The sequence below is a fragment of the Salvia miltiorrhiza genome, chromosome 3 (genome assembly GCF_028751815.1).
Source record: "Salvia miltiorrhiza cultivar Shanhuang (shh) chromosome 3, IMPLAD_Smil_shh, whole genome shotgun sequence".
NCBI lineage: Eukaryota > Viridiplantae > Streptophyta > Magnoliopsida > Lamiales > Lamiaceae > Salvia > Salvia miltiorrhiza.
In genome coordinates this window covers 57,955,760-58,012,177 of record NC_080389.1, presented here as the reverse complement: position 1 = coordinate 58,012,177, position 56,418 = coordinate 57,955,760, and the positions used below count along the sequence as shown (strand labels likewise).

Below are 56,418 nucleotides of genomic sequence, written 5' to 3'. Positions count from 1 at the left end.
CTTTTAAATTTGTGGAGTGTGTAGGGCACTGCTTTTCAACCTTTTTATACTTATAAATATCAATTAATAACTTCAGCAAATAAGTATTGCAAAAATAAAAAATAAAAAAATCGTGGCAAACATTAGGACCACTTTGTCCCAAGGAAAAATAATTTAGTGTTTGTGATAGAGGACGTTTCACCTGTGATTTAATACTAATTAATGCTAAAAGTCAGAGTTTATCATTATAGTTTTGCTCGAATCTAATACCTCTAATACTTTTTAATATTCATATTTTCATTCTTGAATACTTCATATTTTTATATTCATTTTTATTTTTAATAAAAATAGATAGAAAGTTTACTCTATTTTAATTATTTTAACACTCACATAAAAAGTAAGACTCTTATTTCACTCACAATACAGTCAACTATTTTATTAAAATTTGTGCTACTTTCAATTAGATATTAAAAATTGGAACGAATGGAGTGTTTTTTTTTTAATTTTTATATGCATTTTATTAGTTCTTGTAATATTATACTCCATATGATTTAACTCGTCGAGAGTTGGATCGACATTTTTAGATTCGAACCAATCAATTAGATTTAAATCGTATTACGCGGGCCGGCGGTTGATATATGCTTGCAGGTTTTTATTTGGGTGGAAATTTAAACTACCTACTCTTTGATAATATTCCGTTAATGAATAGTGTGATTTCAAATGTGCAATTCTTGATGCATTCGTTGCAGAGCGTATAAGTTTATGAAATGATTAAATATTCTCTGACATTTTTTTTTGTAAAACATAGATAAATATTCGTTCCGTAATAGGGAGCATGTTTCAATTAATTCACGTTTTATAACAACTTAATAAATTAGTGGCTGCAGATGTCAAAATAGCGATTTCATCTTCTTCTTTTTAAGACGAAACGGAAGCTCTTATTGATATGAATACGATCACTAGATCTAGCTAAACTTGCTAACACATGACCATCTCTATTTATCCTCTACTCAGATAAAATAGAGAAGTTCATGGACTTACGTAAACTAAAAAATAGTTGAAACAAAATTTTAATATTAAATGGATCTAATCTAAAGATATTTCTTATCTTTTTTATAATTATTAATTTAAAATAAAAATATTAAATATATAGAGAGAGTGTATTGCCAAAAAAGATATGAGATATTTGGAGTGGGACACCCCATTATAAAAAATTGGACATTTGAAGTGGGACGGATAGAGTGGTTGAATTCAAAATTTGACCTATTTCACTATGTGAGAGTATCACTTACATTTTACAATATACATTTATAAGTTTTACATATAAAAAAATAAAAATACATTTATAAAGTTTACATGTCACAGTAAAATTAACTCAGGTGACGTCACATGCGTAAGGTAACGGCAGGTGTAAAAGTAGGTGTTGACATTATTATTAGAGATAGATTTGCGTAAATTATTAGAAAGAGAAAATCACAATGATTGGCATACTAGACTTTACTTTTGCTTTTGCGGCAAATATAATCTCAGCCGCAACTCACGCTCCTCAGAAAGTAAAAAAAATACTCCCTCCGTCCCTTAAATGGCTTCCTCTTTGGGGACGGCACGGATTTTAATAAAAAGTTATAAAGTGTATTGATAGTGGAGAAAAAATGATATAATTATTATTGGAAGTTGTGAAAAGTTTTATAATTAGTATTGAGAGTGGTGAAAAGTGAAAAGGAAGAATAAATAAAGTATTATTAGTGGTGGGGTAGGTTTCCAAAAATGGAAAGAAAGAAAGAGGAAGTTATTTGGGGAACGTCCCAAAATGGAAAAAGAGGAAGTTATTTTAGGGACGGAGGGAGTAAAAGAAAGCACACAATCTTGGCGGACGCTCAATATAGTAATTATGATATAATCTTAGCGAACGGAGAGAGTATATTTTAGAGCAGAGGATCTCATCTGCACTTAATTGTAGATTATTGGCATTCCATAGAGAAATACGGTCAATTCAGAAATATTGGGCTATTCAGTACATAAAATCGGGTTGACATTTTTCTTTGTCAGATTTTTTTGATTTTAATAATAAATTTTTAGGTTTCGAGTTAGCTCCATCGAATAGTGAAGCCAGAAAGTTTATGGATTCTTTTTACTTTGCTCTATACTTTTCTTTAATCTCAATTTTAAAGCCTGATTCAAATTTACACAAGAATTAAAAAGTTTATTAAAACAAATTATACACGTAATTTTTTCTAATATGACTATATTTATTTTTTAAGGATGATTAATGCTAGTATCAATTAAAGAGTTAAACAAAGACAAGTTAGAATAGAGGTATGTGATTTATGCCTGAAGCGGTTGAGAAAGCAAATGGGTAGGATTCGAAATGGTGGCTACCACAAGAGTGAAATACTAACTTACTTATCTGCTAACATGTTGGCCCAATCGGTCTTGGCTCATTTTGCCTATTTTTTATTTTAGGTTATAAAAATTCAACCTCAATTTTTTTTTTAGAAATTATCAGAAATATTTGAATATAATTAATTATGCAACTCGCACGCAGGCGGGACCTGACCATCATCCAAACGGTGGAAAAATATTATTGCATACATGCGAAAAATGTACGTCTTGTACACCAAACAATACAACACCGTACGTATGCGGAAATACAACACCACATAAAGTGAAAAATATCACCGCACGCAGGCGGGATTGAATCCAAGACCTCTCATAAAAAAAAGTATTTTGAGTGCCTCAGTTTTACCATTCGAATAAGACTTCTCACATAGGAGAATCTTTCGGCGTACAATTTTTCAAAAGGTTCCGATGACTTGTAAAGTTGATGAATTTCATCAATTCTTAAAATAAAAGTCATTTGAGGTACATTGACCAGTACCAAATCCAAGTACAGACGCACGGAATTGCTTCTCTACTCTTTCAACCAACAAAGAAAAGGATAATCTACCTTGTGTTAGGTGGGAATGAACTTTTAAAAGAAAATTGTGCAATTGGCACACGCTTTCCATATACTTACATTTTGTAGTTTTTGTTTACTAGTGTGACGTTTGCATATTTATAAATCGAGAGATTGGACTCATACGCTGTACATTCATGACCTATATACATGATATGTTTATTGCTAATGATCATGTCATCTAGCCTTTATTTTATATACTCACTTCACCTTTACGACAATGTTTATCAAGTGATTAAATTAAAGTGGAGTAATTTTATTAGAATTAGAGAAGGATATGAAATTGGGAGATGGTATTTATAAAGTGATTAAAATGGAGTAATTTTATTAAAAATAGAAAAGGATGTGAAATTAAAAGACAGACTCAAATGATAAAATAAGTATGAAATTGAGGGTCGAAGGGGATATATTGTCATTAATTCGAGTATATAAAGATATATATATATTGCATGTGTGCATGTGTTGGCCTAGTGATAAAAGGTTAATGCTTAAGATTTGAGGTCTTGGGTTCGAGTCCTCCTCCGTTGCGTGATCTTGAAATTATTTTATTTACTTATGTAATTTATCAATATATATATATATATATATATATATATATATATATATATATATAGGTTAACATCTAGGGATCAATTTAATTTGGACTATTGAGTTTTGCAAAATCCACAATTGTTACAAAAAGAAACATCCTGTTCATTTATTGAAAAGTATTCATTATGATCCTAATTAAAGAGTATTATTGTATACATAAGGGCTAATTCATAGATCAATACATGTGAGACATGGGGTGTGCTAAAATAAAAATATCTTTTAAAATATAAAATAGAAAATATTTTCAGCCCTTGAATTATTGAGATCTACGGTTGATTCATCACTTTGTTGGATGAATTCATAGTCTTGAGTTCGAATCTCATAGGTAGCAAAAATTTTATTTTTTGCAATTCATACATTTACACAACCAATTCATACATGTTCTATATAGAATTAATATATTTTAGCTGGTTCAAAACTGAAACCCTGGAACATCTGCTCTTCTCTTGACCAAAAACAGACGAGATTTGGTGTGATTTTTTGGGGTGGATCGGAAAAAAAACTGCTCTTCATCGAAGCACAAATGCACACTTTCTTGCTTTCACAGGTACTTGGATTTGCATTGTTTGGAGCATTTGGAAAGAAAGAAACAACTGTAAGTTCAACCAAAGAACGTGAAACAGACAAAAAATAGTTGCGGAGATCAAGACGAGGATTTGGAGTTGGAAGCTGGCTTATAAGATCCAGTCGCCATCCTTGGACTTCAAAGACTTCTTCTCCAAATCAGGAATCCTTTGTTGAAGTTCCTGGGTTTTTCTCCTTTGATTTTTGGTTGTTTTTTTACTCTATTTTGGACATATTGCCTTTTTTCTTGTAATGGTACCCCTGGTACCATGATCCTCTCTCCTTTTTTCTCTTAATTAAAGTTTCTTTGCCTGATAAAAAAAAAAGCTGGTTCGTATTTTATATTTTAAGAACTATTTTTACCGTAGCCCTCCATATATATATATATATATATATATATATATATATATATGTGTGTGTGTATGTATTATATTGTATTATATGTATATGTATTATATATATATATATATATATATATATATATATATAATACCATAAACCCTGATTTTGATAAACTAGACAAACCAAACAACTAGATCAATGCTACCCAAGCATTGTAGCAATTGCATTTTCCTTGTATGTAAAAGTGAGTGGCCAGATGTAAATCTCAATTAATCTCTTTATTCCCAACTTACTAAATCTATTAATTAATTTATTATTATATTATGATTGTGATAACATGCATATCAAGCATTAATCCTTTTATGTGTGTTTATCCGATGCTATGAAGGGATCGATAATTAGGAATAGAATCTTGTAATGCTAGATAAGCCTAGACATTAATTTTAGGACAAAAACTTTATCATGAAAAAAGTAGAAGATAATGCAAACAAACCAAGAATAAATAAATAAATATAAGATCACACGGTGAGGATTATTAACAAGGGGAGGGGATGTCATATATGAGACTCATTTTGTATATATTTCCTCCTCCCCTACTTATTTATTCTAATTTTAATTTTAAAAAAAAACTTTGATTTACTTTTCTATGCTCTGTTTAACTTTTCATTGATTTGCAAACAATATTAGCTGAGCATGTGGTTTAAGATCTTAAATTGATAAAATTCCTATCAGAAGACGTTTGGAAAATATCATTAGCTCTTATGTATATTGAAGTTGAATTGGTTGTGACAAATAAATACTCCTAGATTTGAAGTTGGAAAAATTGGTCATTCTCCAATAAGAAGCTCCGACAAAAATGGGAATCTGAAGTTGACATATAAACCTAGATTTGTCACACTGCATCTGCATAATGCAACCTCAAGAAAAGGAAGTTAGTGGTGATAGGCCAAACATTGTATATATAATATATATATTCCAATTTTGTCCTTGAAGTAGCCCATTTTTGGATTCATGTGGTCGACCTTCATACTCATATATTAGATTGAGTTCGTGTCATTTTATTTGTGGCTTTCTATAAATATAAAAAGTTTTCATGTTTACTGTTGTGAGATTTTGTGTTGCCAACATTGTTTTCCCAATTCGACTCCGAAAATTATGATGATAAAAAGCAACTGAATTTTATGTCTCCTATAAAATTCAGCACATAAACTTTAATGTATCGAAATAAACATTGATGTATATCGTGGATAAATTACGATCAATTTTATCGTATGTAGCAAGTGAAGCTCCAATTAGCATATTGTAGTTATGTTTTCGCACAAACTTAAAACTTGCTTACTATGAGTGTATATTCCTAATCTGCCATTGTGTTTAGGAATGACAATCGGGTACAGCGGGCACGGATAATGACTATCCATACCCACACCCACGAACTAAATGGATAATGAATTTTAACCACGAAACTATCCATAGATATCAAATGCTATCCAAACCCGCCACCCGCAGATACCCGCTATCCATCGGGTATCCGTCAATCCGCTATTTTTCGGGTACCCGCCACCCGCTATCCATCAGATACCTACTATCCGTCGGATACCCATCACCCACTATCTATCGGATACCCGCGAAACAAAATTTAAATATAAATTTATAACAAATTTAATACAAAAAAAAAAATCAACACAAATAACATAGTTTAAATCTACATCTCTCATTCAAGTTGAAATCCACATAATTTTGGGCCTTTTGTAGATATAATATGGTGACCCATATCTAATATGTATATCTAAAGTCCATATTTTAAAGATATTTTGTGGGTATTTTTGCTTATATTTTTCGCGGGTAAATGAGTTTTGCGGGTATGGATAGTAAGTATCCAAATTCATATCAACGAACTAAATGGATAGTGAATTACAACCACGAAACTATTCATGGATATCAAATGCCTCTCAAACCCACCCTATTAGGGTCGAGTTTTCACGAATATCCGTTACCCGCGGGTAGATTGCCATCCCTAATTGCGTTAGATAAACTCAAATATTTGTACTTATTACTATGAATATTTTCTAATTATTTTTCCAATTAGAAAAATGCAAAGGCAGACTTTACTAGAAACTGAGCAATTATTTGTCTAAAGAAAAAAGTTCATAGCAAGGATATGATAGGCCTAAAAAGGTAAGTTTACTAGAAACCGAGCAATCAGCATCAAGCAAAGGCAGAAATTCATGTGGAATTCAGGATCAACGACAACGAATGTGGTTTGTGGGCTCTAACAAATTGAGGCGCAAAATGAATGCTCAATTTTCCCGCAAGGAATCAAGGGCACATGTTAAAACAAATTTATCATAATATACGTCGCGTCCTACAAAAAAATAACTTCTATCTTATAGGATACGTTCGGTTCGAGTAATAAGACATGATTGATAAAATAATTCACCTTAATCAAGCATTTAATTTATATGATTGAAGTCGTAATTGATAATTCGACCCGCATCTAATCACCTATATGTATGATTGTTTATCACTTCAAAATTAAGTGGATTATTTAATCACCCTCCAATCCTATCAATTTATCACATCCACTAAATCAAACACCTCCAATATTAATTTAACTTCATTTATAAGGTATTGAAGCGTTTAACTAGTTGAAAAGCCAAGTACACTAACATATTTTGTTAGGGGCCTTAACATCTTCAGCTTAGCTCAATCGGTAGGCACTTGCTCTATTCTCAACGACAAAACGAACAACGAAATTATACGACAATTTTTTCGTACACGTTCACTTACCAATAATTATTTACACGTAAAATTTTAAGCCGTTATACAATTATTAAACCCATATGACATCTATCCATTTTGACACGTGTGTATCAAGACATCAAAAAGTGATCTCATATATATTATGGATAGTTTTTGCTTCTGAAAAGAAAAAAGAAAAAAAGGAGCGTCTTTTATATGTCTTGAGAATATTTTTTTTTTTTTTTTTTTTTGGTCGGTCAAAGTCATGTTAGATGTTAGTAGTTAGTTCTCCATCCACTCCAAGAACCACCTTATCTCTCCATTCACCAAACTCCAACCTTATATGTCTTGAGAATATTGATAAAGCCCATTTAGCAAGTTTTTAAATTTATCAGACCATATTTCAATCCAACGTCCAAATCCATGTCTCTCTAATTATTGGGTCTGAATTTCCATAAATCTGTTGATACTCAAAAATTGAAGTACCAGAATGGTACAAGTGATGGGCCTTTCTTTAAAGCAAAATTGTATTTTTAATAACGGAATTAGAATATTGGTAATTTATTTATCATTAATGCAGGACAAGCATCTATTCCTTTAAACACTTTTTTCAACAAAAATATCTACAAATGCTTTTTGTGAGAGAGTAGTTCAAACAAGTAAAAATAGTTCTGGCATAAAACAAAAACTATATTCTAACTTTTAGATCATGAAAGCATACGGTGAATTCATAAATTTATTTAATGAATTTGTAATCCTGAGTTTGAATCTTGTAGGTGGTGAAAATTTTTGTAGCAAATTTAGAAAATTCCATAGAAATTTCATTGTGAATTCATTTTATACAATAAGTGTGGTTTGTAACCACTTCCTATTTAATATTAATTTTATTAAAATAATTCGATTTTAATTTTAAAATAAAATCATAAATAATAATCAAAGAATAATTCATTTTCAATTATTTGAACTTTTTTTGGGAGGTTACTCGAGGTCGAGGGGTATGGAATGGTAGTGGTCCGCGAGTGCTCCTCTTTCACGGGTTTAGGGCCGCAGTTGTGGGCTCATGCGCAATCCACTTACTCGACTTCGTTCTCCTTTATTTAAACTCTGATTTATTCATCGTTTAGATTTATGGATTCTTATCTAGCTCGACGAGCTGTAATTCGATCCCATTGATCTATCTCTTTTCAATTATCATTTGACTTTCTTTGAAACTCACAAAAACTATCATCAAGTGTCATATCAACATAAATCGCAATAATAGGGTACAAACACACATTTCATAAGTAAAATATGAAGGGAATGATAATCAATTCACACGAAAATGAAGTACGAAAATCACGTTTGTCACTCGCTTGTACAGTTTGCAAATAATACACGTATATGCACCACAAGAAAATGTGCGGCTCTAACAACCGAAAATTCGGTCGTCATTCCCAAAAAAAATAAAAACTGTTTACTGTTGTCGCCTTTTGCATCGTCGTTCCGGTCACCAACGAACTTTTTTTTTATCGTTAAGTCTAACGACCAAAATTTTATTTTTAATAACCGAATTTTCTATTGTTTAAAAAAAATACATATATACGACTGAAAAAAAATTAATAATATTAACGACCGAAAATTTGACCATTAATTTTTTTTGAAAATTAAAATAAATAAATAATAATAATAATAAAAATGAACGAACGAATTTTCGATCATTAAAAAATATTTTTTTTAATTTAAAAAACAAAAAAAAACTAAAAGTAAAAAATAAATGAACGATCAAATTTTCGACCGTTAAAAAAAATAAAATAATAAAAAATAATTAATGATCGTAATTTCGATCGTTAAAAAAATAAAAATAAAATAAAAATCAGTCGTGATAATTCGGTCATTAGGGCCGCTAAATTAACGACCGAAATTTTCGATCGTTATAGGCGTATTTTTTTGTAGCGATGATTTTATTATCTAATTCAACTTTTTTAGCAACCCCGGATACAAGAGTGCAAAGTGCAATTAAGGGGTAAAAAAGATAAAGAAAAGAAAGGTAATTAAACAGAGACGATGTGAGTGAAGAACATTCTAAAGATATTTCCTGTCGGACTAATTAATTAAGAAAAAGTCAATAAAGCTTTTAGTGGAATGATGCTGGAGTGAAATTAAGGCTTCGTTTAGTTTTATTAATTAACTTCCTATACAAATACAACTGATTTTGTGAGCATGCATGCAGACACTCAACTCAACAAAGCACGAGGATGGCTAGCTTGTAAGTTTTAGGAAAATATATATAGTAGTTTTTTATGTTATTTCTGTTTAATTTTTATTAGGGCTGGGAATTTCGGGTTCGGGTAATCGGGTACCCGATACCCGACCCGAAAAAATCGGGTATCGGGTACCCTATATCCGAAAAATTAGGGACCGGGTTCGGGATCGGGTATTTAGGGTGGGGAAAAATCGGGTATCGGGTATACCCGAAATACCCGATTAAAATTAAATATATACTATTAAATTATTTATACAGTCTGTACTCTGTACCGTAACCCTATTCCTCTCAACTCCCGCCGCGCCCCCAGCTCTCAATCCCTCTCAAGTCTCAACTCCCCCTCTGTTCCGTTCACTCGTCGATCCAACAGCGCCGGCGCCGGCCTCCGTCGTCCCACCCGCCGCCCGCCACGACCATCGCCCAGTCCGCCAGGCGCCCGGGCCAACTGCCTCTGTTCCGCCCGCGGCCGGCCTCCCAACAGCAGCAAACTCCCTCTGTTCCGCCCGCTGCCCGTCGACCCAGCCTCGCCGCCTCCGTCGTCCTAGCAGTTGCGCCGCCTCCGAGCAATAGCAGACGCGCCGCCAGCCCGTCCCAGACAGCAACCTGTTCTTCTTCTTCTTCTTCTTCTAATCTTCTTCTTCCTCCCAACAGCAACCATGAAAATACTATTTTCAAAATAGGGGTTAGGTTTTGCGAATTTTGACCCTGAAACCTGCAATTTTGACCGGGTAATTTCGGGTACCCGAATACCCGACTCGGATACCCGAGTCGGGTATTAGGGTACCCGATTTTTTTTCGGGTTCGGGATCGGGTATCAGTTTTTCATCTTAATCGGGACCGAGTACCCGATTTTTTCGGGTAGGGTACCCGATCCCGACCCGATTCCCAGCCCTAATTTTTATGTAATTAAAGCGAACGTACGGTCTAATTACTGCGACGAAATTTGTTAATTTCTACTCGAATTGAGAGAATTGGAAGATTCTCGCAAACCTAACTACACCTCTATACATCTGAATTGATTGTATGTAGTTATATACAATAGAAACTCCGGCAAAATAGAAAATCACAAGGCACACAAAGTCACAAGATTTTGCTATTTTGCTTCTGAATCAGGAACGAAATCCCTTAATCCCGGTGACCAAAAAGCCCTCAGCCATCAACCCCCCAAACAGAAAAAGATGGATCATAAAATAAATTAAAGCTATAGCGCCGGCCACAGGGAGTCCTCCCCGCCGGCCTCGAGCGCCTCCTGTATGGGCTTAACGACGAGGAGCAGCACGGCCACGGCCATGCACACGGCGACGGAGAGGAACATGGTGAGCAGCATGGCGCCGTAGACGTTGCTCTCGGGCATCCACACCCACGAGAGGCAGAGGCACACCATCTGCGCCGGCAGCGCCACCATCACCGTGCTGGCCAGCACGTTCACCCGGTGCGCGATCCCCTTGTTGATCACGAACGCCATCACCCGCCAGCACGACACCGAGAAGGCGACGCCGTAGGCCAGCGAGAAGCCGCCGTAGACGAGCCAGCTGAAGAAGGGGCAGGCGCACAGCACCATCTTGTCGCCGCGGAGGTCCGCCGACACCACGGAGCTGACGTACATGAATTTGGGCAGGCGCGCGGCGAAGGGCGTGAAGTAGACGAAGATGACCTGCAGGCAGAGCAGCGGCGAGGAGAGCAGCAGCAGGGAGGCGATGGCGCGGGCGCAGTTAGGGTTGCGCTTCTTGATGGAGGCGTTGAGGAGGTAGAGGAGCGTCATGAGGAAGCAGGGCTGCAGGAAACCGAGCGAGAGGACGACGTTGAGCTGGCAGATGGCGGCCTCCTGCTCCGGCGAGAGGAAGGGGTAGAGGTAGTTGCGGCGGATGAAGGGGAGGCGCACGACCTCGTTGAGGGACCAGAGGGCCACGAGGGCCACGAGGAGGAGGCGGACGCTCCACAGGGAGCTGAAGCGCTGCAAGGAATGCGTGTGGAGGGAGCGGTCTTGGAGGTAGAAGACGGAGGAGCAGGCGAAGAGGGAGAGGAGGAGGAGCGCCACCACGAAGAGGAGCGTCGCCAGGTCGAAGAGGATGTTGGGCAGGGGGACGGAGTAGAGGAACGTCAAATAGTCCGAGGGGGGAGGGGCGGGGGCGGAGGCTAGCATGGATCTCATGGGGCGCGCGGCGGCTGCGGCCGTCGCGGTGGGGCTGCGGGGAGATCAATGGCTGCGGTTGGAATTGGTTGAGGATGGAGGGGGATAATGGCATGGCATAATCTTGGAGGAGAGAGAAAGGAGAGAAGGGTGAGGGAATTGGATGCACTCCCCTTTCCTCCCAGGCGAGGGGAGTGCAGGCTGGTGGGTTGTGTTGGCAAAGAAAGGGGGAGATGGAGATGGAGAGAGAGATGGGAAAAAGCTCTACCTTCAAATCATGCTGCCTCCATCATTTTCGGATGTCCAACCTATATGTTTCTCTTCAAATCAATTTCAAATCCATCCTTTTGCTCCAACATTCTAATGTCTCTTTACTTTTAACTTCCTTGCTTCCAAAATTACACTTTTTTTTTCTATTAACTTCTATCTAGCTCCTTGCCAAAATTCTATTTATCGATCTTGGAAATAAATATTCTTTTATCTATTATCGATCGTAGGAAATCCTTCAATTTTTTCACATGCTTTGGGTATATTTTCTCAATATATAGTATGAGAAAATAAAGGGAAGAAGACTAGCTATAGTTTTCGACGGTGAGAGCATTAACTAATTATTAAAGATTATAATGTGTATATATATTGATTTAACGACAAAGTGATTAATGTTTGAAGTTAAATGTCTTGAGTTCAAATCACTACGCCAGATTCGCTCATAGATAACGGATTTTATCCGTTATCTATGTGCGAAAACACGTAATATATAATGGTGTAATGTATGTGGATTTCATACATAACGGAGATTTAAGCGTTATCTATTCTATTATACATAACGGATTATATCCGTTATCTATAGTATTATATCCGTTATCTATTCTATTATACATAACGATTGTTTATATATACGTAACAGATCATATCCGTTATCTATAGTATTATACATAACGTTTCAAACTGTCATGAAAGTTTAATATTCACTGTTATGTACACACCTATACATAACGGTTTTTTTATATTAATAACGTTTGGTAATCCGTTATGTATAACGTTTTTTACCGTAATTAGATTTCTATTTCTCCGTTATCTATTAATTTATACATAACAGTATAAATGATAAAACCAACAATAATAATATTATATATCATCCAAAATATTTAATTTTATATTATTATCATAAAAAAGAATTCATACAAGATTTGAATATAGTCAAAATTCAACAACTGCTCTATCTATACTATTATGCCTTACAAAAATACTAAACATATTAAATATGCAACTAGCTAGCCATATGGTACAACTTTTCTTGTGAATTCACAAGCCTCTTCAGCTCAACGTACGACTCATTTAATCCACCACAAACCTGCCACAAAATCATACAAAGAGCCAACCAAGAATCACAATATAGAGCATCATGATAAACACTTAAAAAGCATATCAAAGTGATTGGTAAAATGGACAAAACCTATCAAGTTACTAAGCACTAAAAACTTCTCCATTTCACATTTTTTAGGAAATATTACTAAGCACTAAAAGTACCCAAAATTGATGCAAGAACAAGCATATGATTTTTGGTCCAAGGTAAAAAAAATACCAAGAGAGCAACAGTACACTAAAAAAAACAGTGATGGTAGAAAAAGGGGAAATTACCAACAGTGATGGTAAGTATACAAACTAAAAGAATATATATTTTAACAAGGCATTCAGGATCTCATCTTAATCTTTTAAGGAATCAGAGTGGTTAACTCAAAGTAGAGAATACATGCAACAGATTAATATTGGAAATCAGGATTTTCAGGAACATGCTCTCATAGCTGAGAGATAAGAAACTAATAATCTCCTTCATAAATTAACATTATAAAAAGAAATGAAGATGTAACTACTTAAGGATGAGTCATTGATCTCTTTGATATTTTTCCAATCTGAATAACATGCAGAGCAAAATTAATCTCAAACAGGAGAAACCTCATTATGAGTAGTGCATGTGATCTGAACACTACAAATAGAATCAGAAATAATTCATTCGGATCCAGACAGTTCAGCAGATTTCAAGATTTAACTGCAGAGAAGGTCGTAGACAAACAAAAAACTAGTTAAGGTAAACATGTTTACTATGTCATTAGAGGGAATGCTACCATTAGGAGCAGCGACCCTCCAAGCTATTGTAGCCGCCAGCTTTTCTGCGATTCTGTAAAGCCTTCACTCCAGATCCGGATTGCCCCCTCACAGCAGCAGCGTCCTGTTCAAATCACAAGTCAGCCGCAGCACATTTAAAGCTGACTAGACTAAATCAAACACAACTATAATCTATTAGTGAACTTCGTTTGATAGCAAAAATTTACATAATTAATTAAGATGAACTTAAGTAATGACAAGAGGAAGAGGAATGTTGGTAGCATCATATAATTACTAACATTATCAAAAATAGATGACTAATCAACTCATTGATTTCAATTATGTATACCTTTATTAAATGTCATCTGATATACCTTTAAAATACATATATAAGATCTCTCTTTCCCATCAAAAAGCTGCTGTCAAATAATCATTCATATTCAAACAACTTTGAGACACCTAACATGACTTAGTCACACATAAACCTCTATGTTAAAAGGGGCAGCACGCATCTTAGGCTTCAAATCCCGTCTGAAATGGCTGTGGATTCACCTTTCTCGGCCTTCCCCTAGGCCTGCTAGTCTTGGAGATGCTCGGGGGGTGGGGGGAGGGGGGGGGGTTGATGGGGGGCTTCAGCTTTTTGAGTTTTCTTCCACCAACTGTTTGTGTACCTGTTTCTGAAGCAAGCAATAAACTAAGTGCCATAAAACTTCACCATTCATTCAAATGCAAACTTTTATGACCAAGCAAGAAAATACTACAACTCAAAACCACAAATAAGATCACCCAACTGAGCAAACTGAATACCGAGACAAATATTGTTCATCAAATCCTTATAACTCCCAGCAACCTCAATTCAGTTTAGCCAAAATATGCATAACTCTCTCCAAAACCAATTTTCTTCTAAGTGTTAAGGAGACCTAAATCTAGAAAAAAATGTAAATACTATACTATATTTAACAACATACAAGTTCTCTGTTTGATTTGCATTCTAATCAAATTAATTGAACCAAGAGATCATTCCAGTTGCAGAAATGAATATAAACCTTATGCCAGTTGCAAATCTAGAAAGATAAGAATTCAGATTATCAAAATGAAGATCAAAAAAAAAAAAAAAACACACGTATATACATATATAAATATAGATACCTGGATTAGAAGTGTAATTTAGATCCAATAAGGCCGTGAAGGTTGTCTGAGACTTAATGTGCTGACTACTTCCTAAACTTCTACCTGATCTGTTGTAACAATCGGATAGGTTGTAACACCATGGACTTGAGCATTCATCACAAGTGAACATATCAATAAACTCAACTAACCAGCTATAGTGCTGATGCCCTTCGCCATTCTTTAAATACACAAATTATAAAAAATACTCCATGATTAGTATTCAACAAAGTGTTGGAAACAGTCACAATAAACAGCAAAAGTTAAGACAACTAAATATTGGAAACAACCAGATACAATAGACATACTTTAAACTAATCATTTATAATAAACGTATTCTAATAGATGAGAAATATAAATTAATTTCATCCAGAAAAGTGGTTGATTAACTAAAAGAGAAGTAGAAAATGCTGACTATGCAAGTGCTCAAAGAGTGTTCCATTTGGAGCATACTCGAAAACCATCATTCTAGTGAAAGGCTTCTTTTCCACACAGTATCCCAGTAAGCTAGCAAAATTCTTGTGATTCACTTTTGATAATCTGTCAATCTGAAACCACCAAGGCCATCAAAGTCAACTTAATTAATGAAGAATTTTGGTCCGCTGGTCCAATTTAGAAATGGATGTTTTGATAACCTCCTTATTTTTCATAGTGCAATAATCAATATATTGCAGATTTTAAAAAATGACACAAAATTGCATATTTCATGTAGGTACCTTGTTCCTGAAGTGGGCTTCCATAGATGTGGACCATTGCTTTGATGATCTGACTGCTATCTCAACTCCACTTGACAAAGTACGCTTATATAGAGTACATAACGGTATCTCAACTAAAACAAATTTTTCAAGACTAAACAACAGCTTCATAACTCCAAACGATTTAAACAAAGTGACTGACATACTTTGAATTCAGAAATTAGAAAGAAAGAAAACCTTGTGTAACTTTTGAAGAGAAAACAGAGGATTGGGTAAAAAGAGGAGCGTGTGTGAGGAAGCATGAAAGAAACTGGAATTTTACAGCATCCACACAACAACAATTACACAAAAAAAAAAAAAAAAAAATCGAAATTCGGAGCCCTAATTTGAATTTTATAGCATCCACACAGCGCACACACACAAACCGAGAACATGAGAGAGAGAGAGAGATCGAGAGGGAGAGCAGAGAGAGAGAGAGAATAAAGGTGTTACCTGAGGCAGGGGGCGGCGGTGCGACGGCGGCGAAAGTGGCGGGACTCGCCGGAGGGGCGAAATTCAGAGAGGAGAGGGAGGCTGAAAACCCTAGGCGTCGATTCTGGGCAGCTGGTCGACGGGAGTGGCAATCCGCAGGCAGGAGACGACCGCGTCGTCCGATGCCTTCTTCAAAATCCTGCTCGGCGGAACCCTAGCCCTGAGGTCGGAAACCAATTTAGGGGAAATGATGGTGGAATCCGGCCGAGCAGACGGCCGGCGTGGCAGCGACGCTGGTCGTGGCGGCGAGTCGCGACGGCGGTGGCAGGGCGCGACGATGGTGAAGAGAGAAAGAGGCCAAGTTCGATTTGGGAAAATTTGGTGGGGGTTGTTAGGGTTTTGATATTTTATAATAAAATATTAAATTTAAAAATAAATATAAAAAATACTAATACATAACAGTATTGAGGCGCTCATATATAACGGTTAAAACAACCGTTATAAAAAGACGCTAATAGATAACAGTTGTCTTAACGGTTCGATAATACCGTTATGTATGCAACTAATAGATAACGCTCATATATAACGGATTCACTAAAACCGTTATCTATTTCCATGGACAACAGTACATAGATAACGGTTTTTTGTCAAAACCGTTATCTTTTCAAAAAATGCGCTCATACATAACGGTTTTCTAAAAAAACCGTTATGTATGAAGTGTTATGTATGTGTAATTTTGTAGTAGCGCTATTTTTATTTGTTTGTTTAATTGTTAATTTATATATAAAAAAAATTGATTAAAGATTATGGGTCAGATTCTCAAGCATCACGATATTGTAGTAATATAGGAACAAGAACAGTGTATATAGTGGATTTATTTTATACGATGTTGTTTACACTCTCTATAAATTCGAAATTTATTTTCTTTTTTGTGTGTGTTGACCTAGCAGTATGTGGTTAATGTCCAAGATATGAGGTCCTGGGCTCGAGTCCATCATCGTGCGGTCTAATTTTCTTTATTTACTTATTAATTTATACATATATATATATATATATATATATATGAAGTGGTTCAAATGAGTTATGTCCCAATGAAACACAATGAATTTGCTATAGACTGTTATGAATTCTAAAAAAATAATTTTCACCAACTAAAGGATTATGGACCACAAATTTATCCAGTAAAATGACTAATTCACCGTTCATTCACGATCTAAAAACTAAAAATGATTTCTATTGCATACAATATACACTAGGAGGTATCTGAACCACTTTTTATATTAGGTACTAGTGAGATTGCTATTTTTCGTGAAAAGTGAGAATAATAAATGAGTCGGTATATAGTGTTGAATAAGGCGGTATATAGTGTTGAAAAACAATATTAAAAAACTTTGTAAAGTTTTTGCTCCCTCCAAGATTTAAACCCAGGTAACATTTTTCTTCATCTAAATAAATATTAGTCATAGAATATTTTAAATCAATACCTACAAATTAATCACCTCGAAACCGAAACCATTTCCATTACAATGAACCAAAAAAATTCAAAAAAGTCCCAACCGAATTCAATATTGTAGTTTAGTATGATTTGATATTCGGATTCAAGATATTTTGATTTAGATAAAGTTTTGTTAGTACCCAAGAGTCGGGCCGTTACTACTGGTAGCGTGCATTTTTCTGAATATGTTGGGCTTTAAAGAGGCCGACAAGGTTGAGTAGTTTCTTGAGTAGTTGGGCTCAAATAATATTTCTACTAGCAAACCTCAAATATCACTTCTGAATTACTAAATGGATTTTATATTTTATAAATCTCTACCATTTAGTTAAGGGTTAATAGTGTTTTATGTCCCAAACTTTCAGCATATTTCATAAAATATTCCGAACTTTCATTTTCTCCTAAAAAAATCCCGAACTTTCAATTTTTTCTATAAAATGTCCCGCTATACAAAATTCAATGACGAAAATATAACTTATATATCTCGCCGAATGAAATATTTTGGGGACCATCATTGTTGAAAAATCAAATTAGAAACCACCATTGTTGGAAAACGTTGAAAGTTTAGAGGATTTTTTTGTCATATTCTAGTCATCAATTTTGTATATATTGGGGACATTTTATGGAAAAAACTGAAAATTCGGAGTTTTTTAAGAGAAGATGAAACTTCGCGACATTTTATGAAAAATGCTAAAAGTGCGGGACATAAAACACTATTAACCCTTTAGTTAAAAAGAAATTCCTCATCAGTATCACTTCCGAGTTCCGAAACATACGAAGCTTCGGATTTACAAGACATACTTATTTGTTTGTGCATATTTGAAGCTTGGATAAATATTGAACTTTGTCGCACTAATTTTCCGACCTTCAAAATATGTACAAATAATTCCTCATATTTAAGTAGTTTTTTAAAAGTGTAATTTGTAACGTAGTATAATTTATTTTTATATAAATTAATATTTGTTTTTTTTTTAAATATCATTTGGAAAGTATCATTTGCATTTAAGAAAAATATAACTTTTTACTATTAAAAATATCATTTGCATGTATTAAAAATATCATTTGTAAAAAATTATCATTTGCGAAGTATCATTTACATTTAAGAAAAATATTGATTTTTATTAAAAAAATATCATTTTATATCATATTTTATGTGCATATAGATAAAATTATTGTTTATTATTAAAGGATATGTTCATTTGAAAAAACAAAAAAATAAAAAACGAACATGCCGAGCCTAGGTTACCGTGGTTCAGGGTGACCCGGTCCGCACGGTGCGGGCGGCCCTAAACTATGGTGGGTGCGGAAGCCCCCCCCCCCCCCCCCCACCCGCGCGCACCCCCTCCCCATTGCTGCGCCTCCAGTTTCCGCTCCAGCCTCCCTCGCCCGTGCTCGGTGCAGAATGGAAAATGGTTGGGCATGTGTATCATCGCCTAATCAAAAAAAAATTGGGAAATTGAAAATTCAAAACTTACCGTTGGGAGGCAGGGCGTTGTTGATAGCTTTTGTTTGTGAAATAGATGTGATAAACTACTATTTCATGTATTTATTTTTTTAATTAATGTAATATTTGCTTTTTATTTTAATGAAAAATAAGTTGTTAAATTTAATATTAATTTTAATTTAAAAATAATATTAAAATTAAATACAAAATAAAAATTAAAATTTAAGAATTGGGATGTTGGCTCTCTCATAATGAAGGGTGAGTTCTTAAATAGTGGGGATCACATTTATGAGTCGTGGATATATGCCCTAACAGGAGTATGCCTCTTTTAAAATTAGATACAAATTCACTAAGTTAGAAATTTCATGCCACTGCTACATTTTTTAAAACAACAAACATTACTACAAAATGCACCGAAATTCAGACCATAAATTAAAAGTAAAACCTTTTATTCTGTAAACATAAATGTTAAATGTAAATTATTTAAATTGGGGATATCAATTCAAGATATCAAACAAAATGAATGATAGATGGAAACCATTCTAAGGTATTTAGTCCATTAAAATAAATTAGCCAAATTCTAAAAATTTAATTGAGTACGTAACTAAATTTTCCAAGTGCAATATGGTGATTTGATCATAGATAATTAATTATCATAGATAATTAATTAATGTGTATATATATTGGTTTAACGACAAAGTGATTAATGTTTGAAGTTAAATGTCTTGAGTTCAAATTAACCATAACGCTATTTTTATTTGTTTATTTAATTGTTAATTTATATAAAAAAAATTGATTAAAGATTATGGGTCAGATTCTCAAGCATCACGATATTGTAGTAATATAGGAACAAGAACAGTGTATATAGTGGATTTATTTTATACGATGTTGTTTACACTCTCTATGGATTCAAAATTTATTTTCTTTTTTATGTGTATTGGTCTAGCAGTATGTGGTTAATGCCCAAGACATGAGGTCCTGGGTTCGAGTCCACCATCATGCGGTCTAATTTTCTTTATTTACTTATTAATTTATACATACACACATACATATATATATATATATGGGTGGTCTACCGTGAGAGCACATCTTAAAATAAAAAATAAGAGCAATTTTTAATGTATGAATTTTATGTAGAACATGTATGAATTCGCTGTATAAAGGTATGAATTGTGAAAAATAAATTTTTGCTACTTTTGGAATTCGAACTCAGGACCATAAATCCATCCAACAGGATTACGAATCAACCGTAGATCTTGATGATCTAAGGGCTGAAAATGATTCTTATTTTATATCTTAAGAAATGCTCTTATTTTAGCCATTTCCTATATATATATATATATATATATATATATATATATATATATATATATATATATATATATATAGGGAGAGGTTCAAATAAGAACCACTAAATAAAATTAGAACGGAGAACCATTTTAAGTCATTCGATCCTCAAGATCTACGGTGGATGCATCATCTTGGTGAATGAATGCAGATCCTGGGTTCGAATCCTGAAGGGAACAAAATTTTTATTATTTTCGGATGCATTAAATTTAATAGCGAATGCATTAATTTATATAGCAGATGCATTGATTTTAATGGTTCTTATGTTCTCACGATAAGTGTGGTTCTCATTATAACTGCACCCTATATATATATATATATATATATATATATATATATATATATATATATATTAAGTGGTTCAAATGAGTTATGTCCCGATGAAACACAATGAATTTGCTATAGACTGTTATGAATTCTAAAAAAATAATTTTCACCAACTAAAGAATTATGGACCACGAATTTATTCAGTAAAATGACTAATTCACCGTTTATTCACAATCTAAAAACTAAAAATTATTTCTATTGCATACGATATACACTAGGACGTATCTGAACCACTTTTTATATTAGGTACTAGTGAGATTGCTATTTTTCGTGAGAAGTGAGAATAATAAATGAGTCAGTATATAGTGTTGAATAAGGCGGTATATAGTGTTGAGTAACAATATTAAAAAAAATTAGTAAAGTTTTTGCTCCCTCCAAAATTTAAACCCAAGTAATATTTTTCTCTATCTAAATAAATATGAGTCATAGAATATATTAAATCAATACCTACAAATTAATCACATTGGAACCATTTCCATCACAATGAACCAAAAAAATTCAAAAAAGCCAACCGAATTCAATATTGTAGTTTAGTATGATTTGATATTCGGATTCAAGATATTTTGATTTAGATAAAGTTTTGTTAGCACCCAATAGTCGGGCCGTTACTACTGGTAGCGTGCATTTTTCTGAATATGTTGGGCTTCAAAGAGGCCGACAAGGTTGAGTAGTTTCTTGAGTAGTTGGGCTCAAATAATATTTCTACTAGCAAACCTCAAATATCACTTCTGAATTACTAAATGGATTTTATAATTCATTCGTCACATGAAGCATGACACACTTCTTTTAGGCACATGAATTAAGAAATTGATATTTTGTGTGTTAAGTGTGGTAGGTGAAAATGTGAATAAAGGGTAAAATTTTTGTCATTTTTAGAAACGTGTCATGCTTCGTGGGACAGACCAAAAAGAAAACTGTGTCATGCTTTGTGGGACGGAGGAAGTATTTTATAATCTCTACCATTTAGTTAAAAAGAAATACCTCATCAGTATCACTTCCGAGTTCCGAGTTCCGAAACATACGAAGCTTCATATTTACAAGACATACTTATTTGTTTGTGCATGTTTGAAGGTTGGATAAATATTGAACTTTGTCGCACTAATTTTCCGACCTTCAAAATATGTACAAATAATTCCTCATATTTAAGTAGTTTTCTAAAAGTGTAATTTGTAACGTAGTATAATTTATTTTTATATAAAGTAATATTTGTTTTTTTTTTTTTAATATCATTTGAAAAGTATCATTTGCATTTAAGAAAAATATAACTTTTTGCTATTAAAAATATCATTTGTAAAAAATTATCATTTGCGAAGTATCATTTACATTTAAGAAAAATATTGATTTTTATTAAAAAATATAATTTATATCATATTTTATGTGCATATAGATAAAATTATTGTTTATTATTAAAGGATATGTTCATTTGAAAAAGAAAAAAAAAACAAAAAAACAAAAAACCAAAAAACGAACATGCCGAGCCTGCTTACCGTGGTTCAGGGTGACCCGGACTGCACGGTGCGGGCGGCCCTTAGGGCATCCACTATGGGGGGTGCGGAAGCCCCCCCCCCGCCCCACCCGCGTGCGCCCCCTCCCCATTGTCGCGCCTCCAGTTTCCGCTCCAGCCTCCCTCGCCCGTGCCCGGTGCAGAATGGAAAATGGTTGGGCATGTGTATTCATCGCCTAATCAAAAAAATTTTGGGAAATTAAAAAAAAAAATGAAATTGAAAATTCAAAACTTACCGTTGGGAGGCAGGGAGCTGTTGATGGCTTTTGTTTGTGAAATAGATGTTCAACGACTATTTCATGTATTTATTTTTTTAATTAATGTAATGTTTGCTTTTTATTTTAATAAAAATTAAGTTGTTAAATTTAATATCACTACAAAAAAACGCGTAAATAGCGACGAAAACTACCGACGGCGGCGCCGCCGCCGACAATTACCGACGGCACGGCGGTGGAAAAAATGGCGACCCGCCTTTTGACTATTACCGGCGCATTACCGACGGCAAAATGGGCCGCCGCTAATTAGCGGCGGTTACGCCGTCGCTAATTTAAATATATATTAATATAAATATATATTATTTATTACCGACGGCAATTGCCATCGGTATTTACCGGCGGCAATCGGCCGCCGCTAATCACCACCGCCGGTGACATCCGGTGATAGCACCACCGCCGTCCGGCAAAATTACCAACGACATTTTACCGTCGCTAATTACCGACGGCAAAAGTCGTCGGTAATTATTTTTTTTTTTTTGGTATTTTTTTTCATTTATCATCTAATAAATTGATCAAAGAGAATAATACAAAAACATTAAAATTAAATATATATTGAAATACAAGTGAAAATTTAAACATTGATTATTACTAATCAAAGATTATTACTAAGAATTCAAGATTCTTAGTAAGAAACTTATAATTATAACTTAAGAATGTTAATTTGATTAGTGATGTAGTCATCAATCATCACTAATCCAAGATTCTTAGTAAGAATCTTATAATTATAACTTAAGAATGTTAATTTGATTAGTGATTCACTCATCAATAATCCAAGATTATTACTAAGAATTCAAGATTCTTAGTAAGAAACTTATAATTATAACTTAAGAATGTTAATTTGATTAGTGATTCACTCATCAATCATCACTAATCCAAGATTATTACTAAGAATTCAAGATTCTTAGTAAGAATCTTATAATTATAACTTAAGAATGTTAATTTGATTAGTGATCCACTCATCAATCATCACTAATCCAAGATTATTACTAAGAATTCAAGATTTTTAGTAAGAATCTTATAATTATAACTTTAAGAATGTTAATTTGATTAGTGATTCACTCATCAATCATCACTAATCCAAGATTATTACTAAGAATTCAAGATTCTTATTAAGAATCTTATAATTATAACTTAAGAATGTCATCACTCATCACTAATTGGTTAAAGATAATAATACAAAAATATTAAAATTAAATATATATTGAAATACAAGTTAAAATTCAAACATTGATTATTACAAATCTAAGATTATTACTAATAATTCAAGATTCTTAGTAAGAAACTTATAATTATAACTTAAGAATGTTAATTTGATTAGTGATCCACTCATCAATCATCACTAATCTAATATTATTACTAAGCATTCAAGATTGTTAGTAAGAAACTTATAATTATAACTTAATAATGTTAATTTGATTTATTGATTTACTCATCACTCATCACTAATCTAATATTATTACTAAGAATTCAAGATTCTTAGTAAGAATCTTATAATTATAACGTAAGAATGTTAATTTGATTAGTGATTCACTCATCAATCATCACTAATCTAAGATAATATTCATAGTAAGAATTCAAGATTGTTACTAGATTGATAAAAAAAATAAAAAAAATAAAAAAATAATAATAAATAAATATTTTTCCGACATAAAAATAAGGACGGAAACGAGCCAAATCCGTAATTAACAACATTTTTTGGATATCATCTCGACATATTCTAAGGTTATGAATATATATGATATTGTATATTGAAGTAGACTATAAATGAATTAATAGGTACTAGATATATCAATAATACGAGTGTTCTGTACTGGTGACCACTCAAAAAGAACTTCAAGGTTAAGCGTGCTTGACTTAGAGCACAACTAAGATGGGTGACCGACTGAGAAGTTCGTCTAAATTATGCAATACTGTATAAATACGAAAATAAATTGTGGATATACAATAAAAAAAATAAATTAAAAAAAATTACCGACGGCATTTTGCCGTCGGTAATTAGCGAGGGCATTTTGCCGTCGGTAATACATCGGCCAAGACCGGCGAGTGCGCCACCACCGTCCGATGAAAATTACCGACGGCGATCTCGCCGCCGCTAATTACCGTCAGTAATTTTCCGGCAACTCTCCGCCGTTCAACGACGGCATTTAACGGCGGAAATGCCGGCGGCGTTGCCGCCGTTAATTGCCGGCGGCGGCCGATCGCCGTCGGTAATGGCGTTATCGACGGCGATTTGCCACCGGTAACGCCGTCGGTAGACTTTATCACCGGCGGCCGTGCCTTATTACCGACGGCAAAATGCCGTCGGTAATCGTGCGTTTTTTTATAGTGTATTAATTTTAATTCAAAAATAAAATTAAATACAAAATAAAAATTAAAATCTAAGACTTGGGATGTTGGTTCTCTCATAATAGAGGGTGAGTTCTTAAATAGTGGGATCACATTTAAGAGTCGTGGATATATCATATATGCCCTAACAGGAGTATGCCTCTTTTAAAATTAGATACACATTCACCAAGTTAGAAATTTCATGCCACTGCTACATTTTTTAAAACAACAAACATTACTACAAAATGCACCGAAATTCAGACCATAAATTAAAAGTAAAACCTTTTATTCTGTAAACATAAATGTTAAATGTAAATTATTTAAATTGGGGATATCAATCAAAATGAATGATAAATGGAAACCATTCTAAGGTATTTAGTCCATTAAAATAAATTAGCCAAATTCTAAAAATTTAATTGAGTACGTAACTAAATTTTCCAAGTGCAATATGGTGATTTGAACATAGATAATTAATTATTTGGAACAAGCCCTCAGCTACAACTCTGACAGTGATCATGCATGTCAAATATTTCCTTTCAAATGATTGTACATATCAATGATGTCATAAAACAAAGGAGGGGTAATAAGATACGTCAATTACAAACAAAAACCAGCAAAAAGAGACTCACAACAAGTTAATGAAATGATTTAGCACCATAATTATTTCAATTCAAACAATGGGAGAAATTACAATTTCTTGTATACATTTTCCCAACTATAAATTCTAGAAGTTTAAACACCGTACGTGCTTACACATTACATGTATTAAAAAAAATCTATAAATGATCTTGAATCGACGACAGAGTTAATATTGTAGCTAGTGAATTGATTTACGAGTAAAAGATTATGAATATAGGATAATATGTGATGGAGAAAATGATAAAAAGATAAAATTGTAGACAAATTACAGAAATAATGCTGGAAAAACTACAATACAAGTTATCTGGAATGGACTTGTCATAAAAAAGGCAAGAATTTGAAGTTCGAGACTTTCTTCTTCTCAATAAAGACTTTCCATTTACAGTAAGAATAGATGCAACCCACAATACACATTAGTCCATTCAATTTTTTCTAACAGATACAAAATTCATTTTCTTTCTTTACAAAATTCTTGTATTTACTGAAATTCATGTTCCATATTTTTACTGTAATATTATTGGTCATTCTTTATATCCATATGATTTACACAAGTAACAAATTACGAACTAGCTAGCACTACTTCTTACCATAAATTACAATATTTACGAGTACTATAAATGAGAATGACAGAAAGCAAAACTATTCAAGATATATAGTTTTCAAAATTGGTGCATGCAGTATTTTACAAATATCATATTGATCAACATCAATCATCGACGATGATTGATGTTACATATATAAAATACGTGAATTCTCATTAATATATATTTAATTAGTTATCACCAGAAATGTTGAGGAGAGCATGTAAATTAAATCAGTCTTTTCTCTAATTTATCACACATGCATACACGTATATATATTTATTATTTTTACTTTCTATTTTCCAACATATTTGAAAATGTGATAGCTATATTGTGGAGTCGGAGGATTTTTTAGGACAATAACTTATGTTGATTTGGAAATTAGGACAAAAACTTTCGGACTTGTAAAAATAGGACACTAATTTTTTTTAGAGTAAAATAGGACACTAATTAATAAGCATCGTAAAAATAGGACATTTCTCAGCCGATAATTGGCCGAAAAATGTCCTGCGGATGCAACACTTATTAATTAGTGTCCTATTTTACTCTAAAAAAAATTAGTGTCTTATTTTTACAAGTCCGAAAGTTATTGTCCTAATTTCCAATTCAATCTAAGTTACTGTCCTAAAAAATCTTGAACTCTATATTGTGTATTGCTTAAGACAAAAGGTATATATCAGCTTCCAAAATCAGAGGTATTGTCCATTCACCTTTTTTGTATGTCTATATCAGTGTGCATATTCCCGAGTTCTGATATGATTTTCAAATCAGCCAAAAAATAATGGAATAAGTTGGAGCATTGATTAATTTGTAACAAGTAAAGGGCTTTTTCTCGATTTTCTGTGTGTTTCAATTGTAAAAGAGATCTTCAGCTTCCATTTTCAGCTTAACAATTGCAACAAATTAAAGTGACTACAAAATTCCCCTTTTGCACATAGTTTATAATTAGATAAAATTCAAAACGAAATACTAACTAGGAATATTGCATCAAGAATTTGATTACCAAAAAAGAAAGAATGCGGAAGTTGATGATCAGTAATGGTTTCGGGTGGGGAATAAAATCCAAGAAGCAGATTGTGTGTGTGAATAAAGAAATAAAGAAGATTCTTTAATAGAGTAAAAGATAGAAGAGTACTCTTCAAATAACCTAATCTCCATTTTTTATGCAAATTTATTTCAGTCAAACATGAAATGGAATATAGTTATGGTTATGATTCCCAATAGTCATCGAATTAAATTTCATAAGACTCCAATTTGTCTTGCAGACTAATCAATTAATTAAGTACCTACAGATTAAATCAGTATTCATTTAGGGGATTTTAATGATTCAAACTATCGATCTAATTATAGATCGAGATGAAAAAATATACTAGTATATTTCAATTTATTATTCGGTGAAATTTAATGAAATTGTTAAATATAATTTTTGTTCTATCCTAATTCAACCAAAAAAATGTTCAACACTAAATCCATAAGTATCTTTAAGATCGATCATGAATAAATCCATAACCTATTTGAAGACCAGATTGTGAAAACTGGTCAATTAAAACGAAAGAATGAAAAATCACATATTTTTTTTTTTAGATTGAAAAATCCTATGACTGAGTATATATATATGGAGTGCAAATTTAAACTAGGCAATATTATTGTGTGTATATATACATTACACTCATGTCTGTGTATATATATGTGTTTATTGAGGGGGTGGAGTGGATGCTTGAAGTTGAAGGAGACGCTCTGTAGGTGTATCATGTATATATACACTCAAATCCTATGAATATCTTTTTGGTGAAATTTGTAGCACAATAATTTTTTGATATGATTAATTTGGTGCTATTAAATAGATCAAAGTTCACCCAAACCCCATCCTGAAAAAGCAGCTTCGGAGAAACATAAAAAATGAAAATAATAGACATGCACACATAGAAACACACACTTACGTGTGTGTGTGTGTGTTGTGAGTTCTTGGCCAAAAGAATAGAAGAGAATCACTTACATTTGGGAGGAATGAAGCCTGGTCCGACCAAACCAACCATTCACCAAATCTCTCTCTCTCTCTCTCACTGCAATTTGAATGCATGATGGATTTGGTTGGTTTCATCGAACCAGACAACACACCCCTCAAATATATGCATAACATATATGCATGGATTGCATTTCCCTCTTCTTCTGCTCTTCTCCACTCTCTCTCTCTCTCTCTCTAGATCTTATTCTTTGTCCTCACGAGTATGCAATAGCTGAGATATGATTAACACAATGATTTGTTAATAGTGTAAGCTAAATAGTTAGAGAGTGGTACCCTGAAACTATAGGGCCCATACCAAATATGTACCACTATATATTCGTCTTAAATGGGCTGACTTTCAAGAAATTATACTGTATTAATAGTTAACATTTGTTTAAGTGTAAGTCTATATAGGAAGTTGTAAAAATGATTCGATTTCTTAATATTTTATGAATTATGGTTCCTTCGCAATTGGGATGTTATTTTAAATCGTAATAAGTATAATATAGCTAAGAAAGAAAGAATTATCAAAATAGTCATTTTTATATTGTAAAGATAAAAAAAAATCAGAAGATAAATTATTATCTACTTTTAGCCTAAAATATTACGTGTTGTAATATCTCCTTGAACAAGCAATTTCAAAAGTAAAAGAGTAGAAGAAGAAGATGCAGAGAGAAGAGAAGAAGAGAAAACTGACAGAAAATGAGATTCTGTATTATATATATTAATCGTATCTCACAGTTCCATCATATATAGGGGCGCGCTCCAGTGAGACCCCCTATTTTTCGTGTAACATGAGTACAATGAATAAGACATATAATACTAATGAACAAAACGTATATCTAATGAACAAGATGTATATACTGATGAAAAATAAAATTTAAAAAATTCGTAATGAATAAGACATATATACTGATGAACATGGCCGTATATACTGATGAACAATGCAGTATATACTGATGAATAAAAAAATTTAAAATATTCTGCTCTCTCCAGGATTCGAACCCTGCGAAAAAAAAATCACCCTCCAGATACAATATCAGCCATATGATTGATAAAATAAACGCACCAGATCGTGCCCTAGATCTCAATAAAATTAGGGGGTCTCATTGGAGCGGCCCCCTATATATATATATATATATATATATATATATATATATATAAGTAGTGTACAGTATATAATAAATAATATTATTTACAATAATTTTTCCCTTAATTGCCAAGTTTCAAGACTAAATTAATTTATGATCAAACCTATTTTTCGTTGTGAATTAATTAAGGGGCACAATAGTCACAACGCTATTTTTTAGTGACTTTTTTTTTTATATCTTTTTGCAATCTTAAAATGTCTAGTATTTTACTAGTCAATTATATTATGATAAAATATACAGTAATATTGCTTATACTTCGAGATCTCTATTTCATTTTTCAAGGCCAAAAATGTTAAACAAAACAATATTTATTTTTCAGTTTAATTATGGAACTATGAAAATAATGAGGTAACCAAATAAGACTATTGTATTTGGGCTAGGCCCATCATATGGAGGAGTTAATCCACTATCGGAAGAAACTACCTAAGAATTTCTTAATTGGGCCGGGCTGAAGTCCCAGTGACTGTTGGAGAAAAAATAATAAAAATTTTGAGTAAGAAAACCAGTTTTATGCATGCAATTGTTTAAAATGAACCAATACATTCGTATAACCCACAAGATGTAGAATAAATTATAGGGTTATTCTTAACTAATAAATCAAATTTGATCTAAAGGTGACTTTTTAGTATAAATTTATAAATATAATATGTAATTATCTCCATTATTCACTTAATATCTCAAATCAAAATTTTCAACGAACTGAAAAAAAGATGAGGGCGTTTTGGACTATAATCAAAAGTGACCAAAAAGTTACTATTTTCTTATAAAGGGTGGCAAGGATAATATTTTTATTATCCTACATGCCTATTTATTTTTTGCCATTGTAGTTTATCAGTTAAATTCACTTTATTTCCTTAAAAGGAAGGAAGAAAGCAAAAGTGAATCATGGAAATATATTTACCTTGCTATTTAGTGGGTGAGAGCGAAATGAGAAACGTAGTTTGAATTCGTAGGAAATCGTTTGTGAGACGAAACTGTGTGTGGCAATACGTATACATGTAAAGAAGTCGTACACCAACATTGGGCCATTGATTTATGATGTATGGTGTAACTTTGCCCTAATCATAAACGACATGTATATCTTTACACGGAACTTCGGCTACACTGTTGTTGACATATACAAAAGATTCCGGTTTCTTATATTACAACGTGAACGGGCTAATAAGGCCTAGCTTAAATGGTAAAATTTGAGACTCTGAAAAAAAATTCTTTATGAAAGATTTTGAATTTAATCTCACTTGTGTGCGGTGTAATTTTCTTATTTTTGTGTGGACAACTTTTTTGATTATATAATAGATTTCTCTTGTCATTCTTTAAAAAACAAAAAAACAATAACTATATTACAATGTGATCGGACCATAACTAGAATTTATAGAATTATAAATTGAAGTAAAATTTTTACCACAAAATTAATACCTCATTATAAGCGTCTTGTTTTTCTGGGACATGGTTATTTAGGAGAAAGTTAATCAAATTATTAAATAGTGTACTGTAGTGTAAGTTGAAAAGAAGATGGGAACCTCAAAGATTCTCACCTTTGAGTCTTATTTTTTCCATAAAAAGAAAAATGACACTTAATTAAAGTAAGACAACTCAAAAATGAAAATCAAGTTTTATTTGATGAATAATTATTAAATTACAAACTATTTGATATATCTATATTCTACATTTTTCACCTACGTGTGAACACTTTTTTTTTTAGGGAACCTACGTGTGAACACTTAGGTGAGATAAATTTTTTTTTTTATCAGTAAAGTAAAACTTTTATTGAAAGAAAATGTATCAAGGCATCAGGAATGCCAATCAAAACAAGAAAACAAGTTTGAAGTCTTTGGAACACCAAGAAGTAAAAGGAATTCCTAACTCCACGATTTTGTAGGCCTCGTTCCAACTCCAAAGTCTCCCCTTAATCTGTAATACAAGTCTATCAATATCCCAAGCCTTGTCCTGAAAACGACTACCATTCCTGCTTTCCCAGAGCAACCACACTGTTCCAGCCCACAAAGCTTTAAGCAATCTTCTTTCTCTCTTCTTTTTTCCAGCCGCAATGAAAGAAATGAAGTGTTGAAATATACCTCTCGGATTTGCCGTTTTGATGTCAAGCCATTGAAAGATCTGTTCCCACACCGCCGCTGCTTTCGGGCAATGTAGGAACAGGTGTTCCGTCGTTTCCTCATTAGAAACACATGCATTGCACCATCTCTCCTCCACGCTGATCTGGACATTTCTTCTACTCAGATTATCGCATGTTGCCAATCTGTTTCTAAGACATCTCCATGCCGTCACCTTGGCTTTATTTGGTGTTGGGGCCTTCCAAACCTTTGCCATCTCTAAAGGTAAAACTTGTTGCTCCTGTCTTGTTTTTGCCACAATTTCATATGCCGACTTGATTGTGAAGCATCCATCTGATGTCGCCTTCCAATTCCATCCGTCTGTTACATCTACACAAGGAGCAAAATCAGCAATCACCAACCGGAGATCCTCCGCAAACCCTTTCTCACTTAGGTGAGATAATATAATGAAGTTTTACTTGTTCACCTTCTATATATGGACTTTTACATTTTTGTCCTCAGCAATATTTTTCACCCACCCAATAAATAGCAAATAAATGTGTTAAATAAAAAATTAAAATATATATATATATATATATATATATATATATATATATATATATATATATATATGTTAATGAGGCCTAATTCAAATGACAAAATTGAGACACTCAAAGAAAGACTCTTCTTTAAAAGGTCTTGGGTTCAACACATCTTGTATTTAAAAAAGAGTTAGAATATAACAATTTACATATAGAGTCATTTGCAATTTAATACCTAATTTCTTGAGTCAATTGTAATTTGGACCAACTCTTGAATCGTAGCAATAAAGGCCAAATCTCGACATTTCATGTAATTTAGACTTATTCTTTTTCTTTTTCTTTTTGCATAAGATTGGGTTGAAATTTACAGAGTCGTGTATAGTTGAAAACTTGAAATTTAAAATTAATTAAGAATTTTAAAGCTTCATTATCTAGATTATCCTCCCGTATTGTTAATTTCATCGTCATACATTCAATAACTGAATAATTGAATTGGGCGTTGATCTGTTCATTTAAAGTTTCACATCAGTACAAATTGTAATTTCGAACGTTCGATGATGGAATTGATGATACAATGTAACAATCCAAATAATAAGATTCAAAACCCTCCTTGAATTTTGAGTTTTAATGCTAAATGAATGTATTGATCTCAACTTCATTATAACGCAAAATTTTGGATAGGTTTAAATTGCAATAAATGTTAAAATTTGGTCTATAATATACGTTTCAAAATTTGGGTCGAAATTGTAAATGACCCCGAAGATTGTATAACAAATTATAAATAACTTTAGATATATATTTCGTACGGTAACGACAACATGACAGGCTGACAGACAGCCACACTCGAGCAACGGACATGATTTAAAGACGTAAATTATTAAATGGATGATTTGAGAGAATGGTTTTTCAATATGAGAAAAATCAAATTAAATTTTGAATAAATATCTTAAAATTAAATAAAAGCACGAACAAATTATATTATATTATCACTTTATCTGTAGTAGGATAACCTAGTAAGTGGTACTAGATTACTGTTGATAATGACAAATTTGTTGAAATGAGACTCTTTCAAATGATGGAGATATGTTAATCATGGCCGTGTAAGACAAATTTAGAAACGTCATTATCAATAATTAGATAATAATGTTAAAATTTTACAATACACAAACTTATGCACTGGGCAGTAAATAAATAGAGCTACTCGTAAGTTATTTGAAACTTGATTAAAAAAAAGTTCGTTCGGAGCTCGATTCGATAGTAAATTAGTCGAGCTTGAGCCTAATCTCGATAGAAGTTAAAGTACTTCATCTGTCCCACGAATCTTGACACATATTTCTTTTCGGATCGTCCCACGAATCTTGACACATTTCCAAATCAGGTAATAATTAGTTCAAAAATAAGGGGTCTTAATTACATTCTCTCTCCTACTTTATCACTTTATTACCTTATCTCTCATACTTTATCACTTTTATACTTTATTACCTACACACTTAAAACACTAATCTACAACTCCTTAAGTCCCGTGTCGAAACCAAACTTGTCAAGATTCGTGTGACGGAGGGAGTATTATTTATTTATATTGATAGTAAATTATTTATAAATGGGGAAATAAATCACATTTTTATTGGGATTTTTGTCAGAACTTTTAATACTTAGTTCTGTAGATATTAAACATTGAAATAATATATTCACGTGGCCATTTTGAAAAAGAAAACACAAATATTTGGCCACTGATTTGAAAAATACAAAATCTGATTTTTTTAGGACTTTTTTGCTCTTAATTAGAGTGGACCGGATTCGGGTTTGCGCGCTGGTTATGTACACATGACACTATTAGTGCCAAAAGTACCAACTGAAAAAAAAATAAAAATAAAAAAATAATAAGTAAATTGGTACACTTGGCACTATTGGTGCTAATACTGTCATGCACGAATGGTACTAGTGACCATATTAGTGTCAATAGTGTCGTATACTTGTGTTGATACATTGTCTTGTCTTATATAGATGAGTGCAGTTATATAATCATTTTGAACACTTTCCCGTAGGGTTTAGATTATCATTTAAGATTTAGATTATCCATATAAGGTGTTTGCACGAATGGTACTTATGGTCATATTAGTATCATTAGTGTCATATACTCTCTCTTATGTAGTGCTGCACGAATGATACTTATGGTCATATTAGTGTCATTAGTGCCTAACCCGAGCGCAAACCCGAATTCGATCCGCCCTAATTAAGGGCAAAGTTCTTAAAATGTTAAAAATGATTAAAATTTGTGTATTTTAAATGGGTGGTCAAATATTATATTTTACTGTCCAAAATGACTATATTTTTGTAATTTGTTTAAAAAGAAATGAAGCTCAAAGTTAGGTAGCCCTGGTTCCCTGGACAACGACACATATTAAACCACTAAACTCCAAGGAATTATCAAACCTTTTAGTTGGCTTATGATTTAATTAATTGATTTATGATTAATTCGATATATATATATATATATATATATAATATTTATGATTAATGCATCTCTTCTCCTTAGCTAAAGCATCTAAGTGGGACTTTCCTCTTTTGTCCTTATCAAATAAATTTCAACATCCAACAATAATAAAATGACAAAATTCTTACGTGAGAATTAGCTTAATCGCGTGACTAGTGGACAAACCATTATTATTGCTCAAACGTTTAAATTTATTTTTTAAAATATATAAACCTTTAAAATATAACATTGTCAAAAAAATTAATATCAACATGTCACAAAAATATATTAACCTTTAATCGCGTGACTAATTGGAGTAACATTTTTGTACCTAGCATTGAAACATTGTCACTAAAATATATATGTTCCAATATCCCCTAAAAAATCAATTTCAAAAAATCGACATGTCACGAACCTTAAACTTTATTTGTTTCGACCATCGATTGTTATCGGCATGACACATCGATTTTTTCATATTCGCAAAATGTGTTCAAATAGTTTTTAAAAATGTGAATAAAGGTTGAGATATATAAGATTTGATATTTTCCTTGTCTACATGAACCTTCGCGACTGTTTTATTTTTGTTTTTCTTTCTTAACTTCGTTTTGTTTTTACACAAAATCTCTTGTACATCCGGATATACGGTACACCCAAATTATACCCAACCCAAATTCTGATCCAAATCTAACCCAACTAGACTATCAGATCCGAATGTCAAGTGTTAGTGTCATTTTTGAAATAGTGTTATTTGTAAAACAAAATAGTGTTAGTGTTATTTTTGAAATAGTGTCGTTTATAAAATAAAATAGTGTTAGTGTTATCGTGTTAGTATTAGTGTCATTTCGTGTTAGTGTTATTTTAAGAAGATGGATCAAAATAGTCCAACTCGATTAAGATCTAAATCGGGTACAATCTGAATGTACGGTACACCCGAATGTACAGGAGACCACCCTCTTGTTTTTATTATTATATGGAGTTTTACTGCTTGGTGGTTAATAAATAAATTATATAAAATCATTTTAACCTAATGAAGAAGATAATTGTCACGTCCTAGAATTATGAGAGGTGAAGCCTATTAGCATTTACGACGTGGATTTTGACCTGTAATAATTTCACCCACTAAAAGTAATTTTGAGTGACCACCAAAATTTCAAAATTGGCCTTCCAGTTGTCGTTATTAGGCAACAACCGACCTTGCTTAAAATTCTTGTGTTTTGCTTCTTTTTTTAGGTTAATTTCGATTTTTTTTTGTTTGGTTTCTGTAATGTAGTGTGCATGCACTCGACCCAATTATTGTGTACAAATTTAATAAGGATACATTGATTATAATTTATCATTAGAATTTTTAGGTGCGCGATTCTGATGACACCGGTGATATGATGAGCTATTCATCGTTTGAAATATTCTTTTTTAAAATAAAATACATTTGACTCTGATTTAATGACAATTGATTATCATTTTAAATGTAATTTCAGCTTCAGCGTGATTATAGCAATTTGGCGTTAAATTTTTTAAATGAGCCATAATTAAATAATTCTCAAACTTCATGTCATACAATAAATAAATCGAAATAAAGCCAAGATTGAAATTGAAATTTGATGACAGTTCATATTATAAATTATAATTAATCTATTTAATAATTAATTATAATAATTTCTTTATTGTAATAATTGCGTAAAAACAGCATTTATTCAATAGTGTACATATTGATTATCTCTCTTTTAAAAAAATAAATATAAATACATGTTATGTCATGAAATTGTATATTATATATATTAGTAATAAATTTAATTAATATGAGTAAACAAACAATTACGTACTGGTTGTCGTTTACTGATATAAACAAAATTGAGATAGAGGGTGTTGAATTGGTACACACAGAGGGTTCATGGATGGATATATGTCAGTCTATCCAATTATTATATGAGTTGCAAAACTGAAAATTCTCAACTTCTTTAATTTATAATTAAGTAATCTGTGATGTTGAATTGGATATGGAGATATAGACAAAATAAGCAATTATCACAAAATATATCAAGAAAAATGCAAGTAATTAACAAACTAAAACCACATCATTAGTACCAAGAAATGCCATAACAACAACCATATACGTGTCAATATGACACGCCCAGGGGCGAATCTCCGTATACTTCCAATGTACCTCTTATTTAATCAATTGAAAAAGAACAATTAATTATTATTATAAGTAGTTGAGGATTAATCCTAAGCCCGTAAAATTTTCATTTGAACTAGAATCCAAAAAAAATTGGTGTTTTGAAATGTGCATGTATTGGACGTGTCTATTTAAAAAAAATCAAAATTTTGTCAGCCGTGTTGGTGTGTGTTTAAGTAAATCTAATCTCAGCCATCCATATTGCAACGGTGGATATTCAACTAGAGAATAGGCTATCTCTTATTGTTTGATATATGAGCTGAGAGTTAGATGAATGAGTTAGTTAGAAGAGAGAGAAAAAGTGTAGAGCAGTTAGTGAAAAGCTGTGAAAAGAGAGCAATTCTCAGAGTGTGTGTGAGAGCTCATCTTCTTAGTTTTTCTTCTCTTTCAGCTGTAAAACTTGAGTGTATTCTTCATCTTGTGAGAAGCAATAAAATCCGGTTAACCTTCCCGTGGATGTAAGAACATAAATGATCTGAACCACGTAAGTTTTGTGTGTTTTCATTTCATGCATATGTGTTTTTCAGTTCGAATTCTTGAGTTGAATGTGTGGTTGATTGTTGCTGTAAATCTCCTCGTGCATTGGTGTGGATCTTGATCCGTATTGTGGAGATCTTGATTCACATGTGGCGCCGTCTGCGGGAATTGGCGATCTCACGACACGATTGAGTCCAGTTTGCAGTCAGTGGATTTACAGATCAGGTCTAAGCGGAAATTGATTTGCGATCGGAGGAATCACAGATCAGGTTCTCGGAGGTTTTCAAAACTATGGCTACAACAAGATACGAAACCGAAAAGTTCAATGGAAAGAATGATTTTGCCCTTTGGCAAATCAAGATGCGGGCGCTATTAGTACAGCAAGGCCTCGCAAGTTTTTTGAAGGAACCATTAAAGGTAGATGAGACTGATGTGAAAAAGGTCGAATTGCAGGAAAAAGCTCATAGCTCCATAATCTTGAATCTTGGAGACAAGGTTCTACGTGAAGTATCTAGAGAGAAGACCGCAACGGCTGTATGGAGTAAGTTAGAAAGCTTGTATATGGAGAAGTCCCTGGCCAACAGACTCTACTCAAAGCAGAGGTTATACTCTATAAGATCACTGATGATAAGAGTATTATTGAACAATTAGATGAGTTCAATAAATTGGTGGACGATTTGGAAAATATTGAAGTCAATCTTCAAGACGAGGACAAAGCAATCCTATTGCTGAGTGCACTACCCAAATCATATGAGCACTTGAAAGATGCACTCCTTTATGGAAGAGAAAAGACAATTACCCTTGAGGAAGTGGAGTCTGCCATAAAATCAAAAGAATTACAGAAGGCTTCGGGCACAAAGAAAGAGTTCCCTGCAGAAAGTCTACATGTGAAAGGGAAATTTAAGAAGAAGAAGGATCAGAAGAAACCTTTTGACAATGGGAAAAAGGCATTCAAGAAATCAAAGAAGCAGGAAGATGACAAAGAAGAAATGAAGTGCTTCTTTTGTCAGAAGCCTGGACACATTCTCAAAAATTGTTTTGCTTGGAAAAAGAAGCAGGCGGAACAACAAAAGGAGTCCAATTCGGCTGATATTGCGGAGGGCTGTGAAAGTGCAGAAGCTCTCAATGTGATGCAGCAAGATATACCTGATGAATGGATAATGGACAGTGGATGCACTTTTCATATGTGTCATTCAAAGGAATTATTTGCTGATATTGAGTATGGAGAAAAGGGATCTGTTATCTTGGGCAATGACAACTCATGTCAAGTGAAAGGCATAGGGAGCATCAAGTTCAGGACACATAAAGGACAGATCAAGATCTTACAAGATGTAAGATATGTCCCCAAATTAAAGAAGAACCTCATTTCTCTAGGAATGCTAGAGAAGAAGGGGTTAAACTTCATGTCTAAAGATGGATTTTTGTATGTCATGAAGGAAGACACTGTGGTGCTGAAAGGGGTGAGAAAGAACAGCCTATACTATCTGGTGGGAGCTGTAATTGGAGAGTCATAAGTGAATGTGGAAAATGATGCAGAGCTTTGGCATAAGAGATTGGCTCATGTTGGAGAGAAGGGAATTAAGGAGTTAAAAGAAGCAGAACTTGTTGAGAATAAACACTCAAGTCAAGCTCAGAATTTGTGAGGATTGCATATTAGGCAAAAGCAAAAAGGCTCCTTATCCAACAGGTAAGATGTCTACTAAAGAGCCTCTGGAGTACCTGCGCAGTGATCTCTGGGGTCCAGCTAAAACAGCTACTCTGAATGGAGGGAGATATTATCTCTCCATAGTTGATGATTATAGTAGAAAACTGTGGGTTTACATCATCAAATAGAAGTCTGACACTTTTACTAAGTTTCAACAGTGGTGTGCAGAAGTTGAAAATGAGATTGGAAAGAAGGTAAAATGTTTAAGAACAGACAATGGTCTTGAGTTCTTAAGTGAAGAATTTGAAAGTTCTGTAAAGAAAAGGGCATTAGAAGGCACAAGACAGTGCCAGCTAATCCTCAACAGAATGGTGTCATTGAGAGGATGAATAGGACAATTTTGGAGAGAGTAAGATGCATGCTCACAAGCTCATGATTGCCTACAAAATTCTGCGGTGAAGCTGTGAATACAGCATGCTACCTGATAAACAAGTGCCCATCTTCAGCAACCAATTTCATAATTCCTTATGAGATGTGGAACAATAAAACTCCAGTGTATGATCACCTAAGGGTCTTTGGTTGCCAAGCTTTTGTACACATAAAGCAGGATAAACTTCAACCAAGGGCAATCAAGTGTGTATTCTTGGGATATCCAAAAGGAGTGAAAGGATATAAATTGTGGTGTATGGAGCCAGCTAGTCAGAAGTGCATATTGAGCAGAGATGTTACTTTTATTGAAGACAAAATGCCATTCCTGATGAGTAAAGATGCTGATATGATCAGGAAGGATAGATCACAGTTTGAGGTGGAGATTACAGACACTCAAAACTCAGATGATCAAGCAATATGAGATAATAATGAAAGTGAAGATGAAGGTGGAGCTATCTGTTAGTCAAAAAGCAACAATTGTCAAAAGTTGCAGCTGCTTTATTTTGTCAAATAAAGGCAGCCCCAATTCTCCAACTTGGCGTGCACCTACCGCCACCAACCACCCTCATTTTGCCTATAAATAGAAGGCATGGCAGCAGCATTAGAATCACCCCATCACCCCAAAACCCCAGAACAACACCACCAAGCAGAAGGAAAATTTTGCTAGAGAGAGAGAAAAAATCTTGTGAGAGAAAACTTCAGTGTGGAAGTTATACACGAGTGATAAAAGTGAGTTGAGAGATAGCCTCTGCGTAGACAGATACAAAATACAGTGTGGTATTTTTGTTGTACTCCTCCTTTTGAGATTCTCTAATATATTGGTGTGGGTCCGTGGACGTAGGCAGTTTGGCCGAACCACGTTAAAAATATCGGTGTCATTTTTCTTCTCGTTTCATATCGGTCGATATCCACAATATTGAGTCACACTTGATCCCGGGCAGAATTAGTTGTGTCTAATTTCCCAACAACAATCCTGGGCGGAATTATTGGCGTCTATAATTCCCAACAACTGGTATCAGAGCCACGGTGGTGGCAGATATTTTCTGATGTTTTTCGTTGTTATCGTGAATAGTGAAATTTGTCGGCGGTTCCGGTTTGTCGACAAAAGGTGTTCTAAACACGGTGGTTAGCTGAAAAATCAGAAACGATCCAAGGAGTCCAGATCGAGTGGGAGCAATGTCGACAGACGATAAAATTTCCAAAATTGATAAATTCAACGGTGTGAATTTTGATTTTTTTTTTTTTTTTTGGAAATTGCAAATGGAGGATTACTTGTACCAGAAGGACCTGTATAAGCCCTTGAAGGAAAATTCAGAAGTCAAGGACGTGGACGGAGCAAGTCAAGGAATGGCAGGCAGAGCTCCAGAATCCACAAGAATTCCAACAAATCAAAGTCTGTTGAATGTTGGAACTGTGGTCAGGTCAGGCACTACAGAACGCAGTGTAAAGTACCTTCAAAGGGAAACGAGAAAAAGACCGAAGCCAATGTTGTGGCTGAAGGAGAAGGACGTGAGACATATTCCAGAGTTGAGGAATAACTTGATCTCCGTCAAGCAATTGTCGAGAGAAGGATGTGATACACACCTCTCAGGTGATTGTTGGAAAATCACTAGGGGCGCAATGATTCTTGCACGTGCCAAGGATACTGGCAGCCTATACACAGCGATGAATGCGTGTGTGACAATTGCAGTTGCTGATAGCAAGAAGAATGCAAATTTGTGGCCCCAAAGACTTGGGCACATGAGCCAGAAAGGACTCAAGTATATGCATTCGAAAGGGAAACTACCAGAGCTTCAGTCAGTTGATATAGACTTTTGCGAAAGTTGTATCTTCGGGAAGCAGAAGAGGGTGAGTTTCAACACAAGTGGTAGAACTCTGAAGCAAGTAAAGCTTGAGTTAGTCCACACAGATGTTTGGGGTCCAGCAAGAGTTTCATCCATTGGCGGAAAGTCTTACCTTTGTGACTTTCATCGATGACCACTCGAGAAAGGTGTGGGTTTACTTCTTGAGACAAAAGTCAGAGGTGTTTGAGGCGTTCAAGAAGTGGAAGGCCATGGTGGAGAATGAAACTGGCTTACGGATAAAGAGATCCGATAATGGCGGAGAATACGAAGATATGGCGTTCAAGAAATTTTGTTAGCAGAATGGCATCAAGTTGGAAATGCCAGAGATCCCACAACAAAATAGAGTCGCAGAACGCATGAACCGGACGTTGACAGAAAGAGCTAGGAGCATGAGAATACATGCAGGATTGCCAACACAATTTTGGGCAGAAGCTGTCAACACAACGGCATATCTCGTTAACCGTGGGACATCTGTACCATTGGAGTACAGAATACCGGAGGAAGTTTTGAGTGGCAAAGAAATTAAACTTTCTCACTTGAAAGTATTTGGCTGTGTCGCGTATGTACACATTAGTGATATTGCCAGGAGTAAGCTCGACTCCAAATCACTAAAATGTATTTTCATTGGATAATGGTGGAGATGAGTTCGGGTACCGTTTTTGAGATGACAAAAACAGGAAGGTCATCCGAAGCAGGGACGTAATATTCAATGAAAATGTGCTGTAAAAGGATAGGAATGCAGTGCAGTTCACCGACACAACAACGGAGGATCCAACATATGTTGATCCAGATGATACTGAAGAGTGCAGTACATCGAAGCAAGCAGATGAAAGTTTGCAGACGGAGGAGCCCAACTCTGAGGCTGATCCACCACAGTCTCCAGTTCCAGCTCTAACTCCTATTCCTAGGAGGTCATCTCGACCTCAGGTTCCTTGTATCGAAAGTCTTCCTGATAGTGTGGTCAGGCAGCGAGTCCCGTTGCGTGGTAACGGCGGTGCAAGATATACGGAGGTGTTCCCCCAGTGAACTCACGATTGAATCCGGTGGATTCTTGTATCGAAAGTCTTCCTGATAGTGTGGTCAGGCAGCGAGTCCCGTTGAGTGGTAACGGCGGTGCAAGATGTACGGATTGTCGTTCGAGGGAGGACATGATGTGGTCCTTGGTTTGAGGGGAGGATTTAGGAGAAGCAAAGCGAATTCTCGGGATGAGAATTTACAGAGATAAGCAAAAAGGTGTTTTGCAGTTGTCTCAGGCCAAATACGTTGATCGAATCTTGCAAAGATTCAACATGAGCAGTGCTAAGCCGGTTAGCTCAGCGTTAGCTAACCATTTCCGCCTATGCAAAGAGCACTCTCAAAAGACAAAGGAGGAAAGAGACTTCATGGCTAAAATTCCTTACGCCTCAGCCGTTGGAAGTCTGATGTATGCCATGGTCTGTACTAGACCAGATATCGCTCATGCAGTGGGAGTTGTGAGCAGAATTATGGCAAATCCTGGAAAGCAGCATTGGGAAGCAGTAAAGTGGATATTGAGATATCTACGTGGATCTACTGATAGATGCTTGTGCTTTCGACGAGGTGATGTAGCACTACAAGGTTTTGTAGATGCAAATTTTGGCGGTGCGGTAGATCGCAGGAGAAGCACTACCGGTTATGTCTTTACAGTTAAGACAGAAAGACTGCTGCGTTGATCAAGGTGTGAAGACAGATTGAAATCAGTCTTCAAGTGGGAGATTGTTAGTCAAAAAGCAACAATTGTCAAAAGTTGCAGCTGCTTTATTTTGTCAAATAAAGGCAGCCCCAATTCTCCAACTTGGCGTGCACCTACCGCCACCAACCACCCTCATTTTGCCTATAAATAGAAGGCATGGCAGCAGCATTAGAATCACCCCATCACCCCAAAACCCCAGAACAACACCACCAAGCAGAAGGAAAATTTTGCTAGAGAGAGAGAAAAAATCTTGTGAGAGAAAACTTCAGTGTGGAAGTTATACACGAGTGATAAAAGTGAGTTGAGAGATAGCCTCTGCGTAGACAGATACAAAATACAGTGTGATATTTTTGTTGTACTCCTCCTTTTGAGATTCTCTAATATATTGGTGTGGGTCCGTGGACGCAGGCAGTTTGGCCGAACCACGTTAAAAATATCGGTGTCATTTTTCTTCTCGTTTCATATCGGTCGATATCCACAATATTGAGTCACACTTGATCCCGGGCGGAATTAGTTGTGTCTAATTTCCCAACAACAATCCTGGGCGGAATTATTGGCGTCTATAATTCCCAACACTATCTCTGGTGAAGAAGAAAATAATGCTAATGATCTGAGTGATTACCTTCTGGCCAGAGATAGATCCAGAAGGGAGATACATCCACCCAACAGATATGCACAAGCTGAGATGGTTTCATATGCATTAAATGTGGCAGAAAATATTTCTTATGATGAACCGAGGTCCTACAAAGAAGCAATGTGCAGCAAAGATAAGGATCATTGGCTTCAGGCTATGATGGAAAAATTAGAATCAATGCATAAGAATAAAACTTGGATTCTAGTTGACAAACCCAAGAATCAAAAGTGCATTGGGTGTAAGTGGATTTTCAAGAAAAAGGTGGAGCTCATAAATGGAGCTGAAAAACTGAGACACAAAGCTAGACTAGTAGCTAAAGGGTATACACAAAGGGAAGGAATAGACTTCAATGAAGTTTTTTCACCTGTTGTGAAGCACACATCCATAAGGCTACTATTAGCTATTGTAGCAAAGAGAAATCTGGAGTTAGAGCAGTTGGATGTGAAGACTGCCTTCCTGAATGGAGATGTAGATGAGAGCATCTATATGGTCCAACCAGAGGGATTTGTGGACATTGGGAATGAAGGGAATGTCTGCTTGCTGAAGAGATCCATATATGGATTAAAACAAAGCTCAAGACAGTGGTATCTCAAATTTGATGAACATATGAAGAGTATTGGATTTGAGAAATCAGCCTATGATAGCTGTGTTTATCTTAAGGCTGGTAAGCAATCTGAGATGACATATCTTCTTTTATATGTGGATGATATGTTGGTGGCTGGAAGTAATAGAAAAGATGTTGAGAAGGTAAAATCAGATCTCAAGGCAAGGTTTTAGATGAAGGATTTGGGCCAGGACAGGAGAATTCTTGGTATGGACATCATCCGGAACAGAGGAGAAGGTCAACTGTGGCTGTATCAAGAAGAATATATCAAGAAAATATTGAATAAGTTCAATATGACAAAATCAAAGTCAGTGCAAGTTCCTATTGGTCAGCATTTTAAGTTGAGTTCAGATCAAAGACCAGCTACTGATGAAGAAAGAAGATTCATGATGCAGATACCATACTAAAATATAGTAGGAAGCATCATGTATTGTATGATATGCACCAGACCAGATCTTTGTCATGCAATCAGTGTGAGTGATCCTGGAAAGGTGCATTGGGAAGCTCTAAAATGGACTTTAAAGTACATGAAAGGAGCAGCTAATTGTGGTATTTTGTTTGGTGATAAGAGGAGTGATGATGGAGACAGCTTAGTTGGATTTGTGGATTCAGACTATGCTGCAAATGTGGACACAAGAAAGTCTCAAACAGGGTATGTATTCAAGTTGTTTGGATCTGCTGTGAGTTGGAAATCAACTCTACAGTCCGTTGTTGCTCTCTCCACAACCGAGGCAGAATATATGGCCCTCACTGAAGCAATCAAGGAAGCTTTGTGGTTGAAAGCCATACTGTCAGAATTTGGAATGCATCAACAAACTGTGGAGGTGAGATGTGATAGCCAGAGTGCTATCCACTTAGTAAAGCACCAAGTTTTTCACGAACGTAGCAAACACATTGATGTTAGATATCATTTTGTGAGAGATATTGTGTCAAAGGAAAAAGTTGAAGTTGTGAAAGTTGGGACAGAAAACAATGCCGCAGACATGCATGCTTACTAAGGCATTGCCTTCTGCAAAATTCAGACATTGCCTGGACTTGTTGAGTGTGTTGAAAATGCAGCAGTAATGCTGTGTGGACAACACTTAATCACTTGTCTGGGTGGTAAGCCCTGTGATGGGGCAGAGTTGGAAGGAAAGCTAGAGCTCAGTTTTGCTCAAACATGGTGGAGATTGTTGGTGTGTGTTTAAGTAAATCTGATCTCAGCCATCCATATTGCAACGATGGATATTCAACTAGAGAATAGGCTATCTCTTATTGTTTGATATATGAGTTGAGAGTTAGATGAATGAGTTAGTTAGAAGAGAGAAAAAGTGTAGAGCAGTTAGTGAAAAGCTGCAAAAAGAGAGCAATTCTCAGAGTGTGTGTGAGAGCTATCTTCTTCGTTTTTCTTCTCTTTCAGCTGTAAAACTTGAGTGTATTCTTCATCTTGTGAGAAGCAATAAAATCCGGTTAACCTTCCCGTGGATGTAAGATCAGAAATGATCTGAACCACGTAAGTTTTGTGTGTTTTCATTTCATGCATATGTGTTTTTCAGTTCGTTTTCTTGAGTTGAATGCGTGGTTGATTGTTGTTGTAAATCTCCTCGTGCATTGGTGTGGATCTTGATCCGTATTGTGGAAATCTTGATTCACAAGCCGATTTTAAAATTTTTTCCCCTTATTTTCAAACGGAAAAATAACTGTTTCTTTTTCTTCTTCTTCTTCCCCCCCATTTTTCTTCCTATAAATACCCCTCATTTCTCTTATTTCATCCATCACTTCAATTTTGGAGGCCATTGCATCCCACGATTTATGAATTTTTGGCATGTCGTATTTGATGTCGCCGGCTCAAACAACAACATCAACGTTCTGAAACAGTCGCATCTGTTCTCCAACGTCTTAGAAGAAACGTCATCGCCAATGATCTTTGAGGTCAACCGGCACTACTACCAGATGGGTTCTTACTTGTGCGATGACATATATCCTGAGTGGCCAACATTCGTCAAAAGTTCACCGATGACGACCAATCCAAAGGAAGCGAGGTTCAAGAAAATGTAAGAATCGACACGAAAGGATGTCGAACGTGCCTTTGGAGTGCTTCAAGCTCGATGGGGAATCATTTGAAGTCCGGCCTGTAATTGGTACGTCGAGCATCTCAAGGACATCATGATGATTTGTATTATTCTCCACAACAGGATTGTGGAGAACGAAGGTGAAGGAGCTACCCACTGGAGAGATGACGATTCAGGTCACGAGGCGTTTAGTAGTGACTCAACAGAGAGTGCTCGAGCAACCTCGCCTAGCTTCGAGGAATATGTGCAAAGATATGCCATTCTTCGAGATAGTCAGAGACATGACCAGCTCCAACATAATTTGATTGATCACGTTTAGGCACGTTTCGGACCTCTAGGGCTAGAATAGTTACTTTAGGCTATGTTTTTATTTTTTAAGTTTTAAGTAATTTTATTTTATGTAATTTAAATTAATGAAATTTTAATTTGAAGTAATTATGTTATTTAAATTAGTATAATTTAAATTAAATAAAAAATATAAAAATCAAAACAATAGAGAATGAGTCACCTCACCGACGAGGGAGTACTGTATGCACAAAAAATTTAGCTTCCATGTATTATTTGCCATACAATACACGTAAGTAGCGATTGGTTTGGAAGATAGTACTAAAAGATTCAATTAGCCAAGCCGACACCTGGAAAGAAGCACAGTACCCAACTCTTTCGCAAAAACCCCCCAAAAACATTACTAATCGCATGACTTATTTTATTGGACTACTAATTGGTAAAAAATCACAAACTTCGGTTTGATTTTAGTTTTTCATGTATTAATTTTATAAATTATAGCAATAATAAGATCATTTTTAACGTGTAATAAAATAAAATAAAATAGATATATTCAATTTTCGACAATTAAAAAAGTAACGTAACATAATTTTTTGATAACATTGGCATAAATTAAAATATGATGTGTATTCGACACATATAAATTCACTGATGACATCACATAACGACTTCGTACAAGTATTGAGGTCGAAATGTACTGAGGGTGTCTACTATATAGTATATATGTTGCAAATTAAAAATTGTTGTTGTTATTACAATATTTTTTTTTTTTTGAGAAGATTACAATACTTTGTTGAAAAATCAAAAAGAGTCAAAATTTGTCAACTTTTATCGATTAATAATCCTATATATTTTAATTTTCTAACCATATACATAATACATTCCCATCAGTCATTTCATTTAATTTGATTAACACACACAACACAACATGCACATACAGTAGTTAGTAGTTACAAAACAAAATAGGAGACACATATCTTAAAATCCGAAAGACACAAGAGTAAGTTCCTATTTATTACATTAAGATATCATCATCTTATCTCATTCATCTTCACCAAACATGATGGCATCATCCGATTCATCCCCACAAAAAACACCTCCAAAAAACAAAACCAAGACTCATCATCATCATCCAAGAAGGTTCAGCGAAGATCAAATAAAATCCCTAGAGTCCATTTTCGAGCAGGAAAGCAAGCTCGAGCCCAAAAAGAAGCTCGAGATTGCAAGAGATCTGTCCCTCCACCCTCGCCAGGTAGCCATCTGGTTCCAGAATAAACGAGCTCGTTGGAAATCCAAGCGAATCGAGCAAGAATTCATCCACCTCAAATCCACCTACGACGCCCTCTCTACCAGCTTTGATGCCTTGAAGAGGGAGAAACACTCTCTCCAAATGCAGGTTTAGTATTTTGTTTTTCTGTTAATTACTTGAATTGATCTCTTCTTAATTAAATCCTAAATAAGAGTTGTGTTGTTTTCTGCAGCTGCAGGAGCTGAATGATCGGTTGAAGAATCGCGGTGATCGTATTAATGATGATGATGAAGATGAGAGGATTATTACAAGCTGTTTCGATGGTCAAGAATTTCTAACGTGTGGAGAGAAAGTGATGAGCCAAACATGGCGCAATCTCTCCGACTCCGGCGTCCTATTCCACGACTCCTCGGAGAATCCCAACTGGTGGGAGACTTAGATGATATATATCACTTTATGGAATTTGGGAGTGATGTGTTTGGATGATTAGAGGTAGATTAATATTTTTCAAGCTTTTATATATGTTGAAGGTCTCCATGCAAGAAAGTATGTAGTGCAGAGTGTTTGAAGCTTGAACTCAAGCAGAATTAAGAACAATGATATTGTGATTCTTATTGAGATTGATTTCATTTCATTTAGCATTATGTATATTTGACTCATCAGCTTCACAAGTTTGTAAGATATATAATTGGTATATGATCGAATTTTCAGATTTTGATACTTGTCCAATTTCTGTGGTTTGTTTTTCTTTCTTTGATCCCCTTTTAACTAAAAGAACACTTCTATTTTTTCATTTAAAATAGGAGTGGTAATAATGGAGTAGCTTTTAGTTTTAGCTTTTGGGAATTACTCATTTAAGTTTGCGGCTGTTGACTTTTTTGCTGATTAAAATGATGGCAATTCAAGGCATGTTATTTACAGGATAAGCTCAACTAGTCTAGTGATATGGTGGTCACGTTACTTTAATAAGTACCATCTAATTAGTGAAATTAATGGTCTCATGATACACTGTTATGTACTATCAAATCTCATCAATGTGTATCAATTAAATGGTGTATTATACGATTATAAGCCACATTCTTTCTTATATAAAGAATTAGAATTTGCACAATAACTCTACGGATAGGTTTGGGCCTTAATGTTCATATTTTGTCATTTGCAAGTTATTGGCTTATTGTACAATCAAATCTTTAAATTTATCGCACAAATATAGCGTATGCAGATCCTACTTCCTACTGACTCAAAAAAAAATTGCAATAACTGCATAAATAAATAAACAAGTAAATAAAAGAATATCAAGGTGTGCAGTAATAAAAATCAAATTAAAAAAAAGATATAACTATTTTCAGTTGGTGGCGCCTTTGCTCCTTCCATCTCTTATCCATCTTCAAAGACACCTTATTTTTCCTGCTTCAAAGAAGCAGCGATCTGAACAAAACTATGGCTCTCTCAATCTCATATCCTGCGCCCACGGCGCACATTAGCTGCTCTGCCTCTTCCCGGAGCTCCACAGTTCCCTCTGCTTCCCTGCTGAAAAATCTCAAGCCCCCTCGTTTCTGGCCATGGCAAAAGGTAATTCGCGATTTTCTTTCCTGTGAATTTTGTCGAATTGGGATTATGTAATTTAGGTAATTTGCAGGTAAAGGTAGGATCTCTGAGTGTATCTCCAATGGGGTTTGGAACGTGGGCTTGGGGCAATCAGCTTTTGTGGGGTTATGAAGAATCCATGGACGCTGAGCTTCAGCAGGTTTTCAATCTTGCCGTCGAGAATGGGATTAATTTGTTTGATACAGCTGATTCCTATGGCACCGGTAGATTGAATGGGCAGAGCGAGAAGCTTCTTGGCAAGTTTATCCGCGACTTTCCAGGTTCATTTTTCCTCTTTCAGCTTCACTTCATCTCAGCTTTAAGGAAACATGGATTTTGTTACAACATTGCTTTTCTGTTTAGTTGAAGTATGTTAGTGAAGAGTCTAATACTAGATCACAAGATTTTGATGCATTCTTGAAAATGTAATTTGTAGATTCTTGAATGTTTGCAGAGAATGGAATTTTGTTCTCTCCATCCCTAAATGTAGACAAAAACTTGTGTGCATCGGTTAGGAATTTAAATTGAGGATCGGTTGAAATGGCATTGCAATGTGGTGTTTTGTTTCTTGTGATTTCTTTGTTTAAGAACATGAGAGATGTGGAGCTTAGTTTTGAGTTCAAAAAGTATGCATGAATAATTTGTTGCCAAACTGAATGATGTTTGCCTCAACATTTTAAGGAGAAGAAACTATTTATTGCTGTTTTTGCTGATTGTGTATCTGATTACATGTATGGCAAGGGAATAAGCAGGTGCGGGATAAGATAGTGATTGCAACGAAATTTGCTGCATATCCATGGCGCCTCACGCCTAACCAATTTGTGGGTGCTTGCAGGTACCCTTCACCTTGATTTCTGTAGAGTGTTGTGCCTTGTGTATAATTAGCCTTGATTTGTAGTAGGATTTATGCTCAGGTCTTCATTAGATAGGCTCCAAGTGGATCAGATTGGAATAGGGCAACTGCACTGGTCGACTGCGAATTACGCTCCTCTCCAGGAAGGAGCTCTTTGGGATGGTTTAGTGGCAATGTATGACAAGGTTACTGTCAACTTACTTTACATATTGGCTAAACTGAAAGCATGTATTGAACTTGTTGGATCAAATCAAATTGACAGGGATTAGTAGGAGCAGTTGGTGTGAGCAATTATGGACCAAAGCAGCTACTGAAGATATACAATTACCTTGAAGCCCGCGGAGTGCCCCTTGTCTCAGCTCAGGTGCCATTTATCTTCCTTGCTTGATCATTTTCTTGAGCTACGGATAGAAAAGCAAGCTCATGCTTGTGAGAACAGGTGCAATTCTCATTGCTGAGTATGGGAGAAGATCAGATAGAGATGAAGAGGATATGCGACTCTCTCGGGATTCGAGTTATCGCTTACAGTCCTTTGGGACTTGGCATGCTTACTGGAAAATATACTCCTTCCAATCTTCCAACTGGACCGCGGTGGGTAATTCTCTATCTACAACAAACTAGAGTTGTCTTCTACTATCTCACTCACTCTTCATTTGTAGGGGGTTTCTATTTCGACAAATATTGCCAGGGCTCCAGCCTCTCTTGGATTCTCTAAAACAGATTGCACAAACAAGGCGAAAAACCACATCCCAGGTACCGATTTGGTGAATTTTTTCCGATGAAATGATCACCTCAAAGTGGTCGAAACTAATGAAAATAGCAACTTGCAGGTTGCTATAAACTGGTGCATCAGTAAAGGTACAATCCCCATTCCTGGGGTTAAGTCGATCAAACAAGCTGAAGAGAACATGGGAGCTCTCGGTTGGCAACTCAGTTCAGATGAGATGCTACAGTTAGAATCTGCAGCTCTACAATCTCCCAAAAAGATGGTACAGAACATTTTCCAAACTAGGTAAAATGCATCTCTTGTTTATTTCCAACTTGGCAAAATACATAGCATTACACTAAGTGAAGCTAATTTGTTACTCAACTACAGATGAATCGTACATCACCAGCCGCAAGTATATTCAATTCAAATGGCAGATTTTCAAGAGTTATCAAGATCAAGTTACTCCTGGCAATGCAAACTTAGATATAGAGCAACAAATGACAATTCGTGGCCATGCAAACTTAGATGTAAGGCAACAAACAACAATTACAATAGCAAGTGACAGAATCAATACATCATATCGGCAGAAGCGACTGAGAATATTTCTATTTATCAAAATAAATGTACATTCAAACTTGAAAAGATGCAAGAACGTGAAAACATCAATTCTCACTGAGCGCATTATGATAAATTTATATTTTAGCAGGTATGAAACAATAACAAAATCTTTAACATCAATGACAATAAGAGGTAGGAAAAACCAATTCATTTCAACAATATAAAATTGCAAATGTGTCATTTCGCTTCAATGTCTAACAGAGAAAACATCAACACTATTTAGTTTTCATTGGCAATAACTAAAGTAGAGGGGACAAAATGGCAACAAGATAAGCGACCAATCCAGCAGTCTACTTGATCTTCTTCTTCGGCCTCAACTGCACAAAGACAAGTTTGAAACATTTGAATATCAATAATCGATTTGGTTAACTGAGTAGCATAAATTCGCCAAGAATACATCATACTACAAACCTGATTGCTGTGTCCACACTTCTTCTTGCGGCAGTTGACAGCACGAGGGTGCAGACGTGCGTAGCATCTAAAAGACAATTACAGATTAAAAATCAAATCCCTAAACAAAATTTATATCACATTCAAAAATCAGCATCGTTATGCAATCAGTCATTCTCATCATAATGCATTACACTACATAGAAATCTTTAATCCAAGTTCGTGGAGAATTCAAATCACCTTCCATGCATAGTCACTAAGAAAACCAAAGATGCAATAGTCAACAAAAAATAGCGTGCTTCACTGAGCCAAACATGAACTAAAAACGAATTGGATAACCATCAATTAAGGTAGGGGAATATTAACGCTGTTAAACACAAAAATCGAACGACCGAGCTAAACCAGTAAACTTACTTGCGGCAGATCATCTTGTCCTGATTGTATTTCCTGGCCAATGCCATAAGCGAAGGCTCAATGATACCCCCCCTAAGCCTCAGGACCAAATGCAGAGTCGACTCTACAGAATTATTTATCATTGGTTAATTAGAATACAGAATGTAAAAGCAAATAAATCGAGAGAGAGAGAGAGGGAAAGAAAGTGAATACCTTTCTGGATGTTGTAATCAGCTAGGGTCCGGCCATCTTCAAGCTGCTTTCCGGCGAAAATCAAACGCTGCTGGTCCGGTGGGATTCCTATACATAATTTCACAACAAATCACATCAACTTACAATGAACAAATCATTTCCCCCCGTTTTTCTTCAAATTAACATCAAAAACCCTATAAAAACTAGATCAATCTAAAACCAAAAAAAAAAAAAACGAAAAAGAGAAGTACCTTCCTTGTCCTGAATCTTGGCCTTGACATTGTCGATGGTGTCGCTCGATTCAACCTCGAGCGTGATGGTTTTCCCGGTGAGCGTCTTGACGAAGATCTGCATTTTTTCTTATCGTGTTCGGCGCTCTCCAGAAGAGATTTAGAGTGATGCAAACAGCTGCTGCGTTGTTTATATATCAGGATCCATTTAGGGTTTTGGGTTGCTTCGACCCTTATACGACGTCGTTTAGCCAATGTCCTAGTTTATGTTCTCCTTTAATTTTTACTTATAATTATAATAATTATATTCATATTGTAATGACTGTAATTATATCATGGTTTAATGATACAATTGTAATTCTAAGCTGTTATTATACTATAACTTACACACCCCCAAATACTATAACTTATATACTCTCTGGCCATGACTATAGATGTCTAATTTTTTTATCCAAATAAGTTTAATTTACAATTTTTTAACCTATGGTTATTGGAATTCAGCATCCACACACAGGAATGTCAATCAGACTAATTCATCAGACTTCGGGCTAATTCAATCGGGTTACAAGTTATGCGGGTGTGCGGGTTAATCGGGTTTAAAAAAAAAATCGGGTTAGAAATTTTCAACCTTAACCCTACATATTCGGGTTTTGGGCTAGCCCATCGGACTAAAAAATTATTTAAAAAATAATAATTAATATATTTTTATTGATAATATTATATTTGTAATAAATAAATACACGCATAAATAAATAACATTTTAACATCGACTTACATAGTAACTAATATGCAAGTCCTACATTTAAATATTCTATGTTAAGTATTGAATTAAAAATACAGAAAAGCAAAATGATGAATATGACTTATAATATTGAATTTCTAATATTGAATCAAAATACATTTCACAAACTTTTGAAAAAAAAATAACTTATTACACTAATTTTCATAACCAAGGTAATGAAGTTGAAAATCAAATAACGATAAAATTTTCATATAATCAAGCGAACACATTATTTTCGGGTCAGTCCTATAGGATTTCGGGTTAATTTCGGGCCGACCCTATCGGGTGTCGAGCTATTCGGTTACGAGCTAATCAGATTGTAATTTTTATCGGATTAAAAGTATTCAACCATAACCCTCTCGGATTGGCTGGTTAATCGGGTTGGCCCACGAATTTCGGGCTGGATTGACATCCATGGACCACACATACTTTGATTGAATTAATTTCTGAATTTGACACAACATTTTATAAAATTTGCAATCATAATATGATATTATAAAAAAATAAATTAGTATGCCACCCGAGCGATGTACAGACACCGATATATTTATTTATTTTTATAATTTTAAATTATGTAAAAGTATCATTATTTATGAGTTAGATTAATTAATAACAAAAAATTATAATATAAATATTAGTATTTGATTTAAAATAGTGTATAGTAACAATTTTATCAGCTTAGAGCTTCCACTATGGAGGAAGTTTCAAGGTTTTTAATAGATAGCCATAGTGGCAGCAAGTTAAACTGAGGAAGTTAAAAATTGAGATAGCAATTTTGCTATTCGGGAAGCTTCAGACGCGTGGTGGGCTCCACTGAAAAGTTTTTCAACTTTTTTGTTTGTTTGTGCATTATTCCCCATTTTTGTTTGTATATACTCCCTCCGTCCCTGAAATAAGTTCCTCTTTTTCCTTTTTGGGACGTCCCCCAAATAAGTTCCTCTTTCTTTCTTTCCATTTTTGGACAACTACCCCACCACTAATAATACTTTATTTATTCTTACTTTTCACTTTTCACTACTCCCAATACTAATTATAACACATTTTCACCTTTTCACCACTCCCAATACTAATTATAACATATTTTTCTTCACTATCAATACACTTTATCATTTTTCCTTAAAACCCGTGCCGTCCCCAAAGAGGAACTTATTTTGGGGACGGAGAGAGTATATATATATATATATATATAGAATGGTAAATATAGTTATGATAGTGGGGTCCATGAATAGTCAAATTTAAGATAGTGTTATAGTTGAGAAAATATGAGGTAGTTGAAAAGGAAGGTAGCTGTTGAGGTGGCTCTATGGGGTAGCACCATAGTGGATGCCCTTAATGAGTATGAGTATTGTTACTAATTAAATTTACAGATTGTAAAGCAAATAATTTAAGTCAATCTCATTTTGAGCAAATAACACTAACACATCAATAACAAAATTAATAGCTGTCATTTAATATAACAATTTCATGTTCTTAAAAGTTCAAATTGTATTATTATTAAAGGTTTATATTTAAATAACACAAAACTAATTAATTTTTACAAAAATACTACAAATAATATAAAAAATAAAATATTTTTTTTTTAAATTGTTACAACCAAAGAAAGAAAAAAACCCACTCACACTCTAGCTCCTAGGGTGACTCGAACCCCCGACCTATTGGTTGGAGGGGAAGCGTCTTACCAACAGACTGTGCTTCATCGTCATAAAAAAGAAAATATAACGACAAATATGTTTAATTATATAAACAAATAATTAATTCGTACATATAATTAAATAAATCTATATAATATTTTCAATTCCAATTTAAGATATATAACTATATATGTATTTTTTTTTACAAATTCACATTAAATTAATGCAAAATTCCTTCTCCTTAATTGTTTTAAAACTGCTATAGTTAAAAAAATATTTAAATTTAAAATAATTATAATTAAGCAATCATGTAAACTTTTGCAATTAAAAAAAAACATTTACTTATTTTTTAACCAACAAACATTTAAATGAAAAAAAAGTATGTTGTTCAATATTAAAGATAAATAAAAGCGAACAAAATATTAATTTGACGCTTTAAATGATAATCTAAGGGGGGTGTATTCGTTGTGGAATTTGATGGATTTCTATGGATTTTAAAAGTCTGGGTGTATTCGTTCAACACTTTTAAAAGTCTGCAGAAATCTGGATGTATTCGTTCAAGACTTTTAAAAGTCCATATAAATATGGGTGTATTCGTTCAAGAATTTTTAAAATCCATACAAATCTAGGTGTATTCGTTATTCCATTGACTTAAAATCCGGAATGACTTTCATGGATTTCATCCAAAAAATACACACGACGAAATCCGGTCAAGAACCACGAGAATTGAAATCCATGAAGTTTTAAGCGAGCGCTGAGTTCCAGCGCCCGCGGCCAAGAAGCCAGCGAGCGCTGGAACTCAGCAATCGTTGAGAGTGTCCAGCGAGCGCTGGGTGTGAGCGGGCGCTGGGTTCCCAGCGGCCGCTGGGTTGCCGCGGTCGCTGGGCCCAGGCAGCCCAGCCCACCTACGCTTTTTAAATACAGCTCTTCGGTTTTTTTTCTCATTCCACAGAAGCCTACTCCAAAAATATACCACAGAAGCAGACTTCAAAAAGAAGACAAGTTTAGGGTTCCATATTAGCTTTTAGCTAGGTATTTTTTCATAAATTTTATATCTTCATATTATTTTAATTATGCAATTTTTCTATAGCATGAATCTTGTACCTTTATAAATTGTTAGCAACTGTTTGCTGTGTTTCTATTGCATGCGAGTTGATTTTAGTTTTTTGTTGATGTTTTTTATTTTTTATTTTTATTCATTGATATAGTATTGTATCTGTATTTATTTTCGGTGTCTAGTAATATTATCTGAATACGTGGCATTTTCCGGCGTCCACGTCATTTTCACGTTAGGTGGTTGGGTAGCCGTGAGAAATTTCAGGAAAAAAAGTACTATATCAATGAATAAAAATAAAAAAATAAAAAACATCAACAGAAAACTGAAATCAACTCACATGCAATAGAAACACAACATACAGTTGCTAACAATTTATAAAGGTACAAGATTCATGCTATAGAAAAATTGCATAATTAAAATAATATGAAGATATAAAATTTATGAAAAATACCTGGCTAAAAGCTAATATAGAGCCCTAAACTTGTCTTCTTTTTTGAAGGGGGTGTAGGCGTCTGTCGAATGTGGAATGAGAGGGGAAAAAAATCGAAGAGGGGTATTTAAAAGCGTTGCTGGGCTGGGCTGCCTGGGCCCAGCGACCGCTGCAACCCAGCGGCCGCTGGGAACCCAACGCACGCTCAAATCCAGCGTCTGCTGGACTCTCTCAACGGTGGCTGAGTTCCAGCACTCGCTGGCTTCTTGGCCGCGGGCGCTGGAACTTAGCGCTCGCTCAAAACTT

General features: G+C 34.6%; 4 protein-coding genes across 6 annotated transcripts; 2 read left to right on the top strand and 2 right to left on the bottom strand.

Moving 5' to 3' along the window:
- Nucleotides 1-10,355: 10,355 nt before the first annotated feature.
- LOC131014749 (uncharacterized) lies at nucleotides 10,356-11,880 on the bottom strand. Its single transcript, XM_057942834.1, has one exon. It carries the CDS (start codon nucleotides 11,563-11,565, stop codon nucleotides 10,615-10,617), a length of 951 nt encoding a protein of 316 aa, XP_057798817.1. The 5' UTR covers nucleotides 11,566-11,880; the 3' UTR covers nucleotides 10,356-10,614.
- Nucleotides 11,881-46,861: 34,981 nt separating this feature from the next.
- On the top strand, nucleotides 46,862-47,957 carry LOC131014748 (homeobox-leucine zipper protein ATHB-12-like). The gene is made up of 2 exons (XM_057942833.1): nucleotides 46,862-47,388; nucleotides 47,474-47,957. The coding sequence occupies exons 1-2, from the start codon at nucleotides 47,053-47,055 to the stop codon at nucleotides 47,678-47,680; spliced, it is 543 nt and encodes a 180-aa protein (XP_057798816.1). The 5' UTR covers nucleotides 46,862-47,052; the 3' UTR covers nucleotides 47,681-47,957.
- Nucleotides 47,958-48,559: 602 nt separating this feature from the next.
- Nucleotides 48,560-51,062, top strand: LOC131014746 (pyridoxal reductase, chloroplastic). Of its 2 annotated transcripts, XM_057942828.1 has the most exons (9): nucleotides 48,560-48,813; nucleotides 48,881-49,109; nucleotides 49,570-49,663; nucleotides 49,743-49,866; nucleotides 49,944-50,045; nucleotides 50,121-50,272; nucleotides 50,341-50,434; nucleotides 50,512-50,693; nucleotides 50,778-51,062. In XM_057942828.1, the coding sequence occupies exons 1-9, from the start codon at nucleotides 48,682-48,684 to the stop codon at nucleotides 50,779-50,781; spliced, it is 1,113 nt and encodes a 370-aa protein (XP_057798811.1). In that variant the 5' UTR covers nucleotides 48,560-48,681; the 3' UTR covers nucleotides 50,782-51,062. The 2 variants fall into 2 exon arrangements, with proteins under 2 accessions (XP_057798811.1, XP_057798812.1); XM_057942829.1 differs by having other exon boundaries at nucleotides 50,512-51,062.
- A 79-nt stretch (nucleotides 51,063-51,141) lies between these two features.
- Nucleotides 51,142-52,469, bottom strand: LOC131014747 (ubiquitin-60S ribosomal protein L40). 2 transcript variants are annotated; one of them, XM_057942832.1, is made up of 5 exons: nucleotides 52,235-52,469; nucleotides 52,005-52,091; nucleotides 51,813-51,915; nucleotides 51,420-51,486; nucleotides 51,142-51,325 (listed from the first exon to the last, which is right to left on the bottom strand). In XM_057942832.1, the coding sequence occupies exons 1-5, from the start codon at nucleotides 52,335-52,337 to the stop codon at nucleotides 51,299-51,301; spliced, it is 387 nt and encodes a 128-aa protein (XP_057798815.1). In that variant the 5' UTR covers nucleotides 52,338-52,469; the 3' UTR covers nucleotides 51,142-51,298. The 2 variants fall into 2 exon arrangements, with proteins under 2 accessions (XP_057798815.1, XP_057798814.1); XM_057942831.1 differs by having other exon boundaries at nucleotides 51,142-51,486; nucleotides 52,235-52,414.
- Nucleotides 52,470-56,418: the final 3,949 nt, after the last annotated feature.

Excerpts from the sequence above, each read along its gene's own strand:
- LOC131014749 (XM_057942834.1), bottom strand. The coding sequence starts at position 11,565 with ATGAGATCCATGCTAGCCTCCGCCCCCGCCCCTCCCCCCTCGGACTAT.
- LOC131014748 (XM_057942833.1), top strand. The coding sequence starts at position 47,053 with ATGATGGCATCATCCGATTCATCCCCACAAAAAACACCTCCAAAAAAC. Across the intron at positions 47,389-47,473 it reads AACACTCTCTCCAAATGCAG|CTGCAGGAGCTGAATGATCG; the intron begins GTTTAGTATTTT and ends TGTTTTCTGCAG.
- LOC131014746 (XM_057942828.1), top strand. The coding sequence starts at position 48,682 with ATGGCTCTCTCAATCTCATATCCTGCGCCCACGGCGCACATTAGCTGC. Across the intron at positions 49,110-49,569 it reads GTTTATCCGCGACTTTCCAG|GGAATAAGCAGGTGCGGGAT; the intron begins GTTCATTTTTCC and ends ATGTATGGCAAG. Across the intron at positions 49,664-49,742 it reads CAATTTGTGGGTGCTTGCAG|GTCTTCATTAGATAGGCTCC; the intron begins GTACCCTTCACC and ends ATTTATGCTCAG.
- LOC131014747 (XM_057942831.1), bottom strand. The coding sequence starts at position 52,337 with ATGCAGATCTTCGTCAAGACGCTCACCGGGAAAACCATCACGCTCGAG. Across the intron at positions 52,092-52,234 it reads CAAGATTCAGGACAAGGAAG|GAATCCCACCGGACCAGCAG; the intron begins GTACTTCTCTTT and ends AATTATGTATAG. Across the intron at positions 51,916-52,004 it reads TGATTACAACATCCAGAAAG|AGTCGACTCTGCATTTGGTC; the intron begins GTATTCACTTTC and ends ATAATTCTGTAG.